Source organism: Hemiscyllium ocellatum, chromosome 18 (genome assembly GCF_020745735.1).
Source record: "Hemiscyllium ocellatum isolate sHemOce1 chromosome 18, sHemOce1.pat.X.cur, whole genome shotgun sequence".
NCBI lineage: Eukaryota > Metazoa > Chordata > Chondrichthyes > Orectolobiformes > Hemiscylliidae > Hemiscyllium > Hemiscyllium ocellatum.
The window spans coordinates 15,827,401-15,898,032 of NC_083418.1; the positions used below are offsets into that span (position 1 = coordinate 15,827,401).

Below are 70,632 nucleotides of genomic sequence, written 5' to 3' on the forward strand. Positions count from 1 at the left end.
GTGATCAACGATGCCCTCCACCGCATCTCCTCCACTTCCCGCTCCTCCGCCCTTGAGCCCCGCTCCTCCAACCACCACCAAGACAGAACCCCACTGGTTCTCACCTACCACCCCACCAACCTCCGCATACAACGTATCATCCGCCGTCATTTCCGCCACCTCCAAACGGACCCCACCACCAAGGATATATTTCCCTCCCCTCCCCTATCAGCGTTCCGCAAGGACCATTCCCTTCGTGACTCCCTCGTCAGATCCACACCCCCCACCAACCCAACCTCCACCCCCGGCACTTTCCCCTGCAACCGCAGGAAATGTAAAACTTGCGCCCACACCTCCACACTCACTTCCCTCCAAGGCCCCAAGGGATCCTTCCATATCCGCCACAAGATCACCTGTACCTCCACACACATCATCTATTGCATCCGCTGCACCCGTTGTGGCCTCCTCTATATTGGGGAGACAGGCCGCTTACTTGCGGAACGCTTCAGAGAACACCTCTGGGCCGCCCGGACCAACCAACCAACCCACCCCGTGGCTCAACACTTTAACTCTCCCTCCCACTCCACCGAGGACATGCAGGTCCTTGGACTCCTCCACCGGCAGAACATAACAACACGACGGCTGGAGGAGGAGCGCCTCATCTTCCGCCTGGGAACCCTCCAACCACAAGGTATGAATTCAGATTTCTCCAGTTTCCTCATTTCCCCTCCCCCCATTGTCTCAGTCGGTTCCCTCAACTCAGCACCGCCCTCGTAACCTGCAATCTCCTTCCTGACCTCTCCGCCCCCACCCCACTCCGGCCTATCACCCTCACCTTGACCTCCTTCCACCTATCCCACCTCCGTCGCCCCTCCCCCAAGTCCCTACCTTTTATCTTAGCCTGCCTGGCTACTCTCTCTCATTCCTGATGAAGGGCTTATGCTCGAAACGTCAAATTCCCTATTCCTGAGATGCTGCCTGGCCTGCTGTGCTTTAACCAGCAACATATTTTCAGCTCTACTAGAGAAGGAGCAAAACTTGACTTCCCTTGGGAAATAAGACAGTGCACTTGATTGAAAGGTGTCAGTGGGGAAGCACTTTGGGGTCAGTGATCGTAATTCTATTGATTGTAAAATAGTTATGGAAAAGGGTAGAACTGATCTTAAATGTTGAAGTTCTAAATTGGAGTAAGGCCAATTTTGACAGTATTAGGCAGGAACTTTCAAAAATTGATTGGGAGAGGGCATTTGCAGGTAAAGGGACAGTTGGAAAGTGTGAGGCTTTCTAAAATGAGGTAACAGGAGTTCAGAGGTAATATGTTTATGGGCGGCACGGTGGCACAGTGGTTAGCACTGCTGCCTCACAGCGCCTGAGACCCGGGTTCAATTCCCGACTCAGGCGACTGACTGTGTGGAGTTTGCACGTTCTCCCCGTGTCTGCGTGGGTTTCCTCCGGGTGCTCCGGTTTCCTCCCACAGTCCAAAGATGTGCGGGTCAGGTGAATTGGCCATGCTAAATTGCCCGTAGTGTTAGGTAAGGGGTAAATGTAGGGGTATGGGTGGGTTACGCTTCGGCGGGTCGGTGTGGACTTGTTGGGCCGAAGGGCCTGTTTCCACACTGTAAGTAATCTAATCTAATGTTCCAGTTGTTGCAAAGGGCAAGGCTGGTAGGTGTAAGGAATGCTTGATAACAAGAGAAATTGAGATTCTGGTCAAGAGGGGTGACCTGACTGAGGTACAGATAGGATGGATAACAAGAAGCTTTTTTCCAGAATAGGGTACGCAATTACTAAGGGTCATAAGTTCAAAGTGGGAGGGGCAAGTTTAGGGGAGATAGGCTTGGAAAGTTCTTTATGCAGAGGATGGGTGCTTGGAACGCATTGCCAGCAGAGGCGGTAGAGGCAGGCACAATAGTGTCATTTAAGATGCATCTAGACAGATATATGAATGGGCAGGGAGCAAAGGGATAGACTCTTAGAAAATAGACAACAGGTTTAAATAGATGATCTGGATCAGTGCAGGCTTGGAAAGCTGAAGGACCAGTTCCTGTGCTGAAATTTTTTTTGTTTTTTGAAATAGGAGGCATATGTTAGGTATAGACAGGCTGGGACCAAATGAATCCCCAGAGGAGTACGAGGGCAGGAGGAGTTCAAAAAGGTGACATGAGATACCTTTAACAAATATGGTTAAGAAGAATCCAAAGAGAGTCTACAAATGAATGAAAGGCTAAAGAGTAACTAAGGAGAGATCAGAGCTTCTTAAAAATCAGCAAGGCCATTGATGTGTCATTATTTGAGAAAGCTGATGAGGAAAAGTCAGGGAACTATAGACCAGTAAGCCTAATGTTGCTGGTGGGCAATTTGTTGGAGGGAATTCTGAAAACAGGATTTACATGAGTTTGGAAAAGCAAGGACTGGTTAGAGATAGTCAATATGGCTTTGTGGTTGGGAAATTGTATATGAGTAACTTGATTGAATTTCCCATGGAAGTGACAAAGCAGACTGACGAAGGCAGGGTGGTAGACATTGTCCATATGGACTTCTAAGTAGTCCATATAAGCAAGGCTTTCTACAAGGTTCTGCATGGTACACTGTTTGGATCACATGGAATCCAGGGGGATCTAACCAATTGGATACAAAATTGGCTTTCAACTTAGGGTGGTGATGTATTAGAAATCTGCACTCTGTTGTTGCTGTAATTGGAAATGGAGGCTGAAGTGGCAACTGAGAGCAGTTGGAGCTGATTGAGGCCTAAAGCCTCTGGCGGGCCTTGAGCCTGGAATTTTGTATTGCTGCTGCAACCTTTGGAAGCCTGGTGGCTTGCATTATTGCTGTAATAACCTCAGATGCATCTGGGGAGAACTGCTGCTGCTGCTTGAGGTGTAGAGCCTGGGACCTCAGTTACTGCAGTCTGCATGCCTGTCTGGAAGGACTCGAGCTTGGGACTTGCTGTTGCTGCTGTGGGAAATTTGATGGCCTGTATTTCTCTCCAGCCGTTGCCTAGGAGAGCTAGTTGCTGGAGCCTGGACTTTTCTGTTTTGTTTGCTGCCAAAGAGGCTTGTTTTTGGAGTCTGGACTCTTTCTTAGTTGAAGGAATTCAGGCCTACACAATAATGGTTTGAGGCCTGAGTCGTTGCCTGTGAATGACTATGGTATGGAGCCTGGGGCCTGTGACAGTTCAAGGCCTTGACCCTCTCCTTGTTACAACTCCATAGCTATGGCCTGTACAATCACATTTTGCTGCCAGGTACTGCTGCCTTTGGGCTTTTAGAGAACTATTGCTTGGATCTGTGGGTTGAGTAGAGGGTCGTACTGTAGCAGCTTAAGAGACTGAGCTGGCTGGCACAGCCTAATAAGATGTATTTTTGTTTACCATTTCTTTCTGTTATCCGTGTAAGTGATTTTGGTGATCCTGGTGAGGAACGCGATGGTGACTGCTGGACCGACAAAAGTAACATCTGGACGGGACATAGGTCATTGCTATGCAGGTGTGGTTGCATCTTTTGTGTCCCCTGTACCCCCAGGTACATCACCGTCTCCTTTACTCATTTGACTAAAAAGCTCAGGGTGAAATATTGCATTCATCCTGAGATGATCACTGAAGCATGCACAGCAGCCTTGATGGGGGTTGTCAGCACCCCATCATTGTGGCTACATCAAAACTGTATGGGAAGGTGGTGTTCTTCCTGAAGACAGAATACCACCTCACAATATACCTCGCCCTGGAGAAGGGGCTCACTATTAGTGGGATGTTTCTGCCTGTCAACCCTTTGGAAGTAGTTGCTCAAGGAGGTAATTTTACTGAATGTCCCGCCCTTTGTACCCTCTGAGCTCTTTTCCCTATCCCCACATCCGCCAGGCAATGGTGATGCTGCTGCTTGATCTCAAGGATGCCCGCCTGAGACACATTTATTTCTTCCAGTGCCAGGTTTTCATCTGCCTAGCACAGGAGGAGGTCCAAGATGGTGCATTTTCAGTGGAGGACAAGGGGAGATGCTTACCAGATGTTCTGGTCAGTGGACGGTGTGCGGCGTCATGCCTGTAGGAAGATGGAGCAACTCTGGAGGAACTGCCCTGCTTCAAGCAGCAGCCGTGCAGCCACAGCTGGCACTGTTGCCCTTCACCACAAAGGAGAGAGCTGCCTCAGACCAGGACCCAGTGGGTTGAGGGAAGAGCATCCGAAGGGGAAGAAGTCTGGAAGAAAACTAAGTGTTTGGGGGCTAGCCTCCCAAGTGGATTTGCCGATTAGTCCTGAGATCTTTGGTCTCTAGACTGGTGAGAGTCCCCTTCTGGAAGATAGCAACCCCAACCCATTAAGAAACCACTAATTTTAGAGTCCAGCCCAGGGTGTGTCGATGATAAAAATGCAAGTGAACAGGTGATACACTGGGAAAAACCTGGCCTCTGATTCTGGCACAGGTGGCTATCTTGTCGGCCCCTTTTTTACAGCCTGAGATCTTGACCGAAAAAAAGCATGTGTCAAGGCTATCTACTCCAACTCACTCAAGGTTTGTTTCAGAGGCACGGTGCTTCACAGAAAGCTCAGCATTGGTGGGGAAGTTGAGGGACTTGGCTAAGACCTTTGACTTGGTAGACATCTGGCAAACCTCCATTCCAATTCCATTGCTTTCATCTTTGGGAGGCCTGGGATTGGAGTGTCCAGAATTGATTGACTCTACTTTTCTAGGGTATTCATCTCCTGCATTCTGAAGGTCAATCCTGAGCTCTTCTAGGTATCACCAAGGTCCGGCTTCTTGAGAGTGCAATTGAGAATTCCTTTGAGAAGGATGAGTTCACCCACACTGATGGAGCTAAGAAGAGTAGACACATCCTTGAAGAAGCACATCTGCTCAGATCCCAAGACATGTTTATGTTCGTGAAGTACTATGCTTCTGAAATGAACTGTGAGTTGGGGTACACAGCCTGGCACCTGCTCCTTGACTCTCAAGATCTCAGGTTGAATAAAAGGGGCCAAGAAGATAGCTACTCCACCAGAATTGGAGGTCAGGTGACTCATGAAGTTCTATCCCTGCCACTGCAGAAGCAACGTAGCTTTGTCTCCTGAAATGGTATGGGTTCTTTGCAGGAAGCTCACCATGTAATTCTGTTTACTGAGGAGCAAGACGATATGAAATTTGCACTGGGCCTTCCAGCCATTGACATTGAGTCTAGCCTCCTGGTGTGCATGGGGATTGTTCTGTTCAGCGCCAATGCAAGGTTAGCATACAGGCAGTTTAACAACCTGCTGCTAGAAGACAAGCATTTCCAGGACTTATTTTGTCATTTCTGAACCAGCTGGAGAAGGAAGCAGGGATGCTTCCCCTCCTTGAGATGATGGTGGTATGTGGGCAAGACTCACATCTGTGTTTTCTGACAGCTGTACATGTGGTGATTGACAAAAAGGTGGAAATCCAGGATTGAAGGGATGGAAGAGGAGGTGCTCAACCTGGAATTATGCCTTGCTCAGTCTGGTTTTGGACCCGACCCTGCAGGAGACATAGAAGAATAGAAGGCCATTTCCAATATCTGCATCTTGTTGGGTATCAGGGTGCATACATGAGATCATGGATTCAGTTCCTCAGAATCCTCAGATGCAGCTCCATCTTCTTCTACTCACTGGAAAAAAGGCTTGGGCTCCTTGTGCTGCTAGCCGACAATAGATCGTTCGTCCTAGATCCGGACGATATCAGAGCCCAAGTGAGGGACTATTGTACAGTTCTTTTCTTTCAAGATCCATTCAGTGAGGAAACTTTAAAAGATCAGTGGGAGGACCTGCCCCTCTGAGCTTGTAGGAGCTGACTAGTGCCCTCAGCCAGCCGTCCAGGGCCAAGTCCCTGTAGCTAGATTGACTGACATTGGAATTCTTCAGTGCATTCTAGGAGGACAACTATGCACAGGTCCTAGAGGAATATATTTCCATCAGACAGACATCCATTTTTTGACATAGGACAGTCATCACTCTGTTGCCTCTGAAGGGGGATCTCCATTTTTAAAGAATTAGCGTCCAGTCTCCCTTCTCAGCACGGACTGCAAAATCTTTGCCAGGGCATTTTCAACCAACCTTGACACCTTGCTGAATCACTGAATCCACCCAGACCAATCCTATACCATCCCGGACTGAAGCATCCATAACAACATTCACTTAGTCCAGAACATTATCCATTACTGCCAGACGGTTGGCCTGTTGAGTGCCTTTCTCTCTCTTGATCAGGAAAAGGTATTCGATAGAGTGGACCACGAGTTGCATATTTTGTTGCCCGGATCCAAATTCTGTATGCCACCACAGAGTGTCCAGCGAAGGTTAACGGGTCCCTGATGGCATCATTATGCTTTGGGAGAAGAGTGCACCAGTGCTACCCCAATGCAGCTAGCTTTATTCAGAACAGTCAATTCAGAACAGAAATGCGGAGACATTTCTTCAGCCAGAGAGTGGTGGGCCTGTGGAATTCATTGCTGCAGAGTGCAGTGGAGGCCGGGACGCTAAATGTCTTCAAGGCAGAGATCGATAGATTTTTGATATCTTGAGGAATTAAAGGCTACGGGGAGAATCCGGGTAAGTGGAGTTGAAATGCCCATCAGCCATGATTGAATGGCAGAGTGGACTCGATGGGCCGAATGGCCTTACTTCCACTCCTATGTCTTATGGTCTTTATTCAGTCTGCATGGAGCCATTCCTGCATTTCTTGTGCAGCGGCTGTCAGGTTTAACTCTGAGAGGGCCAGGGCTGGAGGTGGTTCTTTTAGAGTATGCTGATGACGTGCTCTTCATGTTTACAGATCCAGCTAACCTGCAGAGGATGTGCAAGTGCTAGGAGATCTACTGTGCGGCATCCTCCGCAAGGAACAACCAGTGCAAATGTTCAGATCTTCTAGTGTGTCCATTTTGTAGTCTCAGCTTTACTTTCCTGTCTGTGCCCCATAACCCATTACTACACCAGTACATCAAAAATTAATCTAATACAAATTTGAATAAATTTTAAAAACCAGCCTCCGCTACCTTCAGGCAAAGAAAATTCCACATTCTAACAACGCTCTTAAGGAAAAAGAATCCTCATCTTGATCTGAATAGGGAGATCTCTTAATGTTAAATTGTACCCTAGTTCTGGTCATTCCCACAAGATGAAACAAGAAAATCATTTTCCATTTTTCCAAGCTTCAACTGATATAGACTTACTTCGTAACATAGCCCAGCATCCCAGGCATGAGTCAATTGAACCTTCTCGGAACTGCTTTCAAAGCAGTTGGCTTAAAGGCTAGTTTGCGATGCGAACAATTTCTGTACTGGTTGAGGTTACCATGAAGATCTTGCTTCTCAACCTCACATCTCGCTGGAAGCATGGTGATCATCAGGTTAAAATGACCACTAGTTGTCTCTCTCTCTCTAAAGAGTGAGCAGTCCAATGCCATGGACTATGATGACTTTATTTGTAAGCTAACCAATTCTTTAACCAGTCTATTATGTTACTCCCTACATGATGTGCCCTCACTTTGTGAGAGACAAAAAAACTGCAGATGATGGAATCCAAGGTAGACACTGGAGGCTGGAAGAACACAGCAAGCCAGGCAGTATCAGGAGGTGGAGAAGTTTGGGAAGAAAGAATCCAGTTGGTAGCAGGTAGGAAGGGTTGATCAGAGGAATGAAAGAGAGGGGGAAGGGCTGGAGAAGGAGTTGGGGAATGGGAAGAGAGGTTTTTTTGAAATTGGAGAAATCACTGTTAAGCTCTCTGGGTTGTTGGCTGCCCAGGCAGAAGATGAGGTGTTGTTCCTCCAATTTGCGGTCTGGTTACTGTAGCAAGAGAGGAGTCCAAGGATGGTCATGTTGGAAAGGGAGTGGGAAGGGGAATTAAAAAGGGCGGTGACTAGGAGGTCAGATCAGTCCCTGCAGGCCTGGCTGAAATGTTCGGCAAATTGTGCCCTGAGTTTACATTTGGTCCCACCGATGTAGATCACATTGGGAGGACCAGATACAGTAAACTAGGTTGGAAGTGAGGCAGGTGCAGTCAGCCAGCACACCAGCTCTCCCTCCTCATCCAGCCACCCCACAATGCACCCTATCCCTCCACCTCTCCCTCTCCATCTCATCTCCCCTGCAACCTTCCCTACACCCACTCACCCTCATCACACCACATCCAACCCTCACCCACCACATGCTATCATCCTACCCACCCCTCTCTCCTTTAGCCTCCTCGGGACCTTCCCAAAACCTCACCCCTGAGCCTTGCCACATATTCACTATTCCCCCGGACCTCAAACTCTGAGGGCGAACAGTCCGTTCCACAGTAAAGTGATCACATTCGTGCCCCTCCACTCCCTACCTAAACAAATTCCATACCTGTCACAACATGGAGCTCTTCTTCCGCCATCTCCACCTCTGTGCTTTCTTCTTGAACAAAAATCCCCAACCGTCTTGTGAGGATCCCTTCTTCCACTTTCAACCTTCCTCCTCCACTTGGTCACCCACACCGGCCTAATACCTGCCGCAGACCTCTTCATTGCTGATTGTCGATGTGACATCAGCCGCCTCAATTTCTCCACCCATCTTACCCAATCCAACATCACCCCTATGAATGCGCAGCTCCTCATTCTCTCTGCACCAACCCCCATTTCACCATTAAACCTGCTAACAAAGATGATAGTCTGGAGGAAGGACCTCTATATCACAGAAGCCGAATGCCAGCTCTCTGATACAATGTCCCATCTTCCCCTTGATCACGACACCACTGTGACCCAACAGGCCAAAATTACTCGCACTGTCTGTGACCTCATTGTCTCCAATGATCTACCCTCCAACCTTATTGTCCCCCACCACTGCAATACCCGGTCTACCTGCTTCCCAAGATCCACAAGCCTAATACTCCGGCCGATCCATCATGTCCGCATTCTCCTGCCCCACCAAACTCATTTCTTCTTCTCTCAACACCATCCTCAACCATAGTTCAAACACTTCCCACCTATATCCACAACACTAACCATACCCTCCACCTCTTCAGCGCTTTATCTTCACTATGGACATCCAGTCCTTATACATGTTCATACCCCACAAGGACGGTCTTCAGGCCCTCAGCTTCTTCCTCTCCAACAGACCCATCCTGTCCTCCTCAACCAATATCCTCCTCTGCCTTGTCGAACTAATCCTCACCCCTATAACCTTTCCTTTAACTCTTCCCATTTCCTCCAAATCGAGAGGGTGGCCTTGGTCACTCAGAAGGGCCCTAGCTACACCTGTCTCTTTGTCAACTACATCGAAATGGGGTATTGTGGGGAACATTTAACATTGCATGATGGGAAAAATGTGGTCAATTCTCGAGTTATAATTCAATAAGTTAAAAGCCTGTGAAAAACAATTGGAAATAGTAAACATAACACAAGCTGCATTTTTAACCCTGCAATGGCTCCTTGTATAATTTGAACTGCAGATCTTAGCCTAAACAAAAGGTCCGTATAACATAAACAAAGTTATGGAATGACGCAAGTGATTAATTTTTTTAAGACCAAGGTTCAGTGTTACAGGTGATGCACATTTCATGATAATCTGTAATTGCTCAGCATATTTTAAAGTATATAATATATTCCTTTTCTTTTATAAGGGCACAATACTTAGAAAGGAAATAGTGAATGATCTGGATCCCTCCTCTTGCCAAGTTTCTGCCAAACTGCTACAGTATTTACAATAAAGGCTGATTATTGTCATTTCAGTTGATTTTTTTGAGTATTGTTGATTTCTTTTGTTCTCACAGATCCCTACTAATTAAATTCTGCTTCAATATTTGGTGGTATGAGCAAAAACCAAATAACCTAGTTGAATTCTGTCAGGCACGGAAGAAGCGATTCAGCTGCAGCCAAGAGTTAAGAGACAGGGGGCACCACAAGATGAACTTTTTTTTAACCTTGGTTCATCTCTCTCCCTTGGCTGACCGCTGAGGCCCCTCATTCTTTGCAGATGACACTAGCAGATGATGGTTTCCGAATCTAAATTTTTTTCAGTGTACTGTGATTGAATGGAGTGAATCAGGGATCTGGAAATCCACACTAGGATTTGTTGTTTAAATTTTAATTGGGGTTTTTAAGAAATCAGAGAGATTTTTATTTTTCAAATTGGGCCTGTATCTCTGTTTTTAGTATCAGGAATAACAAAGCGCTGTGTGTTATAGTATGGGGGAGGCCTTAGATAAGACGGAGAATAATTCATCCTTAATGTGTTCTAAATTTCCGGAGCATGAGCGGAACTTGTGTCGGCTGTTGGTAGCATTGCATAATAAATTAGGTAAAGACATCTTGCTACTGGTGGGCACCTAGGACTTAAAAAATTGCAAATATGTCAAAAAAACAAATCTGGTTGAAAAACACTAGCCCTAAATGGAAAACTATTATCTCACACTGGGCTCAGGAATCCATTAGGTGCCATGAGAACTCATAATTGATGAGTTGGAGGGATAATGCTCAAAAAAAATAGTAGAGTACTCAAATGGTAAACTGAAAGATTGGGAAACTTTGAAATTTGAGTGTGCACGATGGGATTTGAAACATCACACCTGAGACAAAGCTGCTACAAAATAAACAGTTAAATGTGAACTGTAGACAAAACGGGAAAGTAAAAACACATCAAAGGGGGATCCACCAAGTTCATCTGGCATGCTAATTTTTCCTGATTCAAGTCATACAAATGATGAGGGAGATTTAATAGTGCCCCCCCACCCCCCCCCCACCCCGGCCCTCCCCCACCCCCGATCCAGCCTCCTACTTCTGCTTTAGCTGTCATACAGCCTGTAGCACACTGCACCAGATCCTGTATTGACCCCTCATTGGAACAATAGCCTGGCACGTCCTTAGATAACTCCCCTCGTAATATTTCTCTTCAGCCTGCAAATGAAAGTCCCCTCCCTTTGCCACCACCCCCTGCCATAATGTAATTGAATGGTGGAGCAGGCTTGATGGAATGAACAACCTACTCCTGTTTCTATTCTTCCCTTCTTCAGCTAGTATATCTTTCTGGGACACTCAAGACAAATTGAAAACTAAACTTCCTATTACTTCAACTTCAGAGCAAACACATGTGGTCCCCAAACTCAATTGGCAGCAGTTTTCTTGTGGGATTTCCTATGAGACAGGTTAACATTGCAACATTCATTCCTTTGCAGATCCATACAGACTGACTAGATACACTTCTAGAAGTTCAGTTATTTAATGCAAGATTGAACCAAGGCTGCAAACAGGTCAGGAGTTGAGTTGTCCCAAATTAAGTGTCAATGAACAGATTATTGCAGGTTAAATGTAGCTTGATAGCACTATTAAGTACTCTTATTATCATTCTGCTGTGTTCTACATTAGGTGGGATAATAACTGACCAGCTTGAATCTGAACATATCTCGACAATTTTCTACTTTTCAGGTAAATGCCAATTTTATAACTGTACAGGGGGGAGCTTGTTCTAGAAGTTGAGTCTTCAGTGCTGCTACCAAGATGTGGTCAGGGCAACTAGCCTTTGCAGAATCCAGTGGCTTCAGCCTTCCTTACTGTCATGTGGAGTAGTTCAAATTGGCTGAAGACTGGCATCTATGATGTGAAGCATATGAGGAGATGAATCAGCTATTCAGTACATCTGAAGACAGCAACAAATACTTCAATCTTGTGCTTTAGGTGTGTTTGCTGTTGCTTCTCCCGCAATCAGAAAAAAAACATAAAATGTTCCAGTGGAGAAAGATCTGTATACTTTCCTACAAGAATTACAAAAAGACAGCATACATGTGCGGCAGTTCTGAGTCTCCCATATATACCATAATTAGGGAAGACAAATATAATGTCAGCCTTCATTGTGAGATCAATGGAATTTTTCAGTATGGAATAATGGAAGTTTCATTACAATATTGGAACTTAGTGGAACCAAGCTTAAAGGATTGCATGTGGCCTGGTCTCCTTATTCAGGCAAGGTTTTATTTGCAATGGAAGTAGCTCATACAAGATGCACTAGATTGATACCCAGGATGAACTGGCTGCCCTTAAAGAAATCTAATCAACTGGAGAGAAGTTACTGACTGACAATGATGTCAGAATACTTGCAATGATGTCTATTCTGTTGGATGACTCTCTACTAGAGGAAGTGCAGTCATCCTCCTCTACTTGTTAATCTATTTTAGCTAAACTGAAGAATCCTGGCCAGCAAATTAGCAAGAACTGGAGGCCAAAGTTGCCACTCAGATGGAGGACAGGATTTGCTCTGAGTGGTGTTTTACAGGAGTTACCTGTTAGTCATAAATCTATTAATGGCTATCGTTGTGTACTTTGGTCCTTTCCCAAATTATAGAAGTCAATCAACTTCTTCTGTGACAAACAGGTGCATGGGGTTTCTGCTATAGTGCTGGACCTTCCATTCAGGGAAAGTAGTAAAGTTTTGGAGTGAAGTGACAACTTTCCATCCTCAAACTCTGCAGACATACCTTTATGTAGAGCCTCCAAGATAGTTAGTGGGCACTGGCAATAAATTTCTTCTGCCAGGTACTTGGCCTCAACAACACCATGCAGCCCCAGTTCATTGATCCTTCTTTCAGGAATTGCCTGTCTTTTACCAGTAGCTAATCAAGACCTGGAACATTGTTGCTTCCAACCACAGCATCTATGAGGAAGTTAAAAATTATGGATAGCATGCAGGAAATGAAAGTTAAGGCCATAATCAGATCAGCCGTGATTATATTGAATGGCAGATCAAGTTCAAGGGGGTCAAATGACCAACTGTGGCTTTTACATCTTACATAAAAACAATTATCAAAGCATATGATGGTGAACCAGCACCTTTGATCATATGAATACAATGTATAATCTTCTTAAACTTTCAAGAGAGTTCTGGTAGACTAAAACTAATTTGTGTATTTTTACTTTGAATAATCTTTGTTTAATTTGTGAATAATAAAATGCAATATCCTGAATATTACAACATTTAAAGTAGCCATTTAGAGTCACAGAGTCATACAGCACAGATACAGACCCTTTGGTCCAACCAGTCCATGCTGAACATAATCTCAAACTGAACTTGTCCCACCTGCCTGCTCCTGGCCTATATCCCTCCAAACCCTTCCAATTCATGTATCCATCCAAATGTATTTTAAATATTCTAATTGTACCCACATCCACCACTTCCTCAGGATGTTCATTCCATTCTCGAACCACCCTCTGTAGAAAAAAAATCACCAGTTATGTCTTTTTAAATCTCTCTCCTCTCACCTTGAAAATGTGTTCCCTCGTCTTGAAATTCCCTATTTTAGGGAAATGACAACTACCATCAACTTTATCTACACCTCCCATTATTTTGTGAGTTTTATCAGGTCACCTCTCAATCTCCTACACTCCAGTGAAAAAAAACCCCAGCCATTCCTCATTATTCAAACTTTTCATACCCAGAAACATCCTGGTAAATCTCTTCTAAACCCACTCTAGAACTGGACACAGTATTCCATAAGAGGCCTCACCAATGTCCTGTACAACCTCAACATAATGTCCCAACTCCTGTACTCAAAGGACCAAACAATGAAGGCGTGTGCCAAAAGCCTTTTTAACCATCCTATCTGTATGTGATGCAAACTTTGTCTACTGTCTCATACTAACTCTCGGATAAGCTTATCATTTAGTCCCATTCCTCAATATTGATCATGTCTCTGCAATTTAATTGACTATTTGTATACTTCATTGTATATGGTATTACCTGATTTTCACCAAGTCAGAATTGAGTAAAGTCCTTTAAAAATAATACCCAAGACTTGCTAACTGGTTTGGGTTTCCCAGATCCTTTCCCATGCTATTCAATTTTTACCAGGGTCTTTTACAGGAACAGGCTATTTGAGTTATGCTCTCACACCCAATGCTCCCAACCTATCTGTAGCCATCACTGATTAAGCATTCCTCAGCAATTTTCATGGAGTTGGATCAAGTTCTTCTTTGGTTGTGGTTAATAGCCCTTCAAAGTCATAAAAAAAACAATGATTTGCTTGAGGGAAACTTCTGAAACAAATTCAAAAGATTTTGTGAATGCTTCTCCTGCCAAGGTATACCTCCAAAACGTCCCCATAGTCCCTCATGCCCCTGTGTTCCTACTCTCATTCCTTAGTGGCTCTATATGCTGCCATGCTACATTATGTTCCTACATCCAATAGCTTATGCCCCCAAGTCATTGTATGACATACCATGCTGTTTCAACCACTGTACTGCACCCAGGAGTGATAGTTATTTATTTAGAAGAAAGCTTTTAAAGTAATTCATTCGTAAAAGATTACTTCATATTTCAAAGCAATAAAAGTATCAATCATTTAAAGTTTCAGTACCTGAAACTGAAAGGTACTTGAAGTAATATGACTGCTTACATTGATAGTGAAATGATAGTGATTCGATAGCTAGACTAACTAATCAAGTTGGAGGATTATAGCGGTTTCAACAATCTCATAGTTGTCTGGGCTCTCAGCCAAGGATAAGTGTGCGGACAACAACTGCCAAACCAAAGCACAAGTCTGATTAAGAGCCTGTTATTTTTAGCTGGAAGTATCACAAACTCTTTCAGCATGAGGTGAGCCTGAGAAACAGCCCATCGCAAGCAGCCACTATGACCTTGCCCAAATTTCCTTTGCAGTTGGCTTGTTCAAGTGTGGCTGGCACCTGTCCCTGAAAATCCAGACCTCTGGAATGGGCATTTCCCAAGATGAGCAATCAAAATCAGGAATTCTCTTTCCTCTCATCTCTCGATTCATGTTTTTTGACAATAATTCGTAAAAATTCATTCACAGGGTGGGGGCATCGCTGGCTAGGCCAGCACTTATTGCCCAGAAGGCAATTAAGATTCAACCACATTGTTGTGGGTCTGGAGTCACATATAGGCCAGGCCAGGTAAGGATGGCAGTTTCCTTCTCTAAAAGACATTAGTGAACCTGGTGGGTATTTCCTGACAATCAACAATGGATTCATGGTCATCATTAGATTTTTTTTTATTACACAATTCAAATTTCACCATCTGCCATGGCAAGATTTGAACCTAGGTCCTCAGAACATTGCCTGGATCTCTGCATTAACAATGGTAATAACACTAGCCATGACTTCCGCCTTAATGATAATGTTAAATATATACAATTATTGCTGGCTCATAAACCTGTGGTAGTAACCTTCTAGGAACCACTTTATTGAGTCTCTTCATAAATTTTAATGCTACAGATTTCCTCTTGATCTCCTTGGCTGAAGTGAGAACAGCTCCTTTCCTCCAATTTCAATTCATCCACTGAGTTACTTTTGTACCTCTACATTGCCTTGATGTTAATACTAAAGTTAAACTAGCAATACAATACAATTCAAATTATTGGGTCATTGAAATAGCATAATTTAGATATCTACATTACGAATTGCTGAAACATGTAATGGAAAGCTTTTCTTACACAGCTTTTTGTTGGCTTCCAAAATTATACTAAACACATCTGGTTCACTCATATCCCATTGTTCTTTCCACAAGCCATCTGAAAACGAATCAAAAATATACTTTAGTTCTTTAATTACAGGGTAATTTCAATCTATCTTCACCATGGAAACATTCAATGGGTAGCCTCAAATACTCCAACGGGCAGATGCAGCATGGTTTCATGAAAGGTAGATCATGTTTAACTAATTTATTGGAATTCTTTGAGGACAATATGAGGACAGTTGTCAACGGGAAACCAGTGGAAGCGACGTATCTAGATTTCGAGAAGGCATTCTAAAAGGTGCCACACAAAAGGCTGCTGCATAAGATAAATTGAATTAGTTTTTTTGTCATGGTGCATGGGAATACGGATAAAGTATTAGAATGGATAGGGAATTGATTGATGCAATGAGTGGGGATAAATGTATTTCTAATTGGTGATCAGTGGCTCTTGGCGTGCCTCAGGGATCAGTGTAGGGACTGCAATTGTTTGCAACTTAGATGATTTGGAGTTGGGGACCAAGTGTAGCATGTCAAAGTTTGCAGATGGCATTAAGATGAGTGGTAGAACAAAGTCTGCAGAGAGATGTAGATGAGTTAAGTGAGTGGGCAAAGGTTTGACGGATGGAGTACAATGTTGGTAAATGTAATATCAGTTTGGTAGGAACAGCAAAATTGATGATTATTTAAATGGTGAAAAATTGCAGCATACTGCTGTAAGAGGGAACTGCATGAATCACAAATGGTTTGTTTGCAAGTACAGCAGGTAGAGTTTAAAAACAGGGATGTTATACTGCAGCTGTACAGGGTATTGATGAGTTCACACCTGGAGAATTAGGTACAGTTTTGGTCTCCTTACTTGAGAAAGGATATACTGGCACTGGTAGGGGTTCAGAGGAAGTTCACGAGGTTGATTGCAGAGTTGAAAGGGTTGACTTATGAGGAGAGATTGAGTAGACTTGCACAATACTCATTGGAATTTAAAGAATGGAGAAGGGAACTTAGAAAAAAATAAAATTATGAAGGGAATAGATAAGATAGAAGCAAGGAGGTCATTTCTTTTGGGGGTTGAAACTAAAACTAGGGGGCATAGCTTCAAAATAAGGGGGAGCCGATTTAGGACTGAACTGAGGAAGAACTTCTTCACCCAAAGGCTTGTGAATCTGTGGAATTCCATGCCTAGTGAAGCAATTGAGGCTACCTCATTGAATGTTTTTAAGGTAAAGACTTTTGAACAGTAAAGGAAATAGGAGCAGGAGTTGGCCATCTGCCCTCTCGAGCTTGTTCCTCCATTCAATAAGATCATGGCTAATGTTTTCATGGACTCAGCTCCATTTACCCACTTTCCTCACTGCAACCTTTAATTGCTTTACTGTTCAAAAATCTATCTTAACTGTTGAATATGGTTGATTTATTATGGTTTTGTCACACTCTCTAAGCAAATGTTCAGATTCTATCTGTTGCCACTTCTTTTCAACATGGTTGACACTAATTAAAACACATAAAGATCCGTATTCCAAAAGTCAATTTTGTATTTGCTAACACACTGCTTAGATTCAATTTAATTCGATCCTTCATTCCCAACGTTAATCTCAACATCTCTCCAATTGTCACATAATTATTAAATTTTCTCGAATTCCACCAATGCATTTTCTTGACAACAGCATTATGAACTCTCTGATCATGGACATTTTGACAATTCTTAAATTATGTTTCAGTGGGTTAATTGGTAACTACATAGTATATTTCGCACAATTCAACTGCTTTTAAAAAGAAACTTTCATAGGTTGTGGGCATCGTTGGTTAGGATAATATTTGTTTTCTTTCTGTAATTACCCTTGACAAGATGATTCTGACTTGTCTTCTTGATCAGCTGCTGCTCACATGGCGTACATGTAGGGCCGTTAGTGAGGTCTCTGTGAACTATTTGTGACAAGATTGAAGCTTGTAAATATCTGTACAACTCTTCCCAGTGACCAAACTCATTCACCTCCTACCTGTGTACTCACCTTCATCCAGTCCTCAGCAAAGGACTCACCTTCATCCAATTAGTCCTCAGCAAAGGACTCACCTTCAGCCCCCTCCGTCCACGCATTAATGAATTTAATACACGCCGTGACGTAGAACAATTCTTCCATCGCCTCCGAGCTTACTTTCACAATCAGGATTCCCGCCCACCTTCCGAGAACCCCTTCGCCCACCTCCAACACACTGCATCCACCTGGACACCCCACGCTGGCCTAGTACCTGCCCTCGACTTCTTCATTTCCAACTGCCGCCGGGACATTAACCACCTCAACCTGTCTACACCCCTCCCCCACTCCAATCTCTCACTCTCACAACGCGCAGCCCTCTAATCCCTCTGCTCCAATCCCAACCTTACCAATAAGCCAGCGGATAAAGGGGGTGCAGTGGTAGTCTGGCACACTGACCTCTACACCACTGAAGCCAAACGCCAACTCGAGGACACCTCTTCCTACCGTCCCCTCGACCATGACCCCAACCCCCATCGCCAAACCATCATCTCCCAGACCATACAGAACCTCATCACCTCAGGAGATCTCCCATCTGCTGCTTCCAACCTCATAGTCCGGGAACCCTGCACTGCCCGGTTCTACCTCCTTCCCAAGATCCACAAGCCTGACCACCCTGGCCGACCCATTGTCTCAGCATGCTCCTGCCCCACTGAACTCATCTCTACCTACCTCGACACTGTCCTATCCCCCCCAGTCCAGGAACTCCCCACATATGTTCGAGACACCACCCACGCCCTCCACCTCCTCCAAGACTTCTGTTTCCCTGGCCCCCAACGCCTCATCTTCACCATGGATATCCAATCCCTCTACACCTCCATCCGCCATGATCAGGGCCTCCAAGCCCTCCGTTTTTTTTACTCTCCAGATGTCCCCAACAATACCCTTCCACCAACACTCTCATTCGTTTGGCTGAACTAATCCTCACCCTTAACAATTTCTCCTTTGAATCCTCCCACTTCCTCCAGACCAAAGGGGTAGCCATGGGCACACGTATGGGCCCCAGCTATGCCTGTCTCTTTGTTGGCTACTTAGAACAGTTGATCTTCCGTAATTACACCGGCACCACTCCCCACCTCTTCCTCCACTACATTGATGACTGCATTGGTGCCACCTCGTGCTCCCGCAAGGAGGTTGAGCAATTCATCAACTTCACCAACACATTCCACCCTGACCTTAAATTTACCTGGACCATCTCTGACACCTCCCTCCCCTTCCTGGACCTCTCCATCTCCATTAATGACGACCAACTTGACACTGACATTTTTTACAAACCCACTGACTCCCACAGCTACCTGGATTACACCTCTTCCCATCCTATCTCTTGCAAAAATGCCATCCCGTATTCCCAATTCCTCCGCCGTATGTGCTCCCAGGAGGACCAGTTCCACCACAGAACACAACAGATGGCCTCCTTTTTTAAAGACTGCAATTTCCCTTCTAACGTGGTTAAAGATGCCCTCCAATGCATCTCGTCCACATCCCGCACCTCCGCCCTCAGACCCCACCCCTCCAACCGTAACAAGGACAGAACGCCCCTGGTGCTCACCTTCCACTCTACAAACCTTCGCCTACACCAAATCATCCGCCGACATTTCCGCCACCTCCAAAAACACACCACCACCAGGGATATATTTCCCTCCCCACCCCTTTCCGCAAAGACAATTATCTCAGCGACTACCTGGTCAGGTCCACGCCCCCCCCCCCCACAACCCACCCTCCCATCCTGGCACTTTCCCCTGCCACCGCAGGAACTATAAAACCTGTGCCCACACCTCTATCCAAGGTCCTAAAGGAGCCTTCCACATCCATCAAAGTTTTACCTGCACATCCATAATATCATTTATTGTATCCGTTGCTCCCAATGCAGTCTCCTCTACATTGGGGAGACTGGACACCTCCTACCAGAGCGCTTTAGGGAACATCTCCGAGACACCCGCACCAATCAACCACACCGCCCCATGGCCCAACATTTCAACTCCCCCTCCCACTCTGCTGAGGACGTGGAGGTCCTGGGCCTCCTTCACCGCCGCTCCCTCACCACCAGTCGCCTGGAGGAAGAACGCCTCACTTCAGCCTTGGAACACTTCAACCCCAGGGCATCAATGTGGACTTCAACAGGTTCCTCATTTCCCCTTCCCCCACCTCACCCAAGTTCCAAACTTCCAGCTCAGCACTGTCCCCATGACTTGTCCGACCTACCTAGCTCCTTTTCTACCTCCACGCCACCCTCTCCTCCCTGACCTATCACCTTCATCCCCTCCCCCACTCATCCATTGTACTCTATGCTCCTCTCTCCCCACCTCCACCCTCCCCTAGCTTATCTCTCCATGCTTCAGGCTCACTGTCTTTATTCCTGATGAAGTGCTTTTGTCCGAAATGTCAATTTTGCTGCTCTTTGGATGCTGTCTGAACTGCTGTGCTCTTCCAGCACCACTGATCCAGAATCCACCTATTACCATCCCACTTACCTTTCCCCCAGCTCCACCCCCCCCTCTATTTATTTCTTACACCCCTTCCCCTCCCCAGTCCTGATGAAGGGTCCTGCTCTTCTGATGCTGCTTGACCTGCTGTCCATTTTCCAAATCATTTTAGTAACTCTCCAGCATCTGCATTCCTCACAATATCCAGGATTTAATGATATTAACAATTTGCATTATCCTGAGCTTTGATATAGCTAAGTCCTGTAATGTCACCATTTCTCTGACTTGGAGATGAACTTCTGAATTGGCCAGATGTTTCACAACAGACACTAACTATTTCCACCCAGATAAATTATCTGTCTATCCTAATTCAACTCTTTACACATGCGTCTTTGTTTCCAAGCAAATATTATACATTCCTATCTACTTCAGTAGTGTTAGTGATTTTCATTGGTAAAATGTCCTAAATAATCTCTCAGGAATGTTAGCAGAGCAACATAAAATATATATTAGGTGACCAAAAGCTTGGTCTAAGGTTTTAAATTTTAAAAAAACATATTGCAGGGGATAAGAAATATACAGAGAGGGAATTGTAGTTTAGGGTCTAGGCAAATAAACATTTAGTCGTAAGTGTGGAATAATTAAAGGCAAGAGAATAAACTAGACAAAACTGATGGAGCATAGATATTTCAGAGGGGTGAAAGGCTAGAAGTACAGTTACTATTATATTTAAGGTGGAGGTTGTTTGATTCTTAACAAGGGAGCCAGGGTGTCAGGGGTAGAAAAGTGGAACTTAAGCCTCCATCAGATCAGCATCATATACCTGTATATACCTAATTGTCTTATTATATATTATACATATTATATATATATATAATATATATATACATACATACACATTTATTTTCTTTATAATAAACATGTTCCATCATTAAAGAACATCTGCAGTCTTAGATGAATACGTTTCAATAATTATCATTAACCAATTGCAAAAGTTCAATATTTGAATAGTCAAGTCATATTTCATTTTTGGGATCTGCATTATCCAGTATGACCATCAGCTGGAATCTCAACATCAACATCAACCATGAAGTTATTCAATGCCAAAGCTGGCTCAAGAAGTTGAACCTGCTCCAAATTCATGTTTGTTCATTCACATGTTTGCGTGTGTGTGAGATAACCATGGTTTCAGGAAATATACAGACATATTCTGACCTTTCTGTCACATTCAGGCTCTTCTAATGTAGACTTGGTCATCACTTCATAAAACACATGGACTTTTGATTGATACTTTGCACACAGGCCCACTTGCAGCCATACAAAGCGAGTTACAAATTAAAAAAAATAAAGTATTTATTAGGAACAAAGGGCCAAACAACGAACTGATACTAGTTTAGTACAGTCCTTAATTTTAAGATGGAATTAGCAGTCTGGAATTCCTTTATGGAGGTGGCAGATTACCTAGTCAGTAGCTGCACAGAGTTTTCTTCTCTTTGAAATTCCTTTTGAAGGTCATCTGGTGAATATTGTTGTAAAATAATTTCTGCTTCACTGTATTGACAGAAGGTCAATTACTTCCAAGAAGTACAAAAATAGGCTTTCGCTGGGTTTTTTAAAAAAAGATCAGAGGCTTCTCCTTTATAGCACAGAGATAGAGTTTATGATATTTTAGAATTGAGAACTTTAAACTTCTCAATTCTGTTCATGGATTGAATGAATCAAAGATAAACTGTTACACATGGAACCAATCAGTAATAACTCTGTTTGGAATGAACTATTAAAGATAAAGGACAATTAGTTCAGTCTTGGAAAAGAGGGAATCGGGACTATGTAGACAAAACTGCTCTGACAACTGCTTTACAGTTTATTGCTCTGCAAAATAATTTAAGGAATTAACTACAGGAAAACTGTGTCTTCGATCAAACAATTAAGGCCAAATGTACAAGGAACAAAGAAACTACTTCTGGTAAGAAGGCAAGTTGCACACTTGTAGTAATTTGGATGCAAGGGCTTCAAGAAATCAATAATATCAGAAATAGACAGAAGGATGAAAATCTGTGTAAGAATCTAACAACAGAACTTTGAAGACTAGACTGTACAAGAATTGAACCCTGGTCACTTCCAGATAGACACTTTTGGTTGGAATCTTGACCAAATTCCACCATCAGTCACATAATAGCCAAGTTTGGTTGTGACACTTGCTTACTTGATGGAGCTTATTTTCGTTGCTAGGTGCAATGAAGTTTCAATCATTGTTCCAGTGCTTGATTGTCCATGATATTTCTTAATGAGTAGCTGACCAAAAGAAACTTGTGGTGATTTACCGACAACAGTAGATATATATGACACTTTAACTGACTGGAATTTCAAAAAATGTATAAGTTAGAAAGCAATTGAATGCAGCACTGGGGCAGTCATGTAAACAAGCCTTTAGTGTTGGGGCAGGGTAGTTGACGGTATATAGCCCAATGCAGAAATTAAGTGGAAAGCCATTAACACATTTTCTTGTAGAATAGTGGTAATTTGCCATTCTTCTATGTTGAAAATTTCCTTAGAAAAAATTGATTTCTGGCTATCTCGTTTGTAAAACAATAGTTGGCATTCCTTACCCTGGAGGTAAGGTGTCCACTGTCTGGTTGACTGACTGAAAGAAACTTCTTGAGAATTTGCTACTATGTCAAGCCACATGATCATAGTAGCCATTTCAATTTATTGGGCTGTTTATATATGCTTTTTAAAACACAGTCACAATCCAGTAATATATTGGAGTTGCATTTTTAAAAAAATCAGACTGTGACACATTTCATCTTCAGAAAAGAATGAAAGATGCATTCTATTTTTTTCTAAAGGTGTAACGGTATTTTCTATACATGAACCTATGGAAGGATATTTATTGGCTAGGGATATGCCTGTTCTACTCCATCTCTTGAGCTTCAGTGCTTGGGGGTGGCCAGCAGGAGTACTCACAGGGTAGGAGGCTCTAGAGCTTTGGTCCTGACCCCCAGTCGGGCACCTATCCGGGCTGATACACAATACACAAGAGAAACAGGGACACAACCATAATGTGCCCAAAATCTCTCAAAATAAAAAACACTACATAAAACATATAGAGGTTTTCACATGTCACTGTCCTTTTAAGTTACCAAAATAACAGGAATCCATAAGAGTCCATTTCAGTCCTTAAGATAAATGTTTACAGCAGGCAAAGGTCCACAACATACAAATGCAAACACTTTACACATCACCTGCACCCTGACACAAAACCATCTCCAAAACACAACATAGCTAAAAACTGCATTCAACAATGAACTTACTGATTATGTAACTCAACTCCCTCTGGTCCCTGGGGATCCTGCACACCCCCTGATGCTGGTCTCTCTGCATATTGACCAAACCTAAAAATGTTTTTTTCTCTCAGTGAACAGGATGTTTCTGGGGTTTTTTCCCCCCTCTTCCCTCACACTACTGCCTAACAGCAGTAGTGCTTATTTCTTCCCCAGCACCCATGTCCTGTGTTTGCAGGTGTAGGACACAGTGAAGAACAAACAAGTTTGTAAATTTTTATTTATATTCCATCACCAGGAAGACAGGAAACGCTGGAGTGGTCAGTGACCAGCAGTGCCCTTCTCATCAAAGGGTAATGCTGCGTGATCAAAAAGGTGATGGGGACAAATGCATTCTATTTTTTTCTCTCTGCGGTAGTGCTTATATTTTCCCCGGCATCAATGTTGTGTTCATGCAGGTGTGGGACACAGTGAAAGACACCAGGTATACAAATCTTTATTCAATTCCACCAGGAAGAAAGGAAACACCCGAATGGCTAGTGAGAAGCAATGCCCTTTCGTCAAAGGGCAATTCTGCGTGATCAAAAAGGTGAAGGAGAAAAAATACATTCTATTGTGTTCTATTTAATGGGGTGAATAAGCATTTAATCATTCTGCAATCTACATCAAAGATACACACATTGGGTTAAATGATGCAAATTCAGGTTCATTTAGTGTCTAGCTTGGACTTTGCATTAAACACATAATTTAATATTGTGTAGGTTGAGGAACATTCCTCAATTCATGCTGGCTGGAGAAACTTTAATTGCTACCACAGGGTGAACACCTTTTATTATGCAAATTTCCCTGATTACTTGTTGGGAAAATCTATGAACTGTTTAACTCTTAAGGCTGATACCACAATATCTGTATCACTAATCTAATGTTGGAATCCCTGATGAAGCTTATTTTTGAGGTGACAATAAACAATAGGTGCAGGAGTAGGCCATTCTGCCCTTCGAGCCAGCATTGCTGATCATCCTCAATCAGTATCCTGTTCCTGCCTTATCCCCATAACCCTTGATTCTACTATCCTTAAGAACTCTATCCAACTCTTGATGATGGGTTAGATTAGCTATTGATTTTAGAGGGGGGTAGATGAGTATAAATAAAACAAATAACTACAGATAGAAATTGCTGGAGAAACTCAGCAGGTCTGGCTGGTTTTGCTGAAGAGTTACCAGATTTGAAACAACTCTGCCTTCTTCCAAGAGATGTTGTGTTTCTCCAGCGGTTTTTATTCTGAATAAACTGGAATTACTTTCTTTGGAGCAGTGACTGAAAGGAGCTATAATAAAATGAAGAACTGCAGATGTTGGAAATCTGAAACAGAAACTCAGCAGATAACTTTTATGGAGAGGAACCAGAGCTGATGTTTACAGTCCAGTGACCCTTCTTCAGAACTCACAACAGATGGAATGGTTGGTATCTATACTGATGACAGGGAGTGGGGGACAAAAAGAGTGAGCAGATAGAGCTCAGAAAGATAAAGAAATTTAGGCAGGCAAAGAAGTAGTCGATATAAGACAGGGAAGGAGAAAAGCTGGTAATGATGACAACGAGATGGGGTTTTCTGTGCTGTGGCCTATGGTCAGCTTTTCTCTTTCCCTGGCTTACTATCAACCATCTACGAAAACAAGACACCCGTCTTCATCCATGGCATTAAAGTGCCATCTATACAGTTTTTTTAGTCTTTTTCAAACTCCCACTACGTCAAAGTGCACTCCTTAGTTCTACAGCTGGGGCGGAGGCTTTTGAAACTGGAGCTTTGGTAGAGAAACCCGAGAACTTTTCTCTGCACAGGCATGACATGCTGAGGGTATTCTTGCCAGGAGAGAGCTGACTCTTCTCAACCTGAACTCCCAAGCTTCAAACAGGGATAGACAGGATGAAAGTGGAGGGTCTGGCCACAGTCTACATTGTTCTGAGTAGCAACAGTTGAGAGGTATGTGTGTTCCACCTGTGGCTGTATACCTCTTGGTACTGGTCTATTCTCCTTGTGAGAAGGTGACAGGTGGACTTGGTTCAAGATGCACTGTCTCTTTGTGTCCATACCTTTGGTCCTGGGACAAATAGGTAGTCAATGGAGTGCAAATGTGTGTAGCTCTCATATCATTGAGGTTGCTGGGCCCAGCTGCCAATGACAATTTCCAACCTATCAAAGAAGACATGCAGATGATTGCTTGACTCACGCCACTGATGTAGCTCTGTGCAAGTAGGGCTCTGGCCTTCCATATGCATGTCTACCACTGTTGTTCCTCCTATGCAGTTTGATGAAGTCTCTGATTGCTGCCATAGGGTCATCTGCTGTCTAATCCTGAGCATGTGGCTGGTGTCCAACAGCACTCCAAATTACCAGCACCTTGGGCTGGTCAATAGGACTTTAAATTTATGAGTCGGGGGGAAGGGAAAGGGAAAACAACAGGAAGTATGATGATCAATAAAAAGGTAAGCAGCAGGTTAGCAGATGTGCAGGAGGGTATAAGTTCAAGGCAGACAATGAAAGAATGGAAAAGGAAGGATAACTCAGGAGATATTATTAGAGATATTGGAAATCATGAAGGTAAGAAAGCTAGTATAAAGGTACTTTACCTGAATGCTCGTAGCATTCATAACAAGGTTGATGAATTAACATCACAAATCATTGTGAATGAATATGATTTGGTAGCCATTATGGAGACATGATTACAGGATGGTCACAACTGGGAGTTAAATATCTAGGGATACCAGACTATTTGGAAAGACAGGCAAGAAAGTGAGGTAGGTGGTGCAGCTCTGATATTCAAGAATTACATTAGGGTGGTACTGAGAGATGATATCAGTTCTATGGAGAATGAGGTTGAATCCATTTAGATGGAAATTAGAAATTCTAAGAAAAAAAAATCACTGATAAGCGTAATCTATAAGCCACCAAATAATAACATCACATTGGGGCAGCCAGTAAACAAAATAAAACTAATGCCTGTAAAAGTGGTATGGCTATTATTTTTGGGTGATTTTAATCCAAATGTAGACTGGCCGAACCAACTCGGTCAGGTTAGCCTTGAGAAGGAGTTTGTTGAATGTATTTGTAATAGTTTTCTTGAACAGTATGTAATGGAACCAATGAGGGAGCAAGCTATCCTTGAGCTGGTTCTGTGTAATGAGACAGAAATAATTAATGACGTCATAGTTAGGGATCCGCTTGAAAGGAGTGATCACAGTATGGTTGAATTTAGAATACAGATGGAGAGTGTGAAGATAAAATCCAATACTAGGGTCCTATGCTTGAACAAGGGGGACTACAATAGAATGAGGGAGGACCTAGCTAAAGTACATAGAACATTACAGCACACTACAAGCCCTTTGGCCCTCGATGTTGCGCCGTCCTGTCATACTAATCTGAAGTGCATTCCACCTACATATTCCATGTACGTCCATATGCCTGTCCAATGATGACTTAAATGCACTTAAACTTGGCGAACCTACTACCGTTGCAGGCAAAGCATTCCATACCCTTACTATTCTGAGTAAAGAAACTACTTCTGACATCTGTCTTATACCTATCTCCCCTCACTTTAAAGTTGTGTCTCCTCGTGTTTGCCATCCCCATACTTGGAAAAAGGCTCTCCCTGTCCACCCTATCTAACCCTCTGATTATCTTGTATGTCTTTAAACATACACTGGAAACAGAGATTTTATGGTGGGACAGTTGACGAGCAGTGGAGGACTTTCAAATAAAATTTCAAATAAATAAGCACTGTAATAAAAAGGATAATCTGCCATAGGTGTCCAAGGAAAGAAGCTTATGTCAGTATGAGATTTGGAGGCTCAGTTAGGGCACTTGAGAGTTACAGGTTAGCCAGGAAAGACCTAAAGAGAGAGCTAAGAAGAGCCAGGAGAGGACATGAGAAGTCGTTGGCGGACAGGATCAAGGAAAACCCTAAGGCTTTTAATAGCAGGAATAAAGAATGCCTTGAGTCAAGGATAGCAGTGGGAAAATATGCATGGAGTCAGAGGAGGAGATAGGGGAAGTGCTAAATGAATATTTTTTGTCAGTATTCACACTAGAAAAAGACAATATTGTCGAGGAGAATACGAGATACAGGCTATTAGACCAGATGGGATTGAGGTTCACAAGGAAGTGTTAGCAATTCAGGTAAGTGTGAAAGTAGGTAAGTCCCCAAGGCTAGAAGGGGTTTATCCTAGGATTCTCTGGGAAGCCAGGGAGGAGATGCAGAGCCTTTAGCTTTCATCTTTATCTTGGTCTGAAGAAGGATTCACGCCCGAAACGTCGATTCTCCTGCTCCTTGGATGCTGCATGACCTGCTGCGCTTTTCCAGCAACACATTTTCAACTTTATGTTGTCATTGTCTACAGGAATAGTGCCAGAAGACTGGAGGATAACAAATGTTGTCCCCTTGTTCAAGAATGGGAGTAGAGACAACCCTGGTAATTATAAACCAGTGAGCCTTTTTTTGGTTGTGGGTAAAGTATTGGAAAAAGTTATGAGATAGGATTTACAATCATCAATAAGGGAATAAAGTTGATTAGGAATAGTCAACACGGTTTTGTGAAGGATAGGACGTGCCTCACAAACCTTATTGAGAAAGTGACCAAACAGGTGGATGAGGGTAAAGGTTGATGTGGTGTATATGGATTTCAGAAGGGTGTTTGATAAGGTTCCCATGGTAGGCTTTTGCACAAAATACGAAGGCATGGGATTGAGAGTGATTTAGTGGTTTGAATCACAAGTTGGCTCGCTGAAAGAAGACAGAGGGTGGTGGTTGTCTGGGAAATATTCATCCTGGAGTTCAGTTACTAGTGCTGTACCACAAGGATCTTTTTTGGGGCCACTGCTGTTTGCCATTTTTATAAATGGCCTAGGTGAAGTTGTGAAAGGATGGGTTAGTAAATTTATGGATGATACTAAGGTTGGTAAGAGTTGTGGATAGTGCTGAAGGATGTTGCAGGTTACAATGGGACATAGATAAGCTGTAGAGCTGGCCTGGCGGCAACTGGAGTTTAATGCAGAAAAGTGTCAGGTGATTCACTTTGGAAGGAGCTACAGTAATAATGAGTACTGGGCTAATGGTAAAATTCTTGGTAGTGTAGGTGAGCAGAGAGATCTCAGCGTCCATGTGCACAGATCCCTGAAACCTCCCACCCAGGTTGATTGGGTTGTTAAGGCGGTATACGGTGTGTTCCTGTTTATTGGTAGAGGGATTGAGTTTCTGAGTCATGTGGTCATGTTGCAGCTGTACAAAGCTCTGGTGCAACTGCACTTGGAGTATTGCGTATAATTCTGATCACAGCACTATAAGAAGGATGCAGAAGCTTTGGAAAGGATTCAGAGGAGATTTACTAGGATGTTGTCTAGCATGGAGGGAAGGTCTTAACAAGGAAAGGTTGAGGGACTTGAGGCTATTTTCATTAGAGAGAAGAAGGTTGGGTGGTGACTTAACTGAGACATTCAAGATAAGCAGAAGGTTAGATAGGGTAGGCAGTGAGAGCCTTTTTCCTCGAATGCTAGCACAAGGGGTCATAGTTTCAAATTGAATCATGATGGATATAGGACACATGTCAGAGATAGTTTCCTTACTCAGAGTTTTAGGAGTGTGCAACACTCTGCCTGCAATAGTAGTAGCCTCGTGAACTTTAAGTGCATTTAAATGGTCATTGGATAAACGTATAGATTAAAATGGGATAGTGTGGGATAGATGGGCTTCAGATTATGTTGCACCGATCTATGGAACCAGAGGGCCAAAGGGTCTGTAGTGTGCTGTAATGTTCAATGTAGGTGAGGATTTGGAAATAATCATTGTTCTGGAAGTGTTGGACAAGCTAATGGAGCTAAGGATAGACAAGTCTCCTGGCCTGATGGAATGCATCCTAGAGTACAAGAAGAGATGGTGGGAGAAACAGCAGGTGCACTGGCAGTAATTTTCCAAAATTCGCTGGACTCCGGGGCAGTCCCAGCAGACTGGAAAACAACAATGTTACGCCACTGTTTAAAAAGAGAGGTAGACAAAAGATTGGGAATTATATATCAGTTAGTTTAATCTCTGTAGTGGGGAAGATGCTTGAGTCTATTATCAAGGAAGAAATAGTAAGGCGTCTCGATAGAAATTGTCCTGTTGGACAGACACAACATAGGTTCATGAAGGGCAGGTCATGCTTGACAAATCTGTTGGAATTCTACGAAGACATTATGAGCAAGATGGACACGGGGACCCAGTGGATGTGGTGTACCTAGATTTCCAAAAGGCCTTCGACAAGGTGCAACACAAGAGTCTGATGCAGAAGGTAAAGATGCATGGCATTAGGGGTAAAGTATTAGCATGGATAGAGAATTAGATTAGATTAGATTACTTACAGTGTGGAAACAGGCCTTTCGGCCCAACAAGTCCACACCAACCCGCCGAAGCGCAACCCACCCATACCCCTACATATACCCCTTACCTAACACTACGGGGAATTTTAGCATGGCCAATTCACCTGACCCGCACATCCTTGGACTGTGGGAGGAAACCGGAGCACCCGGTGGAAACCCACGCAGACACGGGGAGAACGTGCAAACTCCACACAGTCAGTCGCCTGAGGCGGGAATTGAACCCAGGTCCCTGGCGCTGTGAGGCAGCAGTGCTAACCACTGTGCCACCGTGCCGCCCAAATTGGTTGACTAACAGGAAGCAAAGAATGGGGATGAGTGCTATTCTGGCTAGTAATCAGTGACTAGTGATGTGGCTCAAGGATCGGCATTAGGACCACAATTATTTACAATTTATATAGATGGACTTGGGATCACGTGTAGATAAAGTTTGCAGATTACACTAAGATGAGTGTCAGAGCTAAGTGTGCAGAGGACAGTGAAATTTTGCAGAGCAACATAGATACATTGAGTGAGTGGGCAAAGGTCTGGCAGATGGAATACAATATTAATAAGTGTGAAGTCATTCATTTTGGTATGAGTAACAGTAAAAACGATTATTACTTGAATGGTAAAAGGTTGGAGTATGCTGCTACGCAGAGGGACCTGGGTGTCCTTGTGCATAAATCACAGAAAGTTGGCCTGCAGGTACAAGTAATTAGGAAGGCAAATGGAATTTTGTTAAAGGGGTTGAGTTTAAAAGCAGAGAGGTCATGTTGCAGCTGTACAAGGTGCTGGTGAGGCCACATCTGGAGTACTGTGTGCAGTTTTGGTCTCCTTACTTGAGAAAGGATGTCCTGGCACTGGAGGGCATGCAGAGGAGGTTCCGTAGGTTGATTCCGGAGTTGAAGGGGTTAATTTATGAGGAGAGATTAAGTAGATTGGGATTATATTCATTGGAATTCAGAAGAATGAGGGGGGAATCTTAAAGAAACATATAAAATTATGAAGGGAATGGATAAGACAGAAGTAGAGAGGATGTTTCCACTGGCAGGTGAAGCTAAGACAAGAGGGCATAGCTACAAGATTAGAGGGAGCAGATTTAGGACTGATTTAAGAAGGAACTTCATCACCCAGAGGGTGGTTAATCTATGGAATTCCTTGCCCAGGAAAGTAGTTGACACTACTTCAGTGAACGTTTTTAAAGCTAAGGTAGATTTTTTGGGGAAAAATAAAGGAATTAAGGAAAACAGAGAGAGTGCAGGTAGGTGAATCTGAGTCCACGAAAAAAATCTGCCATGATTTTATTGAATGGCAAAGCAGGCTCAAGTGGCTGGATAGTCTTCTCCTGCTCTTAGTTCTTATGTTCTTTCATGGCCAGCTTTTATCAAGATGCTCACCAGATTGTGCACCCCTCACTCTCTATCACAACAGTTCCCAATAAGATGCCAATATCTGGTCTACTGGGCATGCAGGAGATAGCTTTGATGATGGTTTCTTTGTATTCTCACCCTCAGAGGTCAAGAATGGGGCTTCTGGCAGAGCCAGGTGTGACAATGTTGAGCTCAAGGGTAGGCCTGTGGAACCTGCAAGATAGAAGAAACTGAAAACATATCATGGCCACCAGTTCAAAGAAATGTTCAAGGATTGAGAATGATAATAGGGTTAATGGAAGAGTGGCATTCAGAGTGTTATTTTCACATTTGGCAAGACATTAATGTTTCATCATCACACAGGAAGAGTCCCAGACTTATGCAATCACCAAATTCTCTCCTCATAGAAGGTGATTTGTCTGACATATGACACAGCTCCAACTATCCAGTCTTTCTGTGCCCGTCATGGGTTGTCTTCTCCTGCAAGAAGAATAAGGAGCTGAGTGAAATTACAGTGGGTGGTGGCACTGTTAGTGCTGTGCATATCGGGGAAAGATGGTAAAATGCAGCTAACGACTGAGGAGCTAGCATTGAGATCATGCAGGGTTAGTAGTTTGGAATGCTGAGTAGAAGTGCAAGTGAGGGAAGATGGTTGGGCAACAGTGATAATGGTACAGGATGAGCCTTTATGGGATATATTGTGTGCTGGTATTGATACAACGCATGTGAGCTGGCAGAAAGAAGAGCATGACATTCACACTGTCAGAGCAGAGAAGGTCTTCGATCCTATTGCAACACTGCTAGCTGTTCCTCTGCACCTTGGAGACAGCACTAACCCAGAAAGGAACCTCAGATCAGGCGAATAGACTTTGCTGGCATGGTCTCTGGCAGTCCTCTGGGAAGAGAACAATCCTTGTCTGCACCACCCCATCCACTAGGATCTCCAGATCCCTGTCAGTCAAAGGTTCAGCCCCAAATCTGTGTGGCAACTTATAACATAAAAGCTAGCATTCCAGACCTATCAGGAGGTACATGAAATACTGATTGCTCACCTAACTTTGATTTCTGAAGAATCTTCTGGAAGGTTAGAGTCATAGAGATGTACAGCATGGAAACAGACCCTTTGGTCTAACCTGTCCATGCTGACCAGATATCCCAACCCAATCTAGTCCCACCTGCCAGCACCTGGCCCATATCCCTCCAAACCCTTCCTATTCATATACCCATCCAAATGCCTTTTAAATGTTGCAATTGCACCAGCCTCCACCACATCCTCTGGCAGCTCGTTCCATACATGTACCACCCTCTGTGAAAAAGTTGCCCTTTAGGCCTCTTTTATATCTTTCTCCTCTCACCCGAAATCTATGCCCTCTAGTTCTGGATTCCCCGACCCCAGAGAAAAGGCTTTGTCTATTTATCCTATCCATGCCCCTCATTATTTTATTAACCTCTATAAGGTCACCCCTCAGCCTCAGCTTGTTCAGTCTTTCCGTACAGCTCACATCCTCCAATCCTGACAACATCCTTGTAAATCTTTTCTAAACCCTTTCAAGTTTCACAACATCTTTCTGATAGGAAGGCGACAAGAATTGCACATAATATTCCAACAGTGGTCTAACTAATGTCCTGTATAGCCGCAATATGACCTCCCAACTCCTGTACTCAATACTCTGACCAATAAAGGAAAGCATGCCAAACGCCTTATTCACTATCCTTCCAAAGTTCCAAAACAATGGAACAGCATATGAAACAGCAATAGCTGCTCCTGGAATTCGAGGAAATCACCTCCAAAACCTAAAATACCTCAAAAAAGGTGCAACTGTTACAGCCAGAAATTTTTCCAGTCCTCCATCTTGGATTACCCAGAATCCTGTCTTTATGGCATGATTATAGCAACTATATTTGTTAGGAGGTCTGTGTATTTTTATAACAATCAATTAATAAACACATATTAAAGTTTTTAAAAGAATTATTTGTGACAAACACACTACACTATTCAGCATCATGACCATACTCTATCATTGGTAAAGTATTCCAATATTCATAACGAAAATGTTTTCACTACATTTGCAGGCAGTGCATTCATATTATGTCTCAGATTGTAACAAAACGTTTCCACACAACATAGCTTTAAAGCAATTGCCAAAAGAATCAACTCTCTCTTACTACCAGACCATCTGTCGCAGGAAATAGTTTCTCCTTAGATATTCTATATAAACTCACATGATTTTGTATACTTCTATCAAATCTCTTCTTAATGGTCTCTACTGAAACAACAATCCAGTGCGAGTTCTTGCACATAACTCAAGTCCCTTATCTCTCATTTCCAATTATCTTTCTGCATAGTCTTAAAGGCTTTGACATACTTTCTGAAGTGTCATGTTCATAATAATACCCAATTGTCAATCCGTTCCTACATTGTGCTGGATTTGTTTTTGAACTTAATAATATACACCAGTGAAAATTTCTGCATGAAACAAACCTTGTGCAGTTGAATTCATATTATCTACCTGTGGGAAAAGAAAATGTGTTACAAGGGTAAGTAAATACATACAGGTTAACAATTTTTAATCTTGCTGGTCTCTTACCAATATTAAATGGCTGCATATAAGGGATGACATTAACAGGAATGTAATAGTGAAGTCCATCTTCCACTTTAAGTGCTAGATAAACTCTAGCATACCTGAATACACAGAAAGATTGAGTTTTTTAAATGTTATATTGCAGACAATACATTGCATAATGTTTATTTCCTTAATTACTTAAATACGAATGAATCACATGAACTCCATGTGGTGGTGTGTGGCAGCAGACAGGTGTGTGTATGCATATGTGTGTGTGTTTTGGGGTGGGATGGTGCTGGTGCGAAAAACTTTGTACCAATGTCACTTCAAGAATGTTTCAGGGGCCCAGGAAAATGCTCTGGGAATGTACTTTCAAATATCACCATTGCAGCTAGTGGAATTTAAATTTGATTCGCTTTCAATTCCAGATTTATTAGTCTCAGAGGTAGTGATTGTGAATATATCTGATTTATTAATGTCTTGTAAGTGAGGAAATCTATGATCCTACATGTTACCCCAGAGAAAGTGAGGACTGCAGATGCTGGAGATCAGAGCTGAAAATGTGTTGCTGGAAAAGCACAGCAGGTCAGGCAGCATCCAAGGAGCAAGAGAATTGACATTTCGGGCATGATTCCTGAAGAAGGGCTCATGCCCGAAACGTCGGTTCTCCTGCTCATTGGATGTTGCCTGACCTGCTGCGCTTTTCCTGCAACACATTTTCAGCTCTTAACTGCCTTCAAATGGCTTAGCAAACCATTCATTCAGTTCAGGGACAATTAGGGATTGCTCTTTCTTCTTTCCTCTACCAGATTAAGAACACTGGTCCAATGTTCCTTGAGGAACCTTTTTCAGTGGAGCAACTGATTCATTCCACGTGTGTAAAGTCATAGTAAACACGTCTCAAACACAACTACACACATATAAGCACCTTGCTGGGTCTGGATGGTCAAGACACTTGGTCTCCGACTAGTGAGTCAGAGTTGTAATTGAGGGAGGTGACACAGACAGCCTTTCAGATCCACATCACTGTTGTTCACCTCTCCCCATCTACTAAATGCTTCCATCATAATATAACTCATGTTAATTTCAAATTTCTCCAAGCAGGTTACTCAGTCACGCAAAAAACATGTCTCAGTTAAATGGGAAGTAGGTACATTATGGCTGGTTGGGATCAAGTTTTAGTTGGGATGAAGATCAGTCACAACAGAGTTGAAATTTTCTCCAAGCATTTGTCCCAACCCCGAAAAAAAAGTATCAAGTTGGTTATTTGGAGATCAGTCAGCAAAGATATGTTTTCTTCAACTGAAATTTAAGCTGTAAGAACCAAAAGGCTAACCCACTGTCATATAAGACAAAATGATGTATTCTATCCTATCTATCCCTTACCTAATTCGGAAAGAAATTACCAAAATAGGATGAAACTAACAGGACTAACTAAATGATTGAAAAGTCACTCTCTATAAGGCTCCATAGAAAATAGCCGCAGCCTATTTTGCCTTTCCCTATGTCCTCTATCTGTACTGTAAAGATTCTATTTAATTTGGAGGCTATGAATTATGCCTTAGACTACCCATCGGGGAAACATTTTCTGAGCACCTTGTGGGTTGTAGAATGTTCCTTTCAAATAAAATAACAGCGCTTTTGGGACACTAAAAGCAACACTGGTCAACTGAAAAGTATGCTGGGAAAACTAACCAACTGAATTGGATCAAGCTAAACAGATATGCAAGCCATTTTCCTTGATTGATTATATTGAATAGGTGCTAATAAGACAATGGAACTGAGATAATAAGCCAGACAGGGATTCAAGCTATTCACTTTGATTGACTATATTGTATAGGTGTTGATAGGACAATGATGCAAGGTGTCGTGTGAAACAATAGATTGTTTTTGAAACAGCCTGGCTCCTAGGGCTCCAATGTTGTGTTTCATAACATCTATCCTGGGTCAGAAACTCAAGTTACATGGAGTAACTCGATTATGTTGTTACATTGCTATATCAAACTGATGTTATTGAGTGATAGTGTGCCACAATACATGGGGATAATCTGGGCAGCTGCATTTAAAGGGTGCCACTTTGATCACAGAGGCTGACTCTCCTGTCCTAGTACCAGCATTAGAAGCAGTAACCTTGGGAACAAGAAGTACAGCTTCAACTTCAGTTCAGCCAGCTTTAAGTAGGGTAGTATAAACTTCTTTTCAATCTATCACTCCGAAAGTAGATTTTAAACCGAAGTGAGAATGCAGTCACTTGGGAACTGTAAGGTTACTCAGGAATTTAGCAGGAAAGACAGACTTCACAGAATTACATGTATATTGATTCACAAAGCCCCTAAAAGTGCCTAAGCAGGCCATTCAAACCAGTGCTTCTGCACTGACCCTCTAAAGAATGCCCATAACGTTGATTTTCCTGCTTCTTAGATGCTGCCTGACCTATTGTGCTGTTCCAGCACCACTCTAATCTTGCCTCGAAAGAATGTCCCACCTGGACCCATTCCCCCAACCTTACCCCTACGATCCTGTAATAGATCATGTTATCATGAAATCATATATCAACAATTATAAACCATGTCTCACTATTAGTGCAAAAAGAGTCCCACTAAGTGAGCAAGTGAATCTCACATATTAAAATCATTCCTACCATCTACCTCGCCAAGCACATTAAAATTTTATATTTTAATTAGACCATTTCATTCTTTTAATTTGCAGAGTTTAGAGGCCTAACCTATTCAATCTTGCTTCATATGATAATCTCAACTTAGGGTTCAGTACAGTAAATCTTTGAGAGGAATTTTGCTCTGGGACCATAAGTTTTGACAGAAAGTAGGTAGACCTATCAGTCATGGCAGGAAATGTGACCAAACCATGACAGGCACAAGTCAATTAGATATATAAAGTCATAGGACTTGGCCATTTCCACACGAACTGGAAGTCTGTAGACGAATGGAGTTGGACATCTCTTGCTAATTTCAAGTGATACCTAGGCATACATCTATTGCTAATAAGCCAGCACTATCAGTTCTGTAGAGCTGCAAGAGAGCCATAAGATCCCCCAATTAGTCATAAGGCTCTACATTTCTCTGTGACGCATGGCTCACAGTGACAATGCAAAGCCTGATGATCTAATTATGCCTTCCTGCAGGGTCTCCTCCATGTAAGAAGCACGATTCCACATTGACGGCACAAGGCAACCCACTTGACCAGATAGATCTACGTATTCAATTCTGGCAAAGTGTTAACTACCTACTTGGCATTAGTGTTATAAGTACAACCGTGGTGCTAATTCATTGTGGCTCTACAAATTTCTGCTGTGGATCAAGTCAAATGAGGAGAACATCCCAAGTGCAGACTAAGCAGACTTCCAACAAGGAAGAGTTTATAATCAGTTACTTACATTTCATCAAAAGCAGCTTTCAAATGAATCTCCAAACTGAAAGTTACTTTTGACCTCACCACACTACATGCTAATTTTTGGCATACTGACCTATTCATCAAAATATCAAGAATTTCACTTCCTAGTTTGATGACACCTTCACCAGGACAGATGGTGTCATCAGGTACAAAGTTTCAAATACACTACCACAGAAGTCTGTCTAAGCCTCAAACTTGTTCAACTTGTACACTAATGACCTACTCCTAAACTGATCTGGACAATTTATCTATGTTGTGACATAAAAGATGAGATTTTCAGAGCTGGAAGGTACCTTGTACAATAATACTGAAAAACAAGTACTTCAAGTCATAGAGCTTATAAATGAGTTACAATAAAATAGTCTCTTGCACATTCTGTCTTCATAATGCTAGTTGCTAAAATCACAGCTGAGTTTATTACTGGACAAGTCACAACCCAATAAGCAATTGTAGTTTGATAAATACTTTTTCTTTAGTTTAATATGGTAATCTTTCACTGAAACATAACACCATGCTGCAAATTTGATTTTGTGTAATAAACCTCATTATTAAAAAGGATAAAAAAAAGTATTTACATATAAGACAGTTTAAAAAGGATCAAACACAGCAAAATAAATGCACTTCTCGTGTAGGCGACTTCTACTGCCTTCCAAAGGTACACAAAGCCAACACACCGGGACGTCCCATCGTATCGGGCAATGGAACCTTATGTCAGAATCTGTCTGGCTATGTGGAAGGCATCTTGAAACCTATTGTACAGGAGATCTCCAGCTTCTGTCGCGACACTACGGATTTCTTACAGAAACTCAGCACCTACGGACCAGTCGAACCGGGAACATTCCTCGTCACAATGGACGTTTCCACACTCTACACCAGCATTCCCTCACAAGGATGGTATCGCGGCAACAGCCTCAGTACTCAATGCCAACAACTGCCAGTCTCCAAACACCATCCTACAACTCATCCGCTTTATCCTCGATCATAACGTCTTCACCTTTGACAACCAATTCTTCATCCAGACACACGGAACAGCCATGGGGACCAAATTTGCACCCCAATATGCCAACATTTTTATGCACAGGTTCGAACAAGTTTTCTTCTTTATGCAGGATCTCCAACCAACGTTGTATACCAGGTACATTGATGACATTTTCTTCCTCTGGACCCATGGCGAGGAGCCACTGATAAAACTACAGTGACATCAACAAGTTTCATTCCACCATCAAAGTCACCATGGACTACTCTCGACTGTCTGTCTCATTCTTGGACACGTGCATCTCCATCAAGGATGGACACCTTAGCACCATACTCTACCGCAAACCCACAGACAACCTCACAATGCCACACTTCTCCAGCTTCCACCCAAAACATTAAAACAGCCATTCCCTATGGGCAAGCCCTACGCATACACCGGATCTGCTCAGATGAGGAGGAACGTGACGGACACCTGGAAGTACTCAAGGATGCCCTCACAAGAACGGGGTGCAATGCTCAACTCATAGACCGCCAATTCCAACATGTCACAGCAAGGAACCGTAATGACCTCCTCAGGAGACAGACTCGTACTGCAACTGATAGGGTACCCTTCGTTGTTCAGTACTTCCCAGGGGCTGAAAAATTACGCTATGTTCTTCGTGACCTGCAACACATTATCAATGAGGATGAGCACCTCACCAAGACCTTCCCCACACCTCCATTACTTGCCTTTAAACAACCGCCAAACCTCAAACAAATCATTGTTCATAGCAAACTGCCCGGCTGTCAGGACAATTCCATACAACCCTGTCACGGTGGACGCTGCAAGACGTGTCAGATTGTGGACATAGATACCACTATTACGATTGGGAACACCTCCCACCTTGTACATGGCAGGTACTCATGTGACTCAGCCAACGTTGTCTATCTTATACATTGCAGGCAAGGATGCCCGGAGGCATGGTACATTGGAGAAACCAAGCAAAGGCTACGACAATGGATGAATGGGCACCACACAACAATCAACAGACAGGAGGGTTCTCTTCCAGTTGGGGAACACTTCAGAGGTCCAGGACATTCAGCCTCAGACCTTCAGGTGACCATCCTCCAAGGTGGACTGCGGGACAGGCAGCAGAGAAAAGTGGCCGAGCAGAGGCTGATAGCTAAGTTCGGTACCCATGGACCTTGGGTTCATGTCACATTACAGGTGACCACCATTGCACTACACATGCACACGCATTTTGTGTGGTGAATTTGTACTTGCAGTTACATTGCACCTTGCTCAAAAACTGCATACATTCATGTAGAATTCTGAGCTCAAAAACTGCATGAATTTATGTAAAACACTGATCTCACTTTTTAGATTAGAATCAATTTAAACATCAGGTCATAGACAGAGAACACAGGAGGCCAACACCTTCAACATATTGTCTAGCTATCACCATTGTTAACAGCTAACCCGAGAATGCAACTTGAAAAAAAGGGTTTTGTGATTTACACATGAAAGAAGTGAAACTATCACTGTATACTCACAGATGAAAGGCTTACCAGACAATCAATTTTTCAATGTATAATTTCAGTTACATCACACTGCAAATTTTTGCTATAAATCCTGTGTTACAATCGAGCCCTCCACAATCACCTGATGAAGGAGCGTTGCTCCGAAAGCTAGTGTGCTTCCAATTAAACCTGTTGGACTATAACCTGGTGTTGTGTGATTTTTAACTTTGTACACCCCAGTCCAACACTGGCATCTCGAAATCAAAACAAATGCAACAGCATAATTTTACAGTTAATCAAAATCCAGAAAAGGCTTCCTTCCCTGTAAAATCTGTAGGTTTACCCAACTATTTTTCAGTTCTGGTCCTGTGAGCGAGAACATTTTTGCTTTGACTTATAGAATTGGGAAATTAGATTTTCTCAGCTTTGAATGACCAATACATATTTCTAGCTAAACACTCCTGGTCTACACATTTTCGGAAATAGAAACTCTTACACAAAGCCATTTTTGTTTAGCAGCAGGAAGAGCGAGAACGACGACTGGGGGCTGCCAGGAAATTAAATGACTGCTTTAAAAACCTACCTCATGAGTAGGGACATGGGATGCTGAGTAAGTGAAGTAATATATTTGGGCGGTTGCGTTATCCGAAACAGTACTTAGATAGTGTCTCCCACCCATCCTCCTTCTCTAACCAAAAAAAAGAGTTCTGTGCGGCAGATTGGTAAGGTAACTAGTTTTTAAATTTTAAAAAAATTTTCAACAGTCTCTTTGGGAATTTAGAATAGTGGAATGGAGCCTAGGGCGGAATATGGGAGGTAAGAGTCAACACTAGCGTCCCTGCTGACTTCATCTGAGGGAAGTGCACCCAACTCCAGCTCTTTGAAAACTGCTTTAAGGAACTGAAGCTGGAGCTGGATGAACTTTGGATCATTCGGGAGGTGGAGGGTGTTCTTGAGAGGAGTTAGAGAGAGGTGGTCACACTTCAAGTACAAGAGAAAGACAGATGGGTTACAGTCAGGGGATAGAAAGGGAGCTGGCAGACAGTGCAGGGGTTGTCTGTGGCCATTCCCCTCAATAACAAGTATACGTTTTGGATACTGTTGGGGGTTCGACTTCAGGGGTAAGCCAAGGGGAACAGGCCTCTGGCACAGAGTCTGTCCCTGTTGCTCAGAAGGGAAGGGGGGAGATGAGCAGAGTATTAGTCACTGGGGACTCCATAGTTAGGGGGACAGATAGGAGGTTCTGTGGGAACGAGAGAGACTCGCTGTTGGTGTGTGGATTCCCAGGTTCCGGGGTTCGTGATGTTTGGATCATGTTTTTGGGATCCTTGAGGGAGAGGGAGAGCAACCCCAAGTTGTGGTCCACGGAAGCACTAATGACACAGGTAGAAAAAAGGGATGGGATTTAAGGCAGAAATTCAGGGATCTAGGCTTGTTAGCTGTGCCACGTGTTAGTGAGGCGAGGAATAGGGACAGAAAGGAGTTGAACACGTGACTACAGGGATGGTGCAGGAAGGAAAGTTTCGGATACCTGGATAACTGGGGCTCTTTCTGGGGTAAGTGAGACCTCTACAACCAGGATGGTGTACACCTGAACCAGAGGGGTACCAATATCCTGGAGCTGGGGTGGGGGATGCTGAGGAGTATTTGCTAATGCTTTTCAGGAGGGTTTAAACTAATTCAGCAGGGGTATGGGAGTTGTAGTTCCAATGTCCAGGAGGGTGAGAGTAGTGGGGTCAAAAATAACGTTTCAAGGTTGTAAGTGTGCACCGGCAAGCAGGAAGTGGTTTGAAATGTGCCTACTTCAATGCCGAGAGCAATTGGAATAAGGTGGGTGAACTTGCAGCATGGGTTGGTACCTGGGACTTCAATGTTGTGGCCATTTTGGAGACATGGATAAACAGGGACAGGAATGTCTTTTGCAGGTTCTCTGATTCAGATGGTTCAGTAAGAACAGAGAAAATGATAAAAGAGGTGGAGGTGTGGCATGTTAGTCAAGGACAGTATTATGGTGGCAGAAATGACATTCGAGAACTTGGCTACTGAGGTAGTATGGGCTGAGGTTAGAATCAGAAAAGGAAAGGTCACCCTGTTGGGAGTTTTCTATAGGCCTCCGAATAGTTTCAGCGATGTAGAGGAAAGGATAGCAAAGATGATTTTAGATAAAAGCGAGATTAACAGGGTAGTTGTTATGGGGGATTTTAACTTTCCAAATATTGACTGGAAATGCGATAGTTTGAGTACTTAGGTGGGTCAGATTTCCTGACACCGTATGTAGATAGGCCAACAAGAGGTGAGGCCACAATGGATTTGGTACTGGGTAATGAACACAGCAAGGTGTTAGATTTGGACGTAGGTGAGCACTTTGGTAATAGTGACCACAATTTGGTTATGATTACTTTAGCATTACGATAGATATATACCGCAGGGTAAGAGTTATTGTTGGTGGAAAGGCAATTATGATGCGATTAGGCAAGATTTAGGATCCATAGGTTGGAGAAGGAACCGGCAGGGGATGGGCACAATTGAAATGTGGAGCTTATTCAAAGAACAACTACTGAGTGTCCTTGATAAGTATGTACCTGTCAGGCAGGCAGGAAGTGACCGAGCGAGGGAGCCATGGTTTACTAAACACGTTGAATCTCTTGTCAAGAAGAAGAAGGCTTATGTTAGGAGGAGATGTGAAGCCTCAGTTAGCCAGGAAGGATCAAAAGAAAGAGCTAAAAAGAGTCAGAAAGACATATGAGAAGTCGTTGGCAGATAGGATCAAGGAAAACCCTAAAGCTTTCTATCAGGAGTAAAAGAATGACTTGAGTAAGATTAGGGCCATTCAAGGACCGTTGTGGAAAGTTGTGCATGGAATCCCAGGAGATAGGAGAAGCGCTTTTTCATCAGTATTCACATTGGAGAGAAAGGACTCAAAGCCCATCCAGTCCCTGTACACCTCCATCCCTCATCACGAAGGACTTAAAGTCCTCCGCTTCTTCCTTTCCCGCTGTACCAACCAGTACCCTTCCACTGACACCCTCCTTCGACTGACTGAACTGGTCCTCACCCTGAACAACTTCTCTTTTCAATCCTCCCACTTCCTCCAAACCAAAGGAGTTGCTATGGGCACCCGCATGGGCCCCAGCTATGCCTGCCTCTTCGTAGGATATGTGGAACAGTTCATCTTCCGCAACTATACTGGCACCACCCCTCACCTTTTCCTCTGCTACATCGATGACTGTATCGGCGCTGCCTCGTGCTCCCACGAGGAGGTTGAACAGTTCATCCACTTTACCAACACCTTCCACCCAGACCTCAAATTCACCTGGACCGTCTCAGACTCCTCCCTCCCCTACCTAGACCTTTCCATTTCTATCTTGGGCGACCGAAGCAACACGGACATCTACTATAAACCGACTGACTCCCACAGCTACCTAGACTACACCTCCTCCCACCCTGCCCACTGTAAAAACGCCATCCCATATTCCCAATTCCTTCGTCTCCGCCGCATCTGCTCCCAGGAGGACCAGTTCCAATACCGTACAGCCCAGATGGCCTCCTTCTTCAAGGACTGCAGATTCCCCCCAGACGTGATCGACGATGCCCTCCACTGCATCTCCTCCACTTCCCGCTCCTCCGCCCTTGAGCCCCGCCCCTCCAACCACCACCAGGACAGAACCCCACTGGTTCTCACCTGCCATCATTTCCGCCATCTCCAAACGGACCCCACCACCAGGGATATATTTCCCTCCCCTCCCCTATCAGCGTTCCAAAAAGACCACTCCCTCCGTGACTCCCTCGTCAGGTCCACACCCCCCACCAACCCAACCTCCACTCCCGGCACCTTCCCCTGCAACCGCAAGAAATGCAAAACTTGCGCCCACACCTCCTCCCTTACTTCTCTCCAAGGCCCCAAGGGATCCTTCCATATCCGCCACAAATTCACCTGCACCTCCACACATCATCTATTGCATTCGCTGCACCCGATGTGGCCTCCTCTATATTGGGGAGACAGGCCGCCTACTTGCGGAATGTTTCAGAGAACACCTCTGGGACACCCGGACCAACCAACCCAACCACCCCATGGCTCAACTTTAACTCCCTGCCCCACTCCACAAGGACATGCAGGTCCTTTGACTCCTCCATCGCCAAACCATAACAACACGACGGTTGGAGGAAGAGCGCCTCATCTTCCGCCTGGGAACCCTCCAACCACAAGGGATGAACTCGGATTTCTCCAGTTTCCTCATTTCCCCTCCCCCCACTTTGTCTCAGTCGAAACCCTCGAACTCAGCACCGCCTTCCTAACCTGAAATCTTCTTCCTGACCTCTCCGCCCCACCCCACTCCGGCCTATCACCCTCACCTTGACCTCCTTCCACCCATCACATCTCCATCGCCCCTCCCCCAAGTCCCTCCTCCCTACCTTTTATCTTAGCCTGCTGGACACACTTTCCTCATTCCTGATGGAGGCTTATGCCTGAAACGTCGAATTTCCTGTTCCTTGGATACTGCCTGACCTGCTGTGCTTTTCCAGCAACACATTTTCAGCTCACATTGGAGAGAGATAATGCTGTCAAGGTGAATGCTGAGGTACAGGATACTAAACTAGATGAGATTGAGGTTCACAAGGAGGATGTGTTAGCAATTTAGGAAAGTATGAAAATAGGTAAGTCCCCTGAGTCAGATAGGATTTATCCTAGGATTCTCTGGGAGGCCAGGAAGGAGATACAGAGACTTTGGCTTTCATCTTTATGTCGTCACTGTCTACATGAATAGTGCCAGAAGACAGGAGAATAACAAGTGTTGTCCCGTTGTTCAAGAATGGGAGTAGAGACAACCCTAGTAGTTATAAACCAGTGAGCCTTACTTCGGCTGTGGGTAAAGTATTGGAAAAAGTGAGAAGAGATAGGATTTATAATCATATAGAAAGGAATGAGTTGATTAGGGATAGTCAACATGGTTTTGTGAAGGGTCAGACATGCCTCACAAACCTTATGGAGTTCTGTGAGAAGGTGACCAAACAGGTGGAAGAGGGTAAAGTGGCTGATGTGGTGTATATGGATTTCAGTAAGGCATTTGATAAGGTTCCCCACGGTAGGCTATTGCACAAAATACAAAGCCATGGGATTGAGGGTGATTTAGTGGTTTGAATCAGAATTTGGCTAGTTGAAAGAAGACAGAGGGTGGTGGTTGATGGTTCATCCTGGAGTTCAGTTACTAGTGATGTACCACAAGGATCAGTTTTGGGGGTCACTGGTGTTTGTCATTTTTATAAATCACCTAAATGAGGGCGTAGAAGGAAGTAAATTTGTGGATGACTAAGGTTGGTGGAGTTGTGGATAGTGCTAAGGATGTTGCAGGTTACGGAGGGCATAGATAAGCTGCAGAGCTAGGCTAAGAGGTGGCAAATGGAGTTTAATGCAGAAAAGTGTGAGGTGATTCATTTTGGAAGAAGCAACAGGAATAAGGAGTACTGGGCTAATGGTAAGATTCTTGGTAGTGTTAGATGAAGGGGTAAATGTAGGGGAATGGGTCTGGGTGGGTTGCGCTTTGGCGGGTCGGTGCGGGCTTGTTGGGCCGAAGGGCCTGTTTCCACACTGTAAGTAATCTAATCTAATCTAATCAAAGAGCAGAGAGATCTTGGTGTTCATGTACATAGTTCCCAGAACATTCCCATCCAGGTTGACTGGGTTGTTAAGGCATATGGTGTGTTAGCTTTTATTGGTGGATAGATTGAATTTCAGAGCCATGAGGTCATGTTGCAGCTGTACACTCTGGTGCGGCCAAACTTGGAATACTGCGTACAGTTCTGGTCACTGCATTGTAGGAAGGATGTGGAAGCTTTAGAAAGGGTTCAAAGGAGATTTATTAGGATATTGCCTGGTATGGAGGGAAGGTCTCACAAGGAAAGGCTGATTTCATTAGAGAGAAGTTGAGAGGTGACTTAATTGGGACATATAAGATAATCAGAAGATTAGATATGGTGGATAGTGAGAGTCTTTTCCTCAGATGCTGATGGCTAGCACAAGGGGACATGGCTTTAAAATGAGGGGTAATAGATACAGGACAGCTGTCAGAGGTTGTTTCTTTACTCAGAGTAGTAGGGGTGTGGAATGCCTTGGTTGCAACAGTAGTAGCAATAGTATTGCCAGCATTAGAGACATTTAAATGGTCATTGGATAAAAATATGGATGAACATGGAATAGCATAGGATAGATGGGTTTCAGATTGGTTTCACAGGTCGGTGCGAAGCCAAGGGCGAGGGGCCTGTACGGCACTAAATGTTCCGTGTTCCTATGTTAACTAATTCCCTTACCTGTTCTGAACAAAATTGTTTTGAGTCATTGAGAGTACAGCACAGAAACAGACCCTTTGGTCCAACTTGACCATGACGACCAGATATCCCAATGCAATCTAGTCCCACCTGCCAGCTCCCGGCCCATATCCCGCCAAACCCTTCCTATTCATATACCTATCCAGATGCCTTTTAAATGTTGCAATTGTATGAGCCTCCACCACTTCCTCTGGCAGCTCATTCCATACATGCACCACTCTCTGCATGTAAAGGTTGCCCTTTAGGTCTCTTTTATATCTTACCCCTCTCACCCTAAACTTATATCCTCAAGTTCTGGACTCCCCGACCCCAGGGAAAAGACTTTGTGTATTTATCCTATCCATGAACCTCATGATTTTATAAACCTCTATAAGGCCACCCCTCAGCCTCCGCGCTCCAGGGAAAATAGCTCCAGCTTATTTAACCTCTCCCTATAGCTCAAATCCTCCAACCCTGGCAACATCCTTGTAAACCTTTTCTGAACCCTTTCAGGTTTCACAACATCATTCCGATAGGAAAGAGACCAGAATTGCACGCAATATTCCAACAATGGCCTAATCAATGTCCTGTGCAACCGCAACATGACCTCCCAACGCCTGTACTCAATACTCTGACCAATAAAGGAAAGCATACCAAACACCTTCTTCACTATCCTATCTAACTGCAACTCCACTTTCAAACTGCACTCCAAGGTCTTTTTATTCTTTGTTGCACCACTCCCTCGGACCTTACCATTAAGTGTATAAGTCCTGCTAAGATTTGCTTTCCCAAAATGCAGCACCTCGCATTTATCTAAATTAAACTCCATCTGCCACATCTCAGCCCATTGGCCCATCTGATCAAGATTCTGTTGTAATCGGAGTTAACCTTCTTCGCTGTCCACTAATCCTCCAATCTTAGTGTCATCTGCAAACTTACTAACTACACCTCTTATGATCTCATCCAAATCATTTATATAAATGACGAAAAGTAATGGACCCAGCCCCGATCCTTGTGGCACTCCACTGGTCACAGGCCTCCAGTCTGAAAAACAACCCTCCCCCACCACCCTGTCCCTACCTTTGAGCCAGTTCTGTATCCAAATGGCTAGTTCTCCCTGCAATCCATGAGGTTTGTTTCAAGCTGAGTTCAAAATCTTAACTTTTTTTTAAGTTTTCATTTTAGTTTCTACTAAGTTAATGGCTTGATATTTTTGATTCAGCCATAAACCACAGTATATGAAGGAACCTCAATCAATCATACGACCTATTCTCCATTCCAGGCAACATCCTGGTAAATCTCCTCTGCACCCTCTCCATACAGCTGCAACATCACCTCACGATTCTTGAATTCAATACCTCTGCTAATGAACGCTAATTACACCATAGGCCTTCTTACAAGCTCTATCCACCTCAGTGGCAACTTTCAAAGAGCTATGAACATAGACCCCAAGATCCCCCTGCTCCCCCACCTTACTAAGAACCCTACCGTTAACCCTGTATTCCGCATTCTTATTTGTCCTTCCAAAATGGACAACCTTACACTTGACAGGGTTGAACTCCATCTGCCACTCCTCATCCCAGCTCTGCATCATACCTAAGTCCCTTTGTACCCGACAACAGCCCTCCTCACTATCCACAACTCCACCAATCTTTGTATCATCTGCAAATTTACTGACCCACCCTTCAACTCCCTCTTCCAAGTTATTAATAAAAATTACAAACAGCAGAGGACCCAGAACTGATCCCTGAGGAACTCCACTTGTAACTGGGCTCCAGGCTGAATATTTACCATCTACCATCACTCTGACTTCGACCGGTTAGCCAGTTCTCTATCCAACTGGCCAAACTTCCCACTATCTCATGTCTCCTGACTTTCCGCATAAGCCGACTATGGGGAACCTTATCAAATGCCTTATTAAAATCCATGTACACTACATCCACTACTCTTCCCTTATTCACATGCTTGGTCACTTCCTCAAAGAATTTAATAAGACTTGTAATGCTAGACTTACCCCTCACAAATCCGTGCTGGCTGTCCCTAATCAAGCAGTGTCTTTCCAGATACTCATTAAATCCTATCCCTCAGTACCCTTTCCAATACTTTGCCTACCACCGAAGTAAGACTAACTGGCCTATAATTCCCGGGGTTATCCCTATTTCCTTTTTTGAACAGGGGCACGGCATTCGCCACTCTCCAGTCCCCTCGTACCACCCCCGTTGACAGTGAAGATGAAAAGAAACTGCTCTGCAATTTCCTCTCTTGCTTCCCACATAATCCTAGGATATATCCCGTCAGGCCCGGGGGACTTGTCTATCCTCAAGTTTTTCAAAATGCCCAACACATCTTCCTTCCTAACAAGTATCTCCTCGAGCTTACCAGTCCGTTTCATAATCTCCTCTTCAATAATACGGTCCCTCTCATTTGTAAGTACTGAAGAAAAGTACTCATTCAAGACCTCTCCCATCTCTTCCGACTCAATACACAGTCTCCCACTACTGTCCTTGATTGGACCTACCCACGTTCTCGTCATTCTCATGTTTCTCGCATGTGCATAAAAGGCCTTTGGGTTATCCTTGATCCTACTCGCCAAAGATTTTTCATGCCCTCTCTTAGCTCTCCTAATCCCTTTCTTCAGCTCCCTCCTGGCTATCCTGTATCCCTCAATGCTCTGTCTGAACCTTGTTTCCTCAACCTTATGTGAGCCTCCTTCTTCCTCTTTACTAGACATTCAACCTCCCTCGTCAACCAAGGTTCCCTCACACGACCATCTCTTTCCTGCCTGACAGGTACACACATATCAAGGACACGTTGTATCTGTTCCTTGAAAAAGTTCCACATTTCAAAGACATCCTTCCCTGACAGCCTATGCTCCCAACTTATGCTCCTCAGATCCTGTCTTGCAGCATCGTATTCACCCTTCCCCAATTGTAAAACCTACCCTATTGCACGCACCTATCTCTCTCCATAACCAAGGTGAAAGTCACAGAATTGTGGTCACCATCACCAAAATGTTCACCCACTAACAAGCCCATCACTTGTCCCGGTTCGTTACCGAGTACCAAATCCAATATGGCCTCCCCTCTGGTCGGACAATCTACATACCGAGTTAGAAAAGCTTCCTGGACACACTGCACAAACACCGCCCCGTCCAATCAACTTGATCTAAAGAGCTTCCAATCAATATTTGGGAAGTTGAAATCGTCCATGACTACTACCCTGTGGCTTCTGCACCTTTCCAAAATCTGTTTCCCAATCTGTTTCTCCACATCTCTGCTGCTATTGGGGGGGGGGGGCCTATAGTAAACACCCAACACAGTGACTGCTCCTTTCCTATTTCTGACTTCAGCCCATACTACCTCCAAAAGCAGATTCCCCTCCAACTGCCTTTCTGCAGCCATTATACCATTTTTAATTAGCAACGCCACACCCCCTCCTTTTTTACCAACCTCCCTAATCTTACTGAAACATCTGTAACCAGGAACCTCCAACAACCATTCCTGTCCCTCTTTTTTAGATTAGACTTACAGTGTGGAAACAGGCCGTTCGGCCCAACAAGTCCACACCGACCCGCCGAAGCGCAACCCACCCATACCCCTACATTTACCCCTTACCTAACACTACGGGCAATTTAGCATGGCCAATTCACCTGACCCGCACATCTTTGTGACTGTGGGAGGAAACCGGAGCACCCGGAGGAAACCCACGCAGACACGGGGAGAATGTGCAAACTCCACACAGTCAGTCGCCTGAGTCGGGAATTGAACCCGGGTCTCTGGCGCTGTGAGGCAGCAGTGCTAACCATCTTCTAATCACATTTCCGTGATGGCCACAACATCGTAGTCCCAAGTACCAATCCACGCCATATGTTCACCCACCTTATTTCTGATACTTCTTGCGTTTAAGTATACACACTTGAACCCATCTCCATGTCCTGTCAGTGCTACCTTCTCCACAGCCTCCCTACATTCTTGGACATCCTGAAAAACAGCTAACATACTTGTTGTACTACAAGTCCGGATCCCATACCCCTGCCAAATTAGTTTAACTTCCCCCCCCGAAGAGTGCTAGCAAACCTACCTCCCAGAATATTGGTGCCCTTCTGGTTCAGGTGCAACCCGTCCTGCTTGTACAGGTTCCACTTTCCCCAGAACGGAGTCCAATTGTCCAAATACCTGAAGCCCTCCCTCCTACACCATCCTTGCAGACACGTGTTCAACTACACTCTCTCCCTATTCCTTGCCTCACTGTCACGTGGCACCGGCAACAACCCAGAGATGACGACTCTGGCCGTCCTAGCTTTTAGCTTCCAGCCTAACTCCCTGAGCTCCTGAATGACCTCCCCACCCCTCTTCCTACCTATGTCATTGGTGCCAATATGCACCACGACTTCTGGCTGCACACCAGCACCCTGGCACCCGGGAGGCAACAAACCAACCGAGAGTCTCATCCATGTCCACAGAACCGCCTATCTGTCCCTCTAACTATAGAGTCTCCTATAACTAGCGCTCTCCTCCTCTCCCCCTTTCCCTTCTGAGCCTCAGAGCCGGACCTTGTGTCAGAGACCTGGTCACTGCAGCTTACCCTTGCTAGGCCGTCCCCCCCCCAACAGTATCCAAAGCGGTATACTTATTGTTGAGGGGAACGACCACAGGGGATCCCTGCACTGCCTGCTTCCTCTCCTTCCCACCTCTAACTGTTACCCAGCTACCTCTGTTCTCTGACGTAACTATGTCCCTGTAGCTTCTATCTATCACCCTCTCAGCCTCTCGAATAATTCTCAGTTCATCCAAATCCGCTCCAGTTCCCTAAAGCGGTCTGTGAGGAGCTGGAGCTGGCTGCACTTCCTGCAGATGAAGTCGACAGGAGCATCGATGGTCACCTCTACCTCAAACATCCTGCAGGCTGAACATTCCACTGCCTGCGCTGCAGCTTACCTGTTCAGCAGACTGAGTCCTTTTTCTTTAGGTTAGAGGAGGAGGGAGGGTGGGAGACACTACACGTGTAGTATCTCAGGTTCCTTCCCCACTCAAATAACAATCACTTACCTTCCCGACAGGCTTTGCGCTCCGACTTCACTTCCGCCCAGCTCCCGCCGCTCTCTGCTGCAAAACAATAGTATTGAAGCAAGTTGAGTCATCAGTAAGGTGTTCAACAGGCAATTGACAACTCACTGCCTAGTGAGAATCTCACCACACCAATTCTTAAAAGACGTGAGTGAGATGATCCTGACATCAAGATTTGCTCCACTACACCTGTCTAATTCTGATAGACATCTCAACATAACCCATATCACTTAGACCCGTGAGGTTTCTGTCTTGTGTTTTTATCTCAGATTAACATTATTTTGATTTCGAACAAGAGATCAAACATGCAGAGCTAACAGATTTCCTGATTCTGAGAATTATTTTGCTGTGCCGAGAAAATGGCTGAAGAGTGTAGGATATAGCAAAAATCCCCCACCATCTAAAATACTGCATAAACCCCTGGATTTTCCAATACCTAAAATTGTGGACAAAATCTTGGGTTGAGGCTGCAGCCAATACACAATGGAGTCAGAATGGATTTCTATCTGGGACTATTGTTTAGCCTGGAATTCCAATTTACACCTCCACTCTAAGAGAACAATCAACCAAACCTGTCAGACAGCTTTGGTAGACCTTGGGCTACTCAGCATCAGCAATATGGAGCCTACAAGATACCGGACATTCAACTTCAATCAAAATCTATTTAGCGATATCTGGTGTTCAAGGTCAATCAAAATCCATTCACAGAGATATCAGACATACAACTTGAATCAAAATACTTTCACACACACTCTTAACGAATTCATTTCAGAAGGAACATCAGAAACACAATGGAAAACGCAGAATTGGCGTGAAGGTAAGGAGCCCAGAAACCGTATAACTGCAGGTCCTGACCTCACATAAGGCAGCTATCACCACAAGAACGTTCCAAAGAGCGATTCCAAGTACAATCTGACAGCAAAGAGCAATCCACAAGTGTTTGAGCAAGACCTACCAGACACAGACCTGTTCCAAATCAGAGGAACGAACGATAACTGACCACAACCAGCAGGTCCAAAAACCAACAAACTCTGAAAATCAACCAACCCAATCAACACCACAAAGCCTCAGACACATCCTGAGGTAAAAACCAGTCTCACAAAATCAGAAGAAAAGAAAAAAATCCAATTACTTACCTGATAGATCCACTACGCACCTTACTACATCAGAGGCCTCAACCTAAACTGAAGTACCTGTGCAGTCAAAAGGCTTCATCCAGAATTGGATAAACCACAGGGACAACAGCCAGGCATATTTCCAAACTGTGCTTTTGTCAGTGGTGAGCTTAAACTCCTGAGACCTCAAAATTCCAACCTGGTTATCAGGGAGAGGAAAGTGGATGTGACAATGCATTGGACCCCAAGATTAGGAAGCCTGATTAAAGATTCTATCATTAAAACTGTTATATTTAGATCCTAATAGTGTTTAATCTAGCTAATATTGTCTTTAATAGTATTATCATCCTCTATTGTCAATTTCCCTGTTTATTGAATTTACCGTTATCTCTTGAATTATACTTAGCTTTTGTATGTTAAATAAACTCAGAGATTCCGTTGCCCTGAAACAACAGCCTACTGCCCGCTTCATTTCACATTCCCTCAGTAAGTCCAGTGTCTAGAACCAGGGTTCTGGGGGTGATTCAAACCACTTAAAAATAAAAAAAACTGTTTCCAAACCATAACTCTACAAGAATTTAATAGACAAACTGTTAAGCATTATTTTATGAAAATAGGATCATACTAGATACACTATCCAGAATTTGAAATTAATAAAAGAAGTTAAGAATTTAAGAGTAAAATGACAAGAATTGTTTAAATAATGAATAGAAAAAGAATGAGGAAGAATCATACGTGGTAATTTTTGTGTTTTGTTGTAAATGTACCACAACAAAGTGGAAATATGTAAACGATTACCTATTCTTATTTTTCGGGCTATGGAATAAAAATGAAAAAGCATGGACACTGCTTTAAAAATAAGTGGGCGCTCAAGGATTTGTTTCCAGGTTTTGAAAAGCAAGTGAAACTAACTGATTGCGTAAGCAACAAAGTTACTTTCGAAGGCACTATGTCCAGACAAAGTAGCAACGCTCAGGGTAACTCTGCTCAGAGAATGGCTAGCTTACAGAACTCCATTTAGTCATTCACAAGGTTGTTATGAGGTTCTGTGACAATACTCACACTAAAGAAAATAAGTCTGACTACCAGAAGAGCAACAGAAAATGCATGTGTGTTTGGGGAGGCTCGGCCAGAAAGTTCAAAATATTATAAACTTCGATAGATGTAGGAGGTCTGGATGTTGTGTGCCAGAATTTGCAAGGTTGTCCAATGGACACTAAAGTGTATTTGTTTTATTCTCTTCATGGGATGCGGGCATTAAAGGCCCCATTATCTGTCACAGTGCTGAGTGCCTTTTTAGGGTTGGTTGTCCAATGATTTGACTAATTCACCCCTTCTGTCTACAGGCGGTAATGGCATATAACACCAAGGAGCAGGCAACAAAGGATAGAGGAGTTCAGGACATGAGGACACTCACACCTGCAGAGGAAAAGGTGGTAAAAATTAAGAAAGAGCAGTGGATCTCAATGACTCGAAGTGAGGATTGCAAAGAAAATTAAGTGACAAGACTTCTAAACTAGTGTCAACTACTGGGGAGAAGGGAGATACATGGATCTGAACAATCAGAAATTGGATTGTGATTGACATAGTCACGGCATGGAAACAGACTCTTTGGTCCAACTCATCTATGCCGATCATATATTTTAAAATATTTTAGGCCCATTTGCCAGCATTTCACTCACATCCCTCGAAACCCTTCCTATTCATATACCATCCAGATGCCTCTTCAATGTTGTAACTGTACCAGCATCAACCACCTCCTTTGGCAGCTCATTCCATACATGCCACCCTCTACGTGAAAAGTTGCCCCTTAGGTCCCTTTTAAATATTTTCCCTCACACCTTAAACCTAAGCTCTCTAGTTTTGGACTCCCCTACCCTGGTGAAAAGACCTTGGCTATTCACCATATCAATGCCTCTGTTGATTTTAAAAACCTCTATAAGGTCAGCCTCTGACGCTCCAGGGGAAAAAAAACGAGCCTATTCAGCCTCTCTCTGGAGCTCAACATCCTCGTCAATCTTTTCTGAATCCTTTTAAGTTTCACAACTTCTTTCCTTTATGAACTGAACACTTTATATTTTCCACTGCAGATCCTCATATTCTGGCAGGACACCTTATCACCAGAACTTTCCAACAAGCACAAAGACATCACTTGGCTAGTGGTGAGAAAGGAACCACCTGTGAGATCCTTCTTGCATGTCTGGTCGGTCTGCACCACCACAAGCTACGTGCTGAGGCAAATACCAAAGATTGGGGCAGCTACTGCCAAGGCACAGTGGGGAAAGAACACTGTCTGAGGTCTTTCTGCTGAAGTTAAATGGTGGTCCGTTCAGTTATCAGACCTTCCTGGTGTAAAGATAACCTTGTACAAGTAAGAGATGCCTTTGGATCGTTTGTTGAATAGAGTGAAACCCTGTTTCCTCGTGTGCTACTGCACAGAACTGAACTGCATTTGTGACTATAAAATGATAAATTTTTATGAATAACGTATTTATCAAATCAAAAATTGACTGGAATGCAAACTAGTCAGATAAATACTGTGGCTACAAAATCAGAGGCTATGAATACTGCAGTGAGCAACACCTCTTAACTCCCCAAAGCCTGTCCACCATCTCCAAGGACAAGCTAGAAATACCCACCACTTATCTGGGAACATGACATTCCAACAACACTTGTGAAGTCTGACAACATCCAAGACAAAGCAGCCCGCTTGATTGGCAACCACATCCACCAGCATATACTCCCTCTACCTCCGATACTCAGGAGCAGCAGTGTGTACTATCCACACGATGGACTGCAGGAATACACCAAAGAACCTCAGACAGCACCTTCCAAAGCCAAGGGCAGCATATACATGGGAATACCATCACCTGAAAGTTCCCCTCCATGCCATCATGGTTCTGCTTGGAATTATACTGCAGTTCCTTCAGTGTCACTGGGTGAAAACCCTGGAATTCCCTCCCCAGTGACATTGTGGGTTTACCTACAATAACATGGACAGCAGCAGTTCAACAAGGCAGCTCACCACCCCCTTCTGGAGGGGGGCACAGGAACTGGCAAAAAAATGTTGCTGCTATAGTCAGAGATGCTTACAGCCTGTGAATAAATAAACAAAAATATCCATTCAGTTTATAATTATTTATAATTAGGCATCTGAGGAAGAGAGTTTAAAACGAAAAGCAAAGATTGCTGAAGCGGAAAAGACAGGGAAGGAAACAGTTTAACCGAAGTTGTGACTATATCGGGTTTTTTTTTGACACGGGAAAGTCTGGGAAACAATCCAAACAAATGTTAACACCCACACAGCGCTAACAAAAACAAACTGGAGTTGCCGCTGGCCGTACAGAGCTGAGAAAAGTCCCCATCCCACCCGAGGTTTCTCTCTCACTCACTGGGACTGGACTCCCTTTCCTCGTCCTCTTCCACCTCCTCCTTTTCTCAGACACGCGCTTCCCGCTGTTTCCCGCCGTCTCGCTCACGGCCGTTTACCGCTTTTTGTTTCAAAAAGAAACCGCCACCGGCGCGTGGGCCCAGCAGCTGCCAACCTCCATCGGGCCGGAACTGGCGGCCGGCGCCAGCAGCTCCCTCCTGCCCGAGGAAGGGGTAATGGGCTGTATCAATGCAGTAAACAGACTTTGAATGCACAGTAAAGAATAAATCTAATAACTGGCATCACAAGTTCGGAAAACATGGGATACCAACGCACTCCAAAGCTCGAGTCACACATGATGCTGCTGACACTCGAATTCGAACAACACAAGGATTATCATTACAAAACTCAGCAAACTCACATAGAGTAGATGGTCTAATAGGCCAAATAGATTAGATTAGATTACTTACAGTGTGGAAACAGGCCCTTCGGCCCAACAAGTCCACACCGACCCGTCAAAGCGCAACCCACCCATACCCCTACATTTACCCCTTACCTAAATAGTCTTTATAGCAGTATGTGCAAATCTAAACTGTGAGAAACAAAGCTCACTCACTGCAATAATTTCAGTCCGAGACAAGATCTGAATCACCAGAGCTCTTTATTTCACACTTGCAAGTGGGTGTGATGTCCACAAGGCAGGGACAAAACACACACAGAATTCAACAAATACTCGATATTTATACAATTTGGTTACCACATATTTTTTCCTTATTTCATTGTTCCCCCCTGTTGGGGATAATCTGCTATCGGGGTACCTACATTGGGGCTAGGGAGGGGAGCACCATTATTAAAGCAGACACTGTCAGGTACCAGCTAAAACACAGCCATGTAAAATAAACCCAGCCACTGCAGGACTGACTGCCTGAGGCCACATTCCTTGGGGATTAGAACATGTCCGTCAGTTTCAGATCATCCTGTTACAATCTCATTGTTAATAAAGGAAACCGGTAACTATCAGATAGTGTAAATCGCACCAATACTACACTTGATTGATAAAGTACTTGCTAATGCCTCCGCTGACGTCAAACTCATTCGGGTCCTGTGTTAAATGATAATACCTGTATATTCAACTATGGAGAACTATTGTGAACGCCCAGACAGCCAGGCGCATAGCAATGAGGAAACCCTTCCAAACAATAAACTTTTAAATTACAAGATCGGAAACTGCTAAACCCAGGATGTCTACCCATTGTTCAGCACAGCAGGAGTGGGACAGGTATCTCGGGGCAGCCAATAGAGACACTAATCCCTTCACAGACAGGTGAACCGACCAGTGAGAGAACCGAACGAGGGGAACCTGACCGGGAACTCGAGGAAGCGCGAAGTATAACTGCTCCAGGACCGTAGAGGAGGACAGAACGCCTTCTCCAACGAATTGCATGCCTTTGAATTCGTTGTATAGTTTGCCAGTCTTGATTCTGTAATAAACGGTGTTTTTGCTCCAAACTATAGCTGGTCTGATCTCTCCTTCCAAAAGAACACGTGGAGACGAAACCCTACGGGTCCGTCCCAACACCCCGTTTACATCCTCCACTTCCCTGAGACCCTCCTGCTTATCTCATGTCTTATCCGGTCTTGTCTGTGAGAAACATGCTCATTCCTATTCTCAGGGCTGTTTGCCCTTTGCCTGCTTCCCTAACCATGATTTACTCCTTCCATTGGTGCTGCTCCTCTCAGCATCTCTCGTTTAATTGTGGTTTTGTTCCTCTTTCTGTAAAAGTGGGAAACAGATGTTTATACAGGCATATTGAGTTTAACTGTCTGTTTTCAAAGCATCTTATCACGAAGCCCTTCTAAATGGCTTTACCATTTGTTACATCCTTAGCAAACCAATTAGCATTTCCTCCACAGAGTTCACATTCTTGTTGACTCAGCTCCTGGCTGAAACAATTGCACACTGATGGAGTTCAGTTATTTTTATATAATGAATTTTAGAATTGCAGAAGAAACATAAATTTCCTATATCCCACATAAACCATTTTGAGTTCCCAATGCAACATGCTCTGCAAGAATTGCCTTATAAATTGAACGGGCAACTTTTTTGTGACGAGGACCCCTCAGAGAAAACCACGGAAATCAGAGAATCCAGACTTGCCGCTCTGAAGTTTAGCCAGGAAACAATTAGAACTGTCTTGCCTTTTATGTAAAAGATCCCCTAGAATCACAGAAACATTACTGCACAGAAAGAAGTCATTAAGACCATGATGTGTGCTCCGCTGGATAAACTATCTGCCCATTCTAATCCCACTTTCCGGTATCTAGTCCACAGCATTGTAAGTTACCGGACTCCAGGTGTTCGTTGTAAATAAATTAAGAGTTATCGCCTCATTTACCAAGCTGGACAGCAAATTCCAGACAGCCATCAGACTCTGGGTGAAAACATTTTTTTCCCCTCGTGTCCCCTCTGATTGTTCTGGTAATGACCTCAAGCCTGTGCACCCAAATATTCCTTCCCTCCACTAGTGGAAACAAGTCTTATCTATCCATCTTAACCAAGCTTCTCATTAACTTGTCACCCCTCAGCCTCCTATGTTTTAAATTTTCCCCATTTTTGCAAGTTTTGAAATGTGGAAAAGCCAGTATTGGACTAAGGTGGACACAGTTAAAAATCAGGCAGAAGTGGGTACTGCTCCCAAACCCAACAGTACCCTTGCACTAAAAGAAAGTACAGACTGCTGGAGATTAGAATCAAGATTAGAGTGGTGTTGGAAAAGCACAGCAGGTCAGACAGCATCCAAGGAGCAACAAAATCGACATTTTGGGCAAAAGCCCTTCATCAAAGTTAAAAATCACACAATACCAGCTTATAGTCCAACAGATTTATTGGGAAGTACTAGCTTTCGGAGCACTGATCCTTCATCAGGTGTTTGTGGAGAATAATGCAATAAGACACAGAATTTATAGCAAAAGATTACAGTGTTATGCAACTGAAATAATATATTGAACAAACCTGGAATGTTGTAAAAACAATGACTGCAGATGCTGGAAACCAGATTCTGGATTAGTGGTGCTGGAAGAGCACAGCAGTTCAGGCAGCATCCAAGGAGCAGCAAAATCGATGTTTCAGGCAAAAGCCCTTCATCAGGAATAAAGGCAGAGAGCCTGAAGCGTGGAGAGATAAGCTAGAGGAGGGTGGAGGTGGGGAGAAATTAGCATAGAGTATAATAGGTGAGTGGGGGAGGGGATGAAGGTGATAGGTCAGGGAGGAGAGGGTGGAGTTGATAGGTAGAAAAGGAGATAGGCAGGTAGGACTAGTCTGGACAAGTCATGGGGACAGTGCTGAGCTGGAAGTTTGGAACTCGGGTGAGGTGGGGGAAGGGGAAATGAAGAAAGTGTTGAAGTCCACATTGATGCCCTGGGGTTGAAATGTTCCAAGGCGGAAGATGAGGCGTTCTTCCTCCAGGCATCTGGTGGTGAGGGAGCGGTGGTGAAGGAGTCCCAGGACCTCCATGTCCTCGGCAGAGTGGGAGGGGGAGTTGAAATGTTGGGCCACGGGGCGGTGAGGTTGATTGGTGCGGGTGTCCCAGAGATGTTCCCTAAAGCGCTCTGCTAGGAGGCGCCCAGTCTCCCCAATGTAGAAGAGACCGCATCGGGAGCAATGGATACAATAAATAATATTAGTGGATGTGCAGGTAAAACTTTGATGAATGTGGAAGGCTCCTTTAGGGCCTTGGATAGAGGTGAGGGAGGAGGTGTGGGCACAGGTTTTACAGTTCCTGTGGTGGCAGAGGAAGGTGCCAGGATGGGAGGGTGTGTTGTAGAGGGGCGTGCACCTGACCAGGTAGTCACGGAGGGAATGGTCTTTGCAGAAGGCGGAATGGGGTGGGGAGGGAAATATATCCCTGGTGGTGGGGTCTTTTTGGAGGTGGCAGAAATGTCGACGGATGATTTGGTTTATGCAAAGGTTGGTAGGGTGGAAGGTGAGCACCAGGGGCATTCTGTCCTTGTTACGGTTGGAGGGGTGGGGTCTGAGGGGAGAGGTGTGGGATGTGGACGAGATGCGTTGGAGGGCATCTTTAACCAAGTGGGAAGGGAAATTGCGGTCTTTAAAGAAGGAGGCCATCTGGTGTGTTCTGTGGTGGAACTGGTCCTCCTGGAAGCAGATACGGCGGAGGTGGAGGCGGAGGATTTGGGAATACGGGATGGCATTTTTGCAAGAGGTAGGGTGGGAAGAGTTGTAATCCAGGTAGCTCTGGGAGTCGGTGGGTTTGTAAAAAATGTCAGTGTCAAGTCGGTCGTCATTAATGGAGATGGAGATGTCCGGGAAGGAGAGGGACTCTTCCAGCACCACTAATCCAAAACCTGGAATGTTGTTAAGTCTTTTATCTTTTAGAATGGGTTGCAGGTTTTGGTTCATTAATGTGTAAATCCCCGAACTTTTATCAGTCACCTTCTTAAGATAATTTAAGGTTTTATAACAAAAAGTGACATCTCAGCTCCCGCATGGGCGGCGCGGTGGCACAGTGGTTAGCACTGCTGCCTCACAGTGCCAGAGACCCGGGTTCAATTCCCGCCTCAGGTGATTCTCTTGGGCGGCACGGTGGCACAGTGGTTAGCACTGCTGCCTCACAGCACCAGAGACCTGGGTTCAATTCCCGCCTCAGGTGACTGACTGTGCGGAGTTTGCACGTTCTCCCCGTGTCTGCGTGGGTTTCCTCCGGGTGCTCCGGTTTCCTCCCACAGTCACAAAGATGTGCAGGTCAGGTGAATTGGCCATGCTAAATTGCCCGTAGTGTTAGGTAAGGGGCATGGGTATGGGTGGGTTGCGCTTCGGCGGGTCGGTGTGGACTTGTTGGGCCGAAGGGCCTGTTTCCACACTGTAAGTAATCTAATCTAATCAGACAATGCATTAAAGGTTTGAGGTTAGAGTCTGTCTGTAATCCAATCTTGAGTCAGACCTTTTTCGCCCTGGTAACATTCTTGTCAATCTCCTTGTACATTCTATCTCTGTTGTATGATTATGCCAGCTCAATAATGAAGGTTGCTATTACTATGCTGTTTAAAAGTAGTAAAGTACAGAGTTTGTCTCATCTAGTATGATACAGGAAAACTACTTCTAAGTCTAACTTAAAGAATCTTTGAAACAAATTTATTGCATGATAACATAGGTATCACAGACATTGCTTGATGAGGTCCCGATGTTACATTTAGATCCTCAGCTGTTCTGCCCATAATTTCATATGGTATCACCATAGTGTTCATGGTATTCAATATTAATCCTTTCAGACCCATATACAAAATTCCCCTCCCCTCCACCGACACCAAAGGACTTTTTCCCATTATTATGATACTTTTGGAAATGTATTGTATTTATTGTTACCCCATCTCCCCTCAGGTCTCTGACTTTATGTTTCAGACTATCCAGAAGCATCACTATTTTCCAAAAATCTTTCCCTTCAGACTTGAAAATTGGTAGCATTTTTAATGGAAGACCTTTATGTTTGATTCTGACAGTCTGAGACCTCCATGCCCCTTTAACTTGAATAACCTTAATCTCCCAGATTTCTTTTCCAGAGGATATCTTCTCTGCTTCTTTTCAATGTTCTGAATTTTCAAAGTAGGCAATTTCTTCCTTGCAGCATATTTGAATTGTTGGACATAGATGTCCTTCTCAATGGCTTTCATTCAATTGATGCATCACATATTCACTTTTTGTCAGTAGATTTTTATTCTCAATTCACCTGTAAGCTTTTTACTTGAACATATTGATTAGTTTTGACTCTTTCAGTTAGCCTCAGTAATTGCATTACTGGTTAAGCCAACATGTGCATTTCCTCAGTTATGCAATTTGAGAATTGCCTCTGACTTAACATGATCTCTGTAATAGTTAATGGGGATCCTTCTTGAGAAGATGAAGTCAAATTCTCTTGCCTCTTTTCAGTCACCTGAGCATCAAACATCAGACTTGAATTGAAATAACAAATTATACGCAAAACTGTGTTGCAGTCAACTGCAACACTTCTGCATTTGTCAACTGAGCCTAGTGGGTGTGGATATTTCATTGCTTGTTTTACCTTAAAAACTTTGTTGGCTCTTGCAATGTAAGTTTTCTTCAGTGCTGATAGCAATGGGAAATATTTGTACCGATCCAATCAGTCAAATGTTCCCATTTTGTTGACAGAAATGAAATAATTACTTATGACAACAGAATTAATCTCAATCAATGCTGTTTTTCTTTGTTCAGATTCCACTGTGAACTCGTCGTTCCTTGACTGACTGATCATTGAGTGAATGATCCATATATTTAATAGTTTAAGTCTTACAGCTATTTTTGAAAAAAGTTTGAGATCAAGATGTGGCTTTCTACTCAGTGGTAAGCAGTCTTCATTGTGAATTACATTTAGGTTCAGTACTATCTGTTGATAGAAGAGTATGGTGCTGGAAAAGCACAGCAGTTAGGCAGCATCCAAGGAGCAGAAGAACTGATGTTTCAGGCATAAGCCCTTCATCAAGAATGAGGCTTGTGGGCAAAGGGGGATGGGGCTGTAGGCAAGGTAGCTGGGAATGCAATAGGTAGATGAAAGTGGGTTTGAAAGTGATAAGTCAGAGAGTAGATTGGAGCAAATAGGTGGGCAGGAAGATGGACGGGTAGGACCGTTCAAGAGGGCGATGCCAAGTTGGAAGGTTGGGACTGGGAAAAGGGGGAGGGGAAATGGGGAAACTGGTGAAATGCACGTTGATCATGTGTGGTTGGAAGATCCCAAGGCAGAAGATGAGGCATTTTTCCCCTCCAGGTGTCGGGTGGTTAGAGTTTGGCAATGGAGGAGGCCCAGGACCTGCATGTCCTTGTTGGAGTGGGAGGGGGAGTTAAAGTGTTCAGTCACAGGGGTTGGTCAGAGATGTTCCCACTCCGCCAAGGACATGCAGATCCAGGGCCTCCTCCATCGCTAAACCCTAACCACCCGATGCCTGGAGGAAGGATGCTTCATTTTCAGCCTTGGGACCCTCCAAACACACAGGATCAATGTAGATTTCATCAGTTTCTCTGTTTCCCCCCCTCCCCCACCTTATCCCAGTCCCAACCTTCCAACTCAGCACCACCCTCTTGAACAGTCCTACCTGTCCATCGTCCTTCCCACCTATGTGCTCCACCCTCCTCGCTGACCTATCACTTAGTTACAGAGTTGCTTGTAGAATACTTTTGATTTTAAGTGCTATGCCACGTTTGCCGTGTATGTGCACCTTTTCACCTTTAGACATTATTTTCGCTATCTGATAATATGGGAGATATACCCTTGTGTTCAACTTGAAATATACGAGATGACCATTGACATAAGTGTAAGGTCTAAATTATTCAATTCCCTCAGAACAATTTGTTTTCTTCTCTTATACACTATCCTACCTCATTACTGTTTTTGTGTGGGTAGATAAGGCAATAAGACATAGGTGCAGAAATTAGGCAATTCAACTCATGGAGTCTGTTCTGCCATTCAATCATAGCTGATAAGTTTCTCAATCCCATTTTCTCACTTTCACCCCATAACTATTTTTTTTAGATTAGACTTGCAGTGTGGAAACAGGCCCTTCGGCCCAACAAGTCCACACCGACCCGTCGAAGCGCAACTCACCCATACCCCTACATTTACCCCTTACCTAACACTACGGGCAATTTAGCTTGGCCAATTCACCTGACCCGCACATCTTTGGACTGTGGGAGGAAACCGGAGCACCCGGAGGAAACCCACGCAGACACGGGGAGAACGTGCAAACTCCACACAGTCAGTCGCCTGAGTCGGGAATTGAACCCGGGTCTACAGGCGCTGTGAGGCAGCAGTGCTAACCACTGTGCCACCGTGCCGCCCACTATTGATCCCCTTGATTCTCAAGAACCCATCTACCTCAGTCTTAAATCTACTCAATGACCTCAAAGGCCTCCACAGTCTTCTGTGGCAATGAATTCCATAAATTCACCAATCTCTGGCTGAACAAGTTTCTCCTTATCTCCATTCTAAAGGGTCTTCCCTTTACTCTAAGAATATGTCCTCTGGTCCTGGTCTCTCCTCCCAGTAGAAACACCTTCCCGATATCCACTTTGTCCAGGCTATTCAGTATTCTGTATATTTCAATTAGATTCCCAGTCATCCTTCTAAGCTCATTGAGTATAAACCCAGAGCCCTTAAACATTCCTCATATGTTAAGCTTTTCATTCCTGAGATGCTGCCTAACCTGCTGTGCTTTGACCAGCAACACATTTGCAGCTTTTCATTCCTGAGACTATTCTTGTGAACCTCCTCTGAAAACACTCCAGGGACAGTACATCCTTCCTGAGATATCGGGCCCGAAACTAGCCACAGTACACCAAATGTTGTCTGACCAGAGCCTGATAGAGCTTCAGAAGTACATCCCTGCTTTTATTTTCAAGTCCACTCAAAATAAAGGGCATCATTGCATTTGCCTTCCGGACTACTGACTCAACCTGCAAGTTTACCTGGAGACAATCCTGGACTAGAACTCCCAAATCTCTTTGCACTTCAGACTTATGAATTGTCTCCCCATTTAGAAAATCGATTATGCTTCTATTATTCCTACCAAAGTGCATGACCTCACGCTTTCCTACATTGTACTCCATCTGCCCACTCTCCTAACCTGTCCAAATCCTTCTACAGCCTCCCCACCTCCTCAATGCCATCTGTCCCTCTACCTATTTTTGTATCATCTGCAAACTTAACCCCTGAAAATGCTCTCAGCTCCTTCATATTTGATTTCTTGTTTTTTTTTAAAATCTGTGTCCTACCTCTGCACATTTTCTGAAAGTGCTGTATGGTGTGACAATTAAAACGTTGACTTTTAAGAACTGAGCATTGCCTGTCCCTGTGAAGTTTCTTTGTTTCACAGCACTGACATTTAGTGTCTGGTACCCACTTTCACAGACCTTTTAGTGCCTGGTATCCACTGTACTGCATTCATACGTATCATTTATGGTTTGTGGTTTCTATCTTAAGAGTCAAATGGTCTCTGCTATCTCCTGTGCCACAGTCAATCTTTTCCTCTTATGATTGATCTATGTAGCTTGCACATTTCTGTTCCATTCACGATCTGAATATCTTCCTCCAAATCTTCCAGATTTTACTTGCACTGTAATAAATGTGACAAAGACTCACCAATAATTCTGATATGTTTTTTATGAATTCTGACTTGACCATAGCTACATTTCTGCACTCATCTGTAGAGATCAATGTCAATTCAGCTCCACGCCAATTGATGAGACAGAAACGAAGACTTTTTTTTGTGGACAGCATACAATTGCTGAATCCATTTTCCCCAATCACCTGCTTAATCATTTGATATATTAACAGATTTCGCTTTTCACTTTAGATTAAGCTTTTGGAGATACGCCAAAACTCTTGGAAAAAACTGATAAAAATTAAAGAAAATAATCATTTTCATATTCTACATCTTCACTTATAATTGACAGAAACAAATGTTTTTCAAATTTCGTATACTGTAAGCAACCTTCCATATTCCGTCAAGTTTAATTAAACAACAAAAACATAGAAGAGCACAGTACAGGCCCTTTGGCCCACGATGTTGTGCACAGCATTTATGTTAATCTAAGATCAACCTAACCTACACACCCCTCAATTTCCTACTGTCCATGTGCTTGTCCAGCAGATGCTTAAATGTCTTTAATGTCTCTGATTCTATTACCGCCACTGGCAGTGCATTCCACGCACCTACTGCTCTCTGTGTAAAGAGCCTAACTTTGACATCTCCCCTTTACCTTCCTCCAATTACTTTAAAAGTATGACCCCTGATGAGAGCAATTTCTGCCCTGGGGAAAAGTCTCTGGCTATCTACTCTATCGATGCCTCTAATTACCTTGTACACCTCTATCAAGTCACCTCTCTTACTTCTTCTCTCTAGTGTGAAAAACCCGAGCTCACTCAACCTCTCTTCATAAGACAAGCCCTCCAATCCAGGCAGCACCCTGATGAATCTCCTCTGCACCCTTCCTACAGCATCTCAATCTTTCCTTTGAGGTGACCAGAACTAGATCAATATTCCAAGTGTGGTCTAACCAGGGTTTCATAGAGCTACAGCAAAACCTTGCAGCTCTTAAACTCAATCCCCCGTTAATGAAAGCCAAAATACTATATGCCTTCTTAATGACCCTGTCAACTTGGGTGGCAACTTTGAGGGATCTATGCACATGGAACCCAAGATCCCGCTGTTCCTCTGCACTCCCAAGAATCCTTTCTTTAACCCTGTATTCAGCATTCAAATTCGACCTTCCAAAATGAATCACTTCACAGTTATCCAGGTTAATCCATCGCCATTTCTCAGCCTAGCTCTGCATCCTGTCAATGTCATGTTGTAACCTGCAAAAGCCCTTGACACGATCGACAACATTACCAACCTTTGTGTCATTGGCAAACTTACTAACCCTTCCTCTTCTTCATCCAAGTCATTTATAAAAACTACAAAGAGCAAAGGCCCAAGAACAGAGCCTTGCGAGACACCACTGGTCACTGACCTCCACGCGGAATACTTTCCATCCACCACCACTTGCTGTCTCCTTTTGGCCTGCCAATTCTGTATCCAGTCAATTTTCCCTGTGTCCCATGCTGCCTTATTTTCTGAATCAGCCTACTGTGGGGAACATTATCAAATGCCTTACTGAAATCAGATATACCACATTCACTGCTTGACCTTCATCAACTTGTCTCATCACATCCTCAAATAATTCAATTAGACCTGCGAGGCATGACCTGCCCCGCACAAAGCCATGTTGACTTTCTTTAATCAAACTATGTGTTTCAAAATAGTCATAAATCCTATCTCTCAGAATGCTTTCCAGTATCTTGCTTACCACAGACATAAGACTGACTGGTCTGTAATTCCCAGGGATTTCCCTATTCCCTTTCTTTAACAGAGGAACAATATTCGCCTCCCTTCAATCAACTAATACTAGTTCCGTGGTGAGTGAGGGTGCAAAGATTATCACCAGAGGTGTGACAGTCTCATTCCTCGCTTCCCATAGTAACCTTGGATATATCTGGTCTGGCCCTGGGGATTATCTTTTTTGATGATTCCCAGAATTTCCAGCACATCCACTTTCTTAATATCAAGCCTATTAACCTGGTCCACGGTATTCCCACTCTCAACAAGGTCTAGTGAATACTGAAGCAAAAAACTCATTTAGGGCCTCCCCTACCTCTTCAGACTCCAGGCACAAGTTCCCTCCAGTATTCCTGTACAGCCCTACCCTCTCTCTGATTAATCTCTTATTCCTCGCACACGTATAGGATGCCTTTGGATTTTCCATAATCCTTCCCACCAAGGATTTTTCATGCCCATCATAACTCTCCTCAGTACATTTTTGAGTTCTTGCCTAGCTACCCTATAATCCTCTAAAGCTATGCTTCTTCAACATTAAGTAAGCTTCCTTCTTCCTTTAGGCGAGAAGCCCCTCTGATCTTGCCATCCAAGGCTCCTTCTTGCCTGCCTTGCCTGTCTCAGTGGGATAATGTTATTCAACACTCACATCAAGTTCTCCTTAAACAGCCTCCATATTTCTGTTGTGCCTTTTCCATAGAAAGATTGTTCCCAATTTATAGTACACAGTTCCTGTCCAATATCATTATAATTTCCCCTCCCCCAATGAAATACCTTCCCATAGTGTCTACTCTCCCTCTCCATAGCTTTGGTAAAAGTGAGGTAGTTGTGATCACTGTCACAGAAATGCTCTCCCACCAAGAGATCTGACACATGGCCTGGTTCATTGCCGAGTACCAAATCCAATATGGCCTTACCCTAGTTGGCCTAGCTACATATTGAGTCAGGAATCCTTCCTGGACACATCTGACAAAATTGGCTCCATTCAGATCATCTGCACTAAGGAGGTTCCTAACAATATTGGGGAAGTTTAAGTCATCCATAACAATAACTCTGTGACAACTGCACCTTTCCAAGATCTGCTATCCAATCTGTTCTTCCATCTCTGCTGCTATTGGTGGGTCTATTGAAAACGCCCAATAAAGTCACTGCTCCTTCCCTGTTCCTAACTTCCATCCATACTGACTCAGTAGTCAAACCCTCAACAACCACTTTTTCTGCTGCTGTGTTGAACTCTCTAATTAATGCTACTCCCACTCCTCTTTTACTCCACCTCCCTGATCTTTTTAAAAGATCTAAAGCCTGGAACATCCAGCAACAATTGCTGCTCCTGTGAAATCCATGTTTCTGTTGTGGCCGTAACATTATAATTCCGTACTGATCCATGCTCTAAGTTAATCACTCTTATTCCTGACAATCCTTGCATCGAAAGACACACTTTAACCCATCCCTTTGACCTATCAACTGTGTATCCTTCCTGACAGACTCTCTGCATTCTATTTCTGCCTGTTCAACAACTACCCTCTCCTGATCTGTAGCTCTGGTTCCCATCCCCCACCAAATCAGTTAAAATCCTTCTGAAGTGCTCTAGCAAATCTCCCACCCAGGGCATAGGTTCTCCTCCAGTTTAAGTGCAACCTGCCCTTCATCCCCAGAAGGTGCCCCAAATGATTTATGAATCTGAAGTCCTCCCTTCTGCACCAGCCCTGCAGCCACATGTTTAGCGTCAATCACTCCCTGTTCCTTGCCTCGCTACCACATGGCACTGGTAGTAATCCTGAGACTACTACTCTGCTCATCCTGCTTTTTAGCTTCCAAACTAAATCCCTGAAATCAAATTTTAGATTCTCATCCTTTTTCTAGCGATGTTATTCGTACCAATGTGTACCACAACTTCTAGCTGCTCACCCTCCCACTTCAGAATCTTGTAGACTCGATCAGAGACATCCCGGACTGTGGGACCTCGGAGTTAACATACCTTCTGGGAGTCCCATTTGTGATCACAGAATCTCCTGTCTGTTCCTCTAACTATTGAGTCTCCTACCACTAGCTCTTTTATATTCTCTCCTCTTCTTTTCTGAGTCATAGAGCCAGACTCAATGCCAGAGACCTGGCCACTCTGGCTTTCCCCTGGTAGGTTGCTCCACCCCAACAGTATCCAAAATGATATACTTATCATTGAGGGGAACTGCCACAGGGGATCCCTGCAATGTCTGTCTGTTCTCTTTCTGTCCCCTGACTGTAACCCATCTACCTTTTCCCTGTACCTGAGATGTGACTATCTCCCTGTAACTCCTGTCATTTACCCCCTTAGCTTCCCGAATGATTTGAAGTTCATCCAGCTCCAGCTCCCTAACATGGCTTCCGAGGAGCTGGAGGTGGGTGCACTTCCCACTAGTGGAGACACTAGTGATGACCCTTACCCCAAGTGTGAGCACACACTCAAAACGATGGACAAAATCTTCCCACCCCCTGAACAATGTATGCTATGGTGAGAAAATTGGGTGAATGGATTTTTGTTCATGATCACCTTTACTATTATTTAATCTCAATTTATAAATATGCAGTCTTCCATTCCTTGATGCCAGATAGAAACTAGATTACTAGAATTCCTAACCTGAAAGTCAGAGTGGGTACCTGATGATCCCAGCTCACCGTTTGCTCCTCTCCGTTGCACTCTCAGGTACCAGATATCAACATCTCATGGGCAAAGAGGAACAAGGATGTTTTGCTGCAATTGTACAGGGTCTTGTCGAGCCTTCATCTGGAGTATTGTGTGCAGTTTTGATCTCTTTATCTGAGGAAGATGTTCTGTCTATGGAGGAAGTGCAACAGAGGATTCCTGGGGTGGCAGGAATGATGCATAAGGAGAGACTGGATTGGTTAGGATTATATTTACTACAGTTTAGAAGAATCGGGGGATCTCACAGAAACATGCAAAATTCTAATGGGGTCAGACAGGGTGATTGCAGGAAGCCTGTTCTCAATGAGAACAAGTCCAGAACCAGCAGTAATACACAACAGGCTGTTTCAGAGTGAGATGAGGAGAAATTTCTTCATGCAGAAATAGTGAGCCCATGCAGAAAGTATTTGAGGCCAGGACATTGAATATTTTCAAGAAGGAATTAGATATAGTTCATTGGGCTGAAGGGATCAAAAGGTATGGGGAGAAAAAAGAACCAGGGAACTGAGTTGGATGATCAGCCATGATCTTATTGAAAGCTGCAGCAACCTCAAAGTATTGTACATCCTACATCTGCTATTCTATTCTATCCGTCCTGTGACAAGACTGCGCCTTTAAGAAAGAGATGTTCTGTGCTGTTTCTCTTGCAGAGGGGTGTTGTCACAGTGGTACTAAAATGTCTTCTTCAGACAGGCAGTCAGTGAATAGCTTTTGAGTTCTCCTCGTGTGCTTTTTTTTATATAAGGAAAAGGAATCATGAATGGGCAGAGTCAGGGCTCACACAGACACAGGAAAGCTTTTAGTTTTGCTTTCAGTTAGTTGAAAAGGTTTCTGCTGGCTGTTGAGCTAAGCTTAAGTTCACAGCTCCAGAGAAAAGTCTTAGCCTGTGACACTTCTTCCTCACAATCAAAAATGGCAGATTGTTTCTTTCTTCTGAACTGGAGAGACACAGCACGTGAGAATCATAACGGTTTTGCCGAATTGCATTTTTGCCCAAGGATGTGCTTATAGGATGCTGACTATACTGGAACAGATAATGATTAGTGGGTAGATAATATATTATTTGGTTAGGTATTTCAATAGAGTAACATAATGCCAATTTTTGTTTTGCATTTAAACTGTGATGTAAGACTAAAGTGTGTTTGGATTAAGCCTAGTAGTGGAACAATTGAATCACAGCTGGAACATAGCACTTTATAATACATATAAATATTAGGGGCTAGACTATCTCCTTACAATATTTTGGATGGAGAAGTGGGGTCCAGTCCAAAACAAATTGGGGCTCTGCTCTGGGATCAAAGTCTCTAATTCCTGGTTGGTTTTAGGATTATAGGACTCAAAGACAGCGAGTGTTGAGTGTTAGTGTTCTCTTTTTGGGTATTGCATTCATTTGGTTTACATATAGACTGCCTTGTGCAATAATGGCTCTTTCAGCGGCTAAGTTTCCTGGGTGTGGAAGCAGTCAACTGTAGTAATCTACAGAAGGTGAGGAAGGCAGAGCTTTTGGAATTGCCCACAAGCTCAAGTTGGAGTTTCCTGTGTCTGTTAGGAAACAGGAAATAATTGCACAATAGCTCAGCATGTATAATTGCCTGAAATACATCAGAACAATTGAAAATGGCTAAAATTCATTTGAAAATGAAAAATCTTGAATTGAAGGCAAAAGAAAAATAGAGGCAAAAGCAAAGGAGAGATATATATATATATTATATATATATTTACATATATATTTACATGGAATATAGAGCAAAAGAATTAAAATAGTTTGAATATGAAAAGAAAACAGTTTGAATTATGATTAAAACAAGAACAAAAAAGGGATGAAAGGGAGATGAGAAATTTTGAA

General features: G+C 43.7%; 1 long non-coding RNA gene across 1 annotated transcript; it reads right to left on the bottom strand.

The window, feature by feature from the left end:
* Positions 1-33,525: 33,525 nt before the first annotated feature.
* LOC132824348 (uncharacterized) lies at positions 33,526-55,378 on the bottom strand. Its single transcript, XR_009645656.1, has 3 exons — positions 55,227-55,378; positions 50,702-50,758; positions 33,526-33,583 (listed from the first exon to the last, which is right to left on the bottom strand). It is a non-coding gene; the product is annotated as an uncharacterized LOC132824348 (long non-coding RNA).
* Between the last annotated feature and the right edge of the window lie 15,254 nt (positions 55,379-70,632).